General features: G+C 38.3%; 2 protein-coding genes across 2 annotated transcripts; one reads left to right on the top strand and one right to left on the bottom strand.

Moving 5' to 3' along the window:
* Positions 1–303: 303 nt before the first annotated feature.
* SGTB (small glutamine rich tetratricopeptide repeat co-chaperone beta) lies at positions 304–18,750 on the bottom strand. The gene is made up of 10 exons (XM_009989523.2): positions 18,641–18,750; positions 14,565–14,668; positions 13,717–13,786; positions 9,836–9,935; positions 7,393–7,497; positions 4,584–4,722; positions 4,436–4,498; positions 2,280–2,317; positions 1,948–2,031; positions 304–477 (listed from the first exon to the last, which is right to left on the bottom strand). Exons 1-10 carry the CDS (start codon positions 18,738–18,740, stop codon positions 366–368), a joined length of 915 nt encoding a protein of 304 aa, XP_009987825.1. The 5' UTR covers positions 18,741–18,750; the 3' UTR covers positions 304–365.
* Positions 18,751–31,282: 12,532 nt separating this feature from the next.
* NLN (neurolysin) lies at positions 31,283–60,027 on the top strand. The gene is made up of 12 exons (XM_086629354.1): positions 31,283–31,535; positions 34,026–34,174; positions 40,287–40,394; positions 41,816–41,918; positions 42,627–42,787; positions 45,438–45,573; positions 47,795–48,161; positions 49,539–49,740; positions 54,242–54,428; positions 55,754–55,882; positions 56,372–56,508; positions 59,893–60,027. The coding sequence occupies exons 1-12, from the start codon at positions 31,307–31,309 to the stop codon at positions 60,025–60,027; spliced, it is 2,043 nt and encodes a 680-aa protein (XP_086485480.1). The 5' UTR covers positions 31,283–31,306.
* The last annotated feature ends 12,062 nt before the right edge of the window (positions 60,028–72,089 follow it).

Raw genomic sequence — 72,089 nt, forward strand, 5'->3', positions numbered from 1 at the left:
AACATGCCTTTTACACTAGCATTTTAGAATTAAGCTGTTATGCGAGATCAGCCCACTACACAACTCCTCCCTGCTCGATAGCCCTGGAGATCAATCTAATGCACGTACTGAAAATGACTTGTACTTAAGAGATCTTAATAAACCACCTATTAGTGTATTAATTTTCAAAGGAGTAATATACATCAACTGTATGTTCCAAGTTATGTGCAATAGATCTGTTTAACAGATTTATTCTTGCTTGCAAACACGCACAAAGAATTTTCTGTCTTCTATTCAAGCAGAAGAGTTACAATGGTGCTTTTGCTACTAACTATGGTATGCATTTTGGGGTTATATTCCATTCCAATTCACATGCCTCCTTCAAGTCAGGAATGCTCTTCAGTGCTGCCACTGAAAGATCTGCTCCGGACATGGTTTCTCAGTTGCTCTATGAGCTCTGGATTCTGCTGCTGTATCTGTTGTGCAAACTGCTGGCCCCTGCATTGAACAGTTTTAAGTAAAGTCAGCAAGTGAAAAGACCTGACAAGCAGCATTTCTAAGAAAACAAGATATCCTAAAACAACTGAAAGGTGCATTATATGACAGTTAAGACTAAAGATAACTTGCTGTAGAGTCTTAATCAAGATATCTGTATTATTATGACTCTATCTAGTTAAAGTCTCTGCAAACAGGATTATCATCAGATCTTCTTTTTCATTGTTTAGGACTATTCTACTTGATAACATGGAGGAAAAAAGTATTACCTTACTTGGTAAAACTAAAATTTAGCAAAAAATCTGCTCCATTGATTTGCTCCCTTCTTTTTTGGGAGGATCCATTCTAGTTGTTTAAGATAACTACTCTTGTAGTTGAAGCACAACCTTATATTAGTTTTTCCAGAAATACAGTGTGCGGCTGCCAACTAGTACTTGTGAGCAAGACGTCTTTAGATGCAAGCAAGCACACCGTTACGCCTTCATGTCTTGTATGACGGAAGCAACGACAGATCCATCTCCACAACAGTTGTAGCTTAGGAGTTACCATAATAGGTGACATTAATTCCATGTAAAAGATAAGCACAACACTGGTTTACTAGAGAAAACAAGTAAGTAAGTAAAACATATTACTTTATGAATAGCCTGGCATGACTTCTTTGTAACTTCTGCATTTTGCCCAAGTAGCAAATTATCGAGACCACAGTGAAGGTTGCAGGAAAGCCACTATTTTCATAGATCTAGGTGTAGTCCATGTTTTTTGTGAAGACAGCCCTTGATTTTGTGGAGCGCATTCCTATCTGTGATGTGAATTTTAGATTACTTTTACCCTGAAGGGGCAAAACTTAAAAATAATTGGAAACAGACTAGAATGCTGAAATAAAGTCAAATTGTATGCCCTTTAAGAGGTCTTGCTATATAAGCGAATTGCATGGTTTTATGCAGACTCTTCCAGATAGATTATCGTTATTATACTACAAAAGACTTGGGTCCTGGATTTTCTAAAAGCTACTCCTCATTACACTGAGTTCCCTGAAACCTTCCTAGTTTAAATGCAGGGATGCCAGAGCAGAACTTCTTGCCACCTGTACTCAGTAGATCTGTAGCTTTTCTAACTAGTGTCTGGGATATCATGTAGTAAATTTATCAAAGCAATTTGAAAGCACATGTAGGAGTACTTGAAAGTTTTAAACAAGTGTGTTTAGTAAGTGGTATTTAGAAAGTAAACAGTGTATGAGAACCAGAAAGTGAAACCGAGCACACAGTTCAGTCATTCAAATTGATGGAAATGTACAAAGCAAACAAACAAGATAGTGGAAAATAAGTCTTCACGTTCTTTCTTTTAATAATACTCAAGCATATAGTGGGGACAGGCCATAGCAGAACTGGCTTGACACTATCCCTTTTAAGTAGCCGTTGCACAATGATGCTTCTACAAACGTACAGTTAAAACTACGCAATTCGTGACGCTTACGCATGGATCAGGCTGGACAAATCCGACAGGCCACCAACACCTGCAGCAGGGCCACCAATGGCGTTTGACATCATCCCTGACATCCTGGAACAGTTAGCAGCACAGCATTGGCACTGGGGTATGCAGAAACCTTACAGTAAGCAATTAACTGTAGTTCTTTTTTGAATTGCTAGGAGGAAATAAGCTGCAAGGGGAAGAAACTGCAGTGGTTTTACTTACAGTAAGCAACAATAAAATTACATTTTCAGGAATACAGTACTATCCACCTTTTCTCTTATTAATTCAAACCCCTAAAGACTTTTGTTTCAATGGTACTCCATTTAAATACTTACAACTGTTGAACTTGAGGATTCTGCATTAAGCTTGCTGCCTAGAATAGACAATATATAGCTGAAATTATAACACATTTACTACTTAGGTATTACTAAAGAAAATGTGGAAAAAGAAATTAAAAAAACACATGCTGTATTCTATGTTTTATTACAAAATTAAGGTAAGTCTATGTGCACAGAGATGCATGGTTCCCAGCAAAAGGAATCATTACAGGAACGTATTTCAAGGATATAAAGCTCAGACAATTTGTTACATATTAGATAAAAAACAGTCATTACAGATTCAGAATGAAAAACGTGACAAGATAACACTAACCATAAAAACCCAGTATCAGAAAACTAAAAAAAAAAATAAAATTTTAACTTAAGACTTCCAAGGACAAAGGTTTTCTATTGGGCTTTTTGGAGAAAGATCTGTATTTTGTTGATTCCCAGCCTGGATAAATCAGTGTTGCAACTGCTATTACTACTGGGTATCAACCGTTAAGATTATGGCCACAAAATATTGCAGAGTAAACCAGAGCTTGGACTTAATTTGTAGCATGGTTTTGTGGTAACATATATCTTCTGTGGTAATTGCATACCTTCTTACTTTGTAGTATGGATGAGGTTATTTAAATTTCTCATTCATACGATACCTCAAAAATTATAGTATGTTTACCATAGTGTAAGAGTGTATATGGACAGATACTATAGAATGTACCAGGTGATGTTTTGAAGTTAGTAACATAATTCCTACAGAAATCACTGTCTGTATGAATACAAGACCAACAGGCACAACACAGTATCTTCTTATTCATTCTCTTATTAAAGGTAATACAAAACCCAGATATATACAATGTTCATTTTATTGATCGATATAGCTCCACATATATGTATCTCAAAAAGTAAATAAACTGTTTTTTCTGGTCTAAAGTGGGATATGAAATGCCAAATTTAGGTTAATCCTATGGGTAATGAAGTATTTTTTTTTCCTTCCATCAGTAGCACGTATGGTCTAGCTTAGGGGCCCAAAGTGGAAGCTAGAAATAACTTTCTCAAGGTCAGACAGTGAGTCAATTTTTTTCCTTAAAAACAAAACAAAAAACTACACCACAGGAAAATAATTAATTCGTTCCTGGCTGAACGCCCTGTGCTCTATCCACTTGACCAGGCACCTTCTGGAAATGATACAAAAAAATCATTTCCCCATAGTTAGCTCCATATTGAAGAGTAAGTACATCTTTGACTCTAAAGAGATGCAGACTGAGTTCAGTCATGTGGCCAATGAAGTGGTACACAGAGTTCCAGTGCTACTTAATCACTGATGCCACTGAAGAACTCACTCACTTCTTCCTTGCCCACCGTCTCTATTATTTGGACCATAGTATCAGATTAGATGTATTGATTTCTCTTGCAAGAAGTGCATTTCCACACGGAGGCACTTGTTGAAATGTCCTGTCCTAATAAAGCTACCTGAGAGACAGTGAAGTTTTAACTGAGTTCTCAAGGGAAATAAGTATTTTTTTGCATTTTTTTCCCTCCAAATTCAATTCTTCAAAGTTAACAAATACCATTTAGCTAAGAAAGCCACACGTGGATAAAAACTACAGAGGGACAAACCCCACATTGTGCTGAAAGTAAAGGAATGCACTGTATGTTACTCATATTCAGTGACTGCACACCTCATGAAGTCCTGCACACCCAACGATGTCAGCGGTAATTTGAAAGAGTAAGAACAGAAAGGTATCTTGGGTAGTTCTCCCCAAGCAGAGTTACTCTAGTCTTGGGTAGACTGCATCAGAATCAAATGCTATTCACTTAAGAGGTAATTTCTTTGTATTCATTGTTACCTGCTATGTGGAGAATAGAAAAGAAATTTTCACCAGGCTGTTGACAAGTGGTTTACTATCATGCTATCTATAAAAACAGCACAGTTAGTCTATGCACATTGTTGTTTATAAGTAAGACAGAATTAATTGGAAGACAGGCATTATAGTAGATTTATGCTTCACTTCTTGTTTTGAGTGTAAAATGACTTAGAAAAGTTTAAATTCAGTATAATAAAACCATTGCCATTATAATAAGGATTAAAATTGCTTGTGTTATTAAACAAGAGCTGTTCTTAAAACTCCAGTTTTAAAAACAGTATAAAGTAAAGCTTGAAATTTACTCACCATACTAATGAAGGCAGGATTGTTTATCAAGCTTGCCATGTCAAAACTCAGACCAGTTCCAGTCTGCAAACAAATTGCAATTGAAGATAAGTTTACCGACAAAATCCCAGGTAAAACTATTGTAAATAAAGGTACAGAGCTAACTTACAGGACTGGACATGTCTCTTAGTTTCTGTTCTGCTATTTTTAAATTTGACTTGTAAGAGTCATTCTCTGGATCAAGATCCAGTGCTTTTTGGTAACTGGTAACTGCTTCTTCATATTTATTCACTGAGGTGAGAGCCAACCTAATGTGAAATAAAGAAATCCTGGGTAGAACATGAATGACCATCACAAGATTATGATACATTTTCTGTTTGAAGTAAAACAGTATCTCACAACTAATTTTTAGCCTGAGCACTAAGTTAAAGCAAGTTTTGCTGTTGTGCTACTACTGCTTAGTTCAAGCACTTATGTTTGCAGAAGAGATGATCCCTAAGGAATTTTTGTCTTAGGATCAGTGCAAGGTTCTCCTTTCAGATCTTCGACAGCTTGACAAATGGGTTACACAGGAGAATAGTAACATCTGTAAGATGCTGTTAAGAAACCCTTGTATCAGAGAGGTCTGCTCAATGTTTTGAAAAAGATTCTTCTCCAGCAGCTCAGGAGAGCACAGGACAGATCTACTACTTTTGAAAACAGTATTTGTTTTCAAATTTGATTAGCTACTACATTTAAAACATCATCTTTCTTTGAGCTATTCCAGAAGTCCATTTGTTTGCAGTTTCAATTCTATCTTCTACTGTATTTTCAGTTTATACTGACCACAAAGCTAAATTGATCTTTTCCACATTTTGTGAAAGATCTGTTAACCCACATTCAGCTGCTTAGTACTCCAGTCCCTCTCTGGCATGTGCTGAGCTACCAGACTGAGTTTATAAGCCTGTGCCAATGCCCACTAACTGACCTTAGCCTTATCCCAGGCAAGAGAGCTCAGTGTGTGAGATGTATCAGTCTCAGTCATTACTCTCAATGATGATGAACTCAATTACAGTATGAAACTCTAGGAGTTCCCAGTAATGCTCCTAGAGGAAGCCATGCACTATTAATGTTTTCTCTCTTAACACAGTTACTCCCATAAAAAAAAAAAAAAAAAAAAATCATTCTCCCTTTTGGCCCAGTAACTTGCCAAAATAGTTTCTGACCAGATAAGAAATGCAATCAGGTATTTCTGTGATGCAATTGTGGTTTTTTTTACAGAGAAAGCATGTAAAATTCTGCTTCTTGGACAAAGTACAAATCAGAACAGCAGGCAATGGTTTCTTTGCTCACAATTCCGACACAGAAAAGTGCTCTCTCAGGGTCAGGCTGGAAGTATCGCTTTAACTGTCTACATGGCTCCCATCTCTGCGTATTTCTGTGACGCTTCTGCATCTTTCTGTCACATATAATAAGAGTTTCTGTCAAATCCTGAGAAAAACTGATATACCTGCATAATGCAGCCAGAAAACCAGCTTTCTCATAACGATTTTTTGTTGAGAAGGTGGTTTCTGCACTTGTTTTTTTCAGTTATTACTAAGCAAGCACTGTCTCCTCATTCAAATGTATTATTTCATTCATACTGTCTCCTCATTCAAATCTCTCCTCCTATGCCAAATGTATTATTATATCTACCTGCTTAGTTAAGCAATGGCTTGTAGCTCAAAATACAGCTTCTATCAAAACCACCAGACAACCAAAAAAAAAAGAGAAGCTTGATTGCCCAAAAACGATCCCACTTTCATTGTGTATCAAAAGGCACACTGGTCTTACACCCAAAACTCTAAAATAACCTCAAACTTCCAATTAAACCAGCCCATAGCTTCCCTCCATCTCACTGAAATCAGGGGATCCTGGGTTGCACTATATGAAGAAACAACCTAAAGAGAGTTAAATAGGACAAAACCAATTCAACAGTCACTAAAATTTCAGTGAATTAATGATCTCAAAAGCCAGTGAGGCTACATTTGTATTAGTAAAATAAACTGGTTTGGAGAAAGTTTTCAAGTGACAGAATTCCATCATCTTTGATCTTAAACAAATGCCCCCTGACATGGTTTTGTCCCAGGCCAACAAGCGTTATCCTAGACAATCTAGGGGCATGGCTCAGAATTTATCATAGGCCAACACAATTTAGCAACAGGCAGTTTGGATGTAACGACTTCATACTGCAAACTAGATTTTAGTAACATGGACATGGGCCATTTTGTGCCAGCTGACCCAAGAAACAATCCCAAGCATTTTTTAATTTACTAGCACAGATATAACCTCAAAAGCCTTATGAAGCATGCAGCACACACCCACAATATGTTTGGCTATTGAAAATGCAAAGCTACACATCTTGGAAGAATGGCCCTTCACTCAAGTCGATATCCCGTTCGGAACACTCCTGACATTTTTTTCCACATAGCACTTAATCAGACCCACCGCCTAAAGAGGCTGTATTGTTAATCTCTCAGACATGACCCAGAAAAACTACCAAAGAGACATAGCTTAGTCTTGCTAAAATATCTGCTTCCAAAGAGCTACTGAACAGAAAAATTAAGCCTCTGTTCCTGCTAGCATGAAGCCCCAATACGTTTAGGATTCCATTCTCTAACAGCATCATTAACAGATTCACTGTTCCACCTGCAGAATTTTGATTACTCATAACTAGGTAGGAGGTAGAAAAAACACATCATAGCTTTCCTAAATTTGCAAAGTTGATCAACTGAAAGAAAAAAATTGCAATCTGATGAAATCTGATGGAAAAATGCCGAGATCAACCACATCTATAAAGCTTAAAGCCAACAGTCTGATAGGGTCATCTTCAGAAAATTGCTACGGTTTCAGAAGAAAGATGTCAGCTAAGTAAAACAACCTAGCTCCACTTATTTCAGAAAATCTACAGTGATTTACACTTGGGTCTTCAGTGTTTACTCAGATTTTTATTAGCTTACCCCATTCTCCCATACGCTTTGCTGTACTTTGGATCTATTGCTATAGCTCTCTCACAATCCTTTATTGCTTCACTGTAGTTGTTGAGCTTACTTTGAGCAGCAGCCCTAAGAGGAAGACGGGAGGGAAGGAAGACAGCTTTGTCAAAAAAACAATAAAAGGAAAAAAAAGCTTAGCTCTTCACATGTCCATGACTAACTTCAGACTTGTTTAATCTTACTGACTTTTCATTCGTGATTTAGGCAATGCCTCAGCTTTCCTCAAGCAAGACAAGCAAATGTTCTGCATTAATATGTGCTTAAATGCACTGCTAGACTAGGGCTTTGGAGAACACACACTCACCTTTGAATACACAAAGGATAAATAATTCTAAGGAACTGTTTTAGATCCAGCATGACTATGCACAAAATGCATCATAAAACCTATTACGAAAAGCAAAACTCTCAAGTTGTAGTTTACCTAAAATAATTGTTTAAGCAGAAGTATTCTTCACAATTTGCGTTTTCCAGCCAAGAGGTATAGATTTACTGCTGTTCAAAGGAATGCTGTGACTTTTTCCTGCTCAGTTTTTTAGCAGGCAACTCATGCTTGCAGGTAAATCAGGATAACATTTCTCAATAATCTCTGAATTACTAAATTACGATTGCATCTCTATACCAGAGGAATGTAAATGTTGCAGGCATTTATACAGTAAGATTAAAGACTAGCTCAAATTAGAAAGGACAATAGAACAGACTATAATCAAAACTTCTCCGTTTTGAAAGGTCTGGAAGCAGTCTAATTTGTTCTTCTTTGATTAAAAAACTATAGTAGAAACGACAACTACTTCCATTGCATAAAGCATTCTTCTTTTTTATTAGGAATGCCAGATGCTACAATCATCACTACATTCAATCCTTTCTCCTGTGATGACCTCCAAATTGCACGCTTTTTCTGACTTTGATTAAAATCTCTTCTGAATGGGATTACTTATATATTTTAAATATTTAGGTTGCTTAACAGTTGTCCAACTCCACAGATGCCATTGAAGATGTATGGATAAAAGCTGGGGACAATGCTTAGTCTCTCATATGTTTGAACAGAAAATATTTTTTCCATGTTTACAAAAAAGTTATATGGCCAGTTAAAACTTCAATGGCATCTCAGCTCTTCTTCTCACTGCTATGAGAAAAAAGCCATACTGTTAAAGGCAATGCATCTCCATTGCTCCCAAACTAGCTTAGGAAAGATAAGAGTAAGGCTTATATTTACTCAAATACCGCATCACCCACAGAACTCCAAGCAACTGCCTGTCTTCTTTTAAATAACTTCATACAATACTGTTCTTACTGACACAAGACTCATTTTGGTCCTCACAGATGTGATGATGTAATGCACAGAGTGAAGTATTTCCACTCTTGCCAATTACAGATTTGGTGCTTAAGCCTATTCTATTGAGGAAACTTTCGGTGTTTGGGAGGCTTTTGAATCTGGTTTTACATTTCCATTTTATACCTAAAATCACTTTTGTGATCAGTTTTCTCAAGGAAAATAGATGACTTACACTTTGAACTGCCATCTTAAAGACGTAAAATATCAGTAAACTGCACATTTCCTTTCTTTTTATGCTTGCTACAAAACGCTGAATCTTTTGCTTGTATTTATCCCAAACTAAACTCTGGAGTAATGGAAGCACAGTTCCAAAAATAGACAAATCCACTGGGTACAGTGCCGCAAGACCAAATTGGCAGCACTTTTGTTAATATATCCTTCTGGTAATGGAGGTACTGAAGAGTGTAGAGCAGAATGGCTCTAGAGGCAGGCTAGTTCCAGTAGGGTTCAACAGCTATACTACTTTTGCCCTTATGCTGGTCTTCTGCGCAGAACTCTGGAAGAGCAAACTTCTGCTACTGGGTTAACACGCCCTTCCAGACTTCATCTGCTCATCTGCTTCACTATGGTGAAGAACAGATTATACAATGAAACTACAACAAGAGCCTTGTTATTTTTCCACAGGTCATGTACAAAAATGCTGAGTATTTACACAATGCTTAAAATCTCCAAAATGGTATTCCCACATTGATGATATTTTTTCCAGGGAAAGTCAATACTACGGGAGATAGAGATGGTAGCTGAGTCACTAGAATATCAGAAAAAAAGGCTCTTACTACTTTCAACAGACTGGGAATCACAGCCTACGTTATGATTTAATATAGACAAACTAACTCACAAAAACCTGATTCTTAAGTGTTACAAGTAATTTTAAAGCTCATATTACACCTACAACTGATACACATACGGTGAATGAGCTCACTTTTGCTTTAGATCTTTTTCAAATTTAACATGATAAATTTCTGAACAGTGGGGTTTTCTAGCCTCACGTTGTTTTGGTCTACTTCACAATTTATCTTTAAAATAAAGTTGATGAAGTTTGGGAATGAAGAGTGTGTATTATTTTGTTTTTACCTGTTGCAGTAATAGACTGCATTGTTTGGATCCATTTTTATAGCCCTAGTATAACAATCCACTGCAGCACCATAATTTTCTTCTTTCATATGATTATTACCTGAAATGAATTATAAAAAGCTCTTAAGTGGTTAAAAGACACAGTGCTATGTACAAAAGAACTAGAGCAACCACATTATAGCACCTATATAAGGTAGTTACAACTGCACTTTTTTGAGGTAAAGTCTTTTAAATAGAATTAGCATAGAATAATGCAAATAAAAATATGTACTGTATCTGTAAAGTTTATTATGTACATTTAGTCCACCACATAAACCTTCCCCTTCTCATCTTGCTATTTCACACTTTCTCACTAGTTTCTGCTGTTAAGCAAAGATCACTTTGTTGAAAAGTGTAATAATTGCCATTTCCCTCTAATATAAATTCATCAGTCTTAACTACCTTTGCAAGCCTCATAATCCAATAGGCTATATATTAATTTCTTTCTGGCCTCATTTTCTCACATGTCCCAACAACTTGCTTGTAACTATCCGTATACCACAGAAAATCAAGCAAAAGCAAAGCTGATCATATAAGCCCCATTGTTGTGATGCCACATAATTAATTCATTAAGATAATGAAAAGTATGTATAGCAGAGGCAAACTAAAATGATTCAGAGGTAACATTTCTCACCAAGAAGCTCAGAATTTCTACTCTATAATGAAGTTTCGTATTTCGCATTTTTTAAGTCCAGTGAAAAAAATAGAAAAATGTAACTTTTCTATGGAAAGAAAATTTTGGAATAAGGTCTTTCAAAAAAAAAAGATACCTTATACATTCTTTACTCCCCGAAGTAGAGCAGTCCTGGGAGTTTGTTTCTTTCCTGGTGACAGACCAGTAGAGAAAAAGTTCTAGTTCAGAGTGCCTAAGCTTAAGGTTGTCCTTGCAACCACGGATCTTTGGCCCACTAGATTCTACAGAAGCCTTGGTTTCCCCGAAATGTCAAGAAATTGTCTGGAAAATTATAGACTTCCACTGACTTCCTTGTATTTTGGCAAAATATTTCAACCATCTCCAAAAATAAGCAAGAGAAGGGATAAGTCAACAGGTTACTACAGATGTAGATAACCGCATAAGCAAAGGCTGGAAGAGTTCAGTCAGTGAATCATTTGCCTCTGAAAGAAAGCAACAGACTGTGCAGCAAGCAGTCCTAGCTGCCTGTACTAACTGAAAACAACTACACTTGCGTTCATTTGTGAACATGAAGAGCTTAATAAAAATCAGACAAAAAAAAAAAAATCAAACAAAATCAGGTTCAAGTAACTAAGTATCATGAAGGTAGTAAGAAATCACCTCTTCCCAATAGTTTTATACTAGTCTGTAATTATAGTCAGCAATCTCTGCCAGTGAGAAGGCAAACTGAAACTGTAATTGCGTGTATACCTTCAAAATATACACTGAATGCAACCGTATCTGTCTCATTTCTACAGGCCCACCATCTACACATCTTTCCTTTGATCTAAGGTAGAGGTCTGTACACTAAATCCTGTTGTCAGATAAAAGTCTTGCAAGTTAGCTGCACTCGATGAGATTGCAGCAGTTAACGTTTCTCTAAAACAAAACTGCCATCAATGACTATCAAAGCTGAAATTTCTGACACTGCTCTGAACTAAGGATGACCTAGGGTATAGAGCTAAATTGGAGCTAGTATCAGTAGGTACCTTTCTTGCACTCTCTCTCTCCAGCTTAAAATTGGCTAAAGGAAAACAAAAATAGCCAGACCTACCATTTCTTTTGAGATTAGGCAATTCAAGACAAAAGGAAAAGAAACTGTAATATTTTATTTTAACACCAGACAAAAATTCTTAAGACAAAAAAAGCCACAAATGGTTATACTTCTGAATGTGTGTCCTCTATAACAAAAATACTACCTATTGTTGTAATTTACACTGTGGTAACACCCAGAGCTTTTTAGGATCAAGCCACTGTTACATATACAAACCTGCACATAATTTAATCTTAAATTAAGCCGAGGTGTCAACTGATATACAAGGGCAGGCAAGTAAATTCAAGTATTTACTAGTCTGGAGGGTATATTCCGAGTTTTATAATTACTAAGAAAGAAAACTCAAGCTATCTGATTTTGCTTTGCCATTCATTAGCCAATTTCTACAGGTACTAGGGCTGATTTGAGAGCAGGGGAGGAGCAGGCTGGTGGCCACAAAGGTCAGGGAAGTTATTCCATTGGTAAGGACATACAGATAGAAATAGGGAAATGACACAGTTATAGAATTAAAGTATTATAGAAGATATGGATTCAAATGGACTTCCTCAAGTTATCTAATTTATCTCCCTAACTCAGGGCAGGAAATAGTCATAACTGAAAAGCACGATGGTGGTGATAGATAATACATGTGTGAAAATAAGCCTCCTCATTAATATGACACAGCGGCATTAGAAAACAAGACAGAAGTTTTAATTTTGTTATGGGAAGTTAAGAGGCGTTTCAAGCAGTTCCAAACTGCTTACTAATGCCCCTGAGATCTGACACTTTAAATGGCCCTTTGTCAAAGTTTAGACTCTTTCAATTTTTTCAGAAGAGACATGGGATTGCTTCTTAACACCCCACAAAGACTAACTAACACACAGCACACATCAATTTCATTTTCTCAGTCTATTTCACAAATCTCTGTGGGCTGACAGATGACAAGACAGAAGTCACAGATTTAAAACAGGCATTGCTACAACACCCACACCTGGAAAGTGCTGAATATCCCTACAGTTCAATAACCACACTGAGTGGTACAGGTATTCCTCTCTTTCCGTGAGCTGGCAGTAACAGACAGCAAAATGAAAAGCCAGCATGCATAGCGGGTACGTTACAACTCACAAACTATTTTTCACTTGTGACCTAGCCTTGCTTGAGCTCCTATCCTCAGGATTAAAGAGCTAATAAGCAACTTCAACAACTAGGAAAACTTACCCTCAGAGCCAGTAATGGACTGTATTCATGACTACAGATGACTAGTTTTAAGATTAGACAGACCATGGAACTCATTCTCAAAAACAGTAGAATTTTTTTCACATCATTATTCTGAAATTTTTGAGAGGATTATATCTGCCTTGCAATGAGAACCTTATTTTTCTATAAAACTCAAATATCTGAAAATCCAAAAGGTCATAAAAAATGTGATTTATTAAGCATTAATCCACCTGATAACAACTCGTATCAGTTATCAGTGCTACATGCCTTTTTTTTTTTTCTTTTTCCCTTTTCTTTTTGGAAGGAAATAAAATGGATTCCGTCTTGAGTAGCATTAGTGAAGACTTCTATGGTACAGCTGCTTTTCCTCACAAAACAGCAACAACATCCATCAAATGGAAAACAAACAACTGGATTTTCCCGCAATTTTTACAGAGCACACAAATTGTTTCACAAATGTGAAGTACTGACCCTAGTAAGTTCACAAGAATTTTTCCATTAGCTTCAGCTGGGTCAGTTTTTCACCATTGTTTTCGTATTCAGCTAGCACACAATGGCATCACATAACCTTTTCAATATAAAGTAGAAACTTGTATAGCAATTCCATGGACAGAGAAATCTATAATATACTGAACAATAATTGTTCATTCTTTAAAGCTTCTACAACTCAGGAATGTTGCTCAGGACTTCATGTATTATCCCTTAGTTTTTAAGCAACCTCCTGAGCAAGAGAGAGAACAGCCTGTATTTTCTTAAATCTCCGATGGATCAAATCACTTAGCTCTCTTACAACATAACAATCACCAGAGAATATAAGCTTAAGTTTTTGTGTGGGGTGTGCGTTGCCCAGCTGCTATACTATCACTATCCATGATAACCCAATAATCTTAATAAAAGCGTAAAGTGTTTATTCCAAACCTTCATCCTTCAGTTGGTCAGCCTTTTCAACATCCTCTGGTAAAGAATCTGAGAGAGGCAGCATGTCATTCTGTATGTAAACAAACCAAATTTTTTTTCATTAAAATATAAGCCCTGATTTTATTGAAAACTTCTTTGATCCTGGGCAGCACTGTATCAACAGTCAACGAGATTTTCTGTAGTGCACAGGAAGTATGAAAGAACAAAACATCACTAAAACATCCTCAGAAGAGGAAGGTAGCTTGCTTTCTACTACTGATAAAACCTTATGGCTCACGACATGTTTTAAGAAAGGTAAGGGGAAAAGAGATGGTATGTCTCTACAGTCTTGGTTTTCTTACTTCTGACTCTCCTGTTTGCCATCCTGATGGCTCCTGTGGTTCCTGTACCGGGGATCCCAGATAACGACGTATTTTTGTACACATTTCAAAGTCCCCGTTTTAAAGTTAGTGTTCATGAAGATGTTTTTAAAACTGAACAACTAAATTATTTCCAGAGGGGGATGAGAAGCATCAGCAAACTACCAATGACCTCAAGCACTTTGCAGACATTTATGACTGGGAACTGCAAAATGCTTAACTGAAGGACAAAATCCTTCAAGTGAGAATGAGACAGCCAGTGTTTAATAATTTTCTATATGGAATTGTTCTTGTCTAGCTGAGATTAATTCCTCCCACTGCCCCAACAGATTCTCATTCTGCTAGCTTTTATGGAAATTTCACTTTTTTCCTGTTTTCCTTAAGTTTCCACGTTGTTTTGACCTATACAGCACTTTAAGGTTGTGTATACATAATGAAATCTTAGCACACATTGGCAGAGTAACTTTAGAATCTAAATTAAATTCTTACCTTGTGAAAAGAATTTGTGAACATTTCTATCAAATGCTGTGGAGGTGCAAGATGAGTATCTTCCAGGTTAATCTTAAACACAGTCTCCAGACACTGAATTGCAACTTCCAAGAAAAAAAAAAAAATCTAAATCACCAGTTTCTCAACAGAAGTGTAATTTCACTAATTTATTTCTAAAGCTGTGATTCACTTCCTTATTCAGCTAGTAAAAGCAGCTCTTTGGAACATATAAAATAAAGAGAGGCTACCTGATCCCCATAGAATTGACTTGCTGAAAAACAGTGTAAGCTATACAGATTCTACACATTCAGCCATTATTCTTAAAACAATTTAAAATTTATTTCAATTCATTCAATCATGTAATGTCTTTTTTTTTAAACATAAAAATAAAAAAGCACCGCAATTCATAATACAACTATGCAAGTGTCACATAGCCCACCTCAAAACACCACAACTACCATATATTTGTGTTGCATAATAGTTGGAAGAAAACAGCTCATCTTTACAGTTAAGAATAAACACAAGATACTTATTAGTCTTATCACCCCTATCCTATTAAAACACATCTGTAGTATCCTTTCACATGCTCTGTTGTGTAAGGATTAAATGGCCCTCCCAAGCCTGCAACAATGTAAATACACTCACAGTAAGCAATTCTGAAAACAGTAGAGCCAAATACTAAACTAAAGTTTTAAATGTGCTCACATATTTTCAGGCAAAAGATGGATGGTAATTACTATATACAATTCTGTATGTATATGTATTCTGTTAATTATAGTATTTCAAATTATATCATTATTTTCCCTGTCATTTTGAGAACCTAGTAGAATGTGTTTATTAAGGCGTATTATCTAAATGTTTTAGACTGAAAACTGAGGAGGAACAAAGAAGAGTCCTTGTAAAGCCCAGTTTGAACAGAACAATGACTTTTTAAACTTGAACTGTAGATAATCGGCAGTAGCTGAATTCAAATTATCAGTAAAAAATGAATCTTACAATATAAACTGAATTTCAGTCCAATGTTAATAAATATAATTTGAATTCTTATTTGCATAATAATGAACCTGAACACTGACTCAAAATTAAAAACATAAAATTACTGAAAGTTACCAACAGTAAGGCCAGTTTGAGGAGCCTATTTTCTACGTCGCATCTGGGAGAAAGAGGGGAAAAAGCCGCATCTCACTATCCCATTATCAAAGTGAGGCACTGTCAGCGGCTGCAAGCTGGATATCATCAGGAAGTTGGGAAAGACTTGCTGCACCACATGTGCTATTAGATTCCAAGATTTTTCCCATATCTAGTTTCAAAGGCCGAAGTTACCTGTTCTCCCTATTACTTCCACCATCACACACACTTTCAGAGGCCTAGGGAGTTATGGAAGCTTGTACTGACCACCTTGCAAACCAGTACAGATACCTGCCTCCCTGCTGAACAGCTGGGGATCACACAGAGATCTATTACCTGACAACAGGAGCACCTGGGCTATGCTAGAGCCCAGCTCAGCCTCCCCAGTGCCACGTAGCTCCCGGATTTTTTGCTGTCCAAGCTCAAGTTGCAAGCAACATCGAGGCATCACAGCAGACACGCAGTCTGTTGATCACTGAATAATGAAAATTAATTGGGCTGCTGAGGCCCCTTCAGTACTCAGTATCATCTTGCTTCATCTTACACATAATCTTCCCCATCTCAAGTATTACATGCATCCCTCTCAAGGGGTGCATTCCACTGTTTTGGAAATGCTGCCTTAGAGAAATTCATTGCAGCACATCGATCTCAGAAGTAAGAAAAAAAAAAATCAGCCTTTTGCACTTTGTAGAGAGTTTCTGCTTTAATCCCACAGAAATAGGTGCTACAGACACCTATAGAAAAAAAAAAAAGTGACTGTAGGAAAGAGAAACACACTGTCTAAAACATAATTTGGAAGAATGGAAGAAGTGAAGTTTCTAGTTCATACAATAGAGTTGAGCATTAACCATCAGAGATCTATATCGCTGCTCTAGATCCTATATTTCTCCAGTCTACCTTCAGATTACTCTGCTTTCTCAAAATAAGGCATTTTTATTCTTCTTGCAACTATAAAATTGCTAGAAGAAATTTACAGTATCATTGAGACTGCTATAGAATTCAAACATGGAGAATGCAGGTTATCAATACAAGTGGAGTCTGAATACATGCTAGACTTCTATTTTGATAAAGTCTCAATTTTATTGGCAATGTTCTAGCTCTTTTGGTGGCGAATGGGAACGGCAATTGTTTCAATTACTTCCTGACACAGATGTTTAATCATACACTGTTTCATCTTTTCATAGACACCAAGTAGGTACATAGGGTACCAATGAGAAACATCAGTCAAATTTTTTCATCCCTTACGTCTCCACATAAATGGGTGGGACTTGGGCTGCTGCTACTCCACATGCGCCAAAGGTATATTGCACAACTAAAATGAGTGAATTATTTAAAATGTCCGCCTCCTATCCTCTAACACATAGCATATGGTACCATGCTTTTGGCAGGGTACAGGTCTAAAATTAGGATTTCATAGCTGTATTAAAATGGTAATTTTTACATCAGCATTTCAGCACAGTTGAGGTTTTATAATATTTTCTTTTTCAGAAAACAGGATCTTAAAATTGATTCCTTCACATAGACATTGGCTAAGTCTGCTCTGACACATTATCAGGTACGTTTTCAGTCATAAGCCAATGTTTATGAGTTTTATAATAAAAACAAAATGAATACCCTTGACCTCTCATTATGTGATTTCCAAAAACATTGCTTTCTTTCACCAGCTGAACATCATCATAACCTGATACAGGTTAAATTCATAGATGACTACCACTTTTCAAATGTACAAAACACTCCAGATTCTGATCTAAAACTAAATCTTTTGGCTTTTATTCTTTTGGGAGTATCCTTTGAATATCATTACACAAATGTTTCTTTCTTGCTTACACTAGTGAACAACTACACTGTAAAACCAACAGACACTAGAAGAAAGCATGCTCCAGGTTTATCTTTTTAAGTTCATGCCTCTGAGAAGCAGGACTTGCTTTGCATCTCAGGAAAGTCTACTCTCCACACCTCAGATTTCAGGCAACTCAGTGATGAATTACCTGGATGTTGTTTATTGCACTGCTGGTCCTAGACTTCCCCCTTACCTCCAAATTCTTCCCTGGTTGAGCAATACAATGACAGACTGCTTGAAACAGCCTGAAGGTGTTTTAAATAACTGTATGAAAAGCTCATCGCAGAATTAAGACTCTTTGTTCTTTTCTTGCTTAATTCCACATTGTGATACTACCTGCCATAAAGTCTCCAGGAATTAGGGAAAAGGAGTAAGAGCAATATGAAAGAAAAAGACAGATACTATGAAGTTACAAAGACTTACTGAATGTCTGTGAATAGAGGATACACACGGAAGTCTGTCTTTCTGTAGCTATGTCTACAGATAGAGGGACTGGATGTATAATAGAAACGATACCATACTGAAAATATTCACTACTGTGTGCTCTTTGGAATCACTATTCAAGTGAAAAAGAAATGCAATTCTTTGGATCTCTTAGCCTTCCCTCAAATTACATGGAATCCTTGCAAATATGAAACAGGAGTTCTTCCCACATACCAAAACCAATATATGGTAATTGTTTTATTTCATCCGTGGCCAACACAGCTACTATCAGACACAAAATGCAGAAAGAAACCAAACATAAAAGTAAAGAGAAAAATAATCAGCAGGCAAAATTTTGTGGGACACATACACAAATCATTACCATCGCCTGCATTACAGCACTGCTTAACTTGATGTGATTCAAGGCATCAGTTGCTTAAAATTAAGGTAGTACACATTTTGTAACTTTAGAACCTTAAAACGATCTATGTTTTAAAATTAACAATCTCAGAAACATTAAGATCATCACCTTATTTACAGATAGTATTTGGTGGCGGGTTCAGTTAGGTCACTCCAGTTACCTTCTATGATAATATACATCATGCACTTTCACATATGGGTAGGTATTACACACACACATATGTGCATATATATATATATATATATTAGCACCTGTATCACTTACCTTCCAAACTTTCTTGTTCATCTGGAGTGAAAGTATCCATCTGACTCTGCTCTCTCAAGAAATGGATGACTGCATAAACCAAGCGTTTGACTGATGACATTTTGAAATTGATGTGTTTCTCCTAGATCTTAAAAACAACAGGTTCTCATATTTTAGAAAAATGAACTCTTAAGAGTATTCCAGCGTCCCACTGACCTCAGCAAGAAGTACACACAATACACAAAAACTTATTCTTTACCAGAAAGCCCAATAAAGTGATGCCTTGAATCAAGTGGTTAAACTGTACGGATTAGAGAGAGCTCCTACAATCATCTAGTCTGTTAGCAAAAGAGCACAGATTTCCTCAGATTCATTCCTGTGTCAGAGTTCATTGAGGCTAAAATAATTTAGCAACTCATTTTTCTTTTTCTTTTTTTTTACAGTTTGGATTTTATTTCTAAGACGCATGCTCTTGGAAGCAGGAGCACATGCTTAGGTCAAAATTAATTAAAAAGCCACATTGATAAATATAATGACATGAAGAAATGCATTTTAATAAAAGGTATTCTATCCCCTGATGTAATGCTGCATGGTTTATATTCACTTTGGACAAAAAACTGGAACACTGTGACCTCAGTGCACACTTGTGATTAGTGACACTACTGGCTCAGTCCGACTTGCACTCAGCGTCGGCTGGGAGTTACATAACTTCGAGGAAAATTTCAGTGCCAACTTTTCAAGTTATTTTTCCTTAAACCACTTCGATTTAAAAAGACCACAACCTTATCCAGTCGCCACGGGAAGCAGCTTAAAAAAGAGAGTTAAATGAATGGCAAGACCAGGGCCAACCCTCGCTAAACTCTTTTCCCCCGGTAACCCCTCGAGCAAACCGATGGCAGCCAAAACCGCGCCGAGCAGCCGCCGCCGCGGGGACGGGGGAAAGGCGGCTCCGCGCCAGAGCGGCGCCTGGCACCGGCAGAGGGGCCCGGGAAGCGGTGGCCGCCGTGCCCCGCTCCTTGGCCGCTGACACGCCCCGCCGGACGGGCGGCACAGGGTCCCGCCAGGGCCGGCACGCCATCCCGGCCGCGGCCAGGGTCCGTCCGCCATCCCGGCCGCGACCCCCGTTCCCCCGCCCCGCCCCGCGCCCGCCTCCTGCTCCCGCGACAGGCCCGAGGCCGCCCGCTCGGGCCCGCGGAGGGCAGCTCGAACAAGCGGGGTGCCCCGCGGCACCGCGGAGACAGCGGCCGCGCCGCCCGGCCCCTCCCGCCGCCTCGGGCCCACCGAGGGCCCTCGGGACGGGGCCCGACCCGCCCCACCGCCCCCGAGCTCCGGAGACGAGAGGCTCCGAGGAGGTGGCGCGCAGCCTCGCCGCCCCTGCAGAGACCGGGACAACGCCCTTACCGTGCGAGACGCGGCGAGCCCCGCAGCAAACACCGTCCCTGTCCCCGTCCCCGTCCCTGTCAGCGCTGCCGTCGGGTGGGAGAGACAAGGGGCGGAGGGCGGGCTCGAGTGCGCCGCCGCGGCGGGAGGAAGAAAGCGGCGGGAGGCGGCGCGCGCTCGGTGGGGAGCGGTGGGAAGGACATGAGGAGGCGGTGACGGAAGTGGATGCGCAGGTCGGCGGCACGGGGCCGCGGGCTGTGCGAGAGGGCGGGGCGGCAGCTGAAGTGAAGCCGGCCCTTCCTCCACCGCCTCCTCCTCCTGCGACCCACCCCCCCCCGCCCCGCACCGCCCTCCCCATGCTGGCCTTGTGCGCGGGCGCGGCTCGCAGGTAGGCGCGGAGGGCAAGGCGGGGCGGCGGGAGAGGGGTGCCTCACGGCCAGGCGCGGCGGTCTCCGGTGTGAGGACGGCCTGGCTGGAAGCCGTGAAAGCCGCGAGCCTCCCGCCGCTGACGGGAAGGTCCCCGTCCCTCGGGAAGCCGGGCCTGGGCTACGGCCGGGCGTCCTGTCGTGGAGCCCGCGGTGGGGCCTGGCTGACCGCCGAGCGGCCGGGAGGCTCTGAGGAGAGGAGCGCCCGCTGGCCGGCGGCGAGCGGCAGGTGTGCCCGGCGCACTGCGAGGGGCCGGGCAGATAATAGGGCAGGAAACTTCACAGCCGGTGGGATCCATTGCCTCAGCTTCTGGCGGGGTTCCCGCCGTCCGCCTTCCCTGAAATAACCGCCGTTATGTACAGCTTCCAGGTGGGCAGGGCGGGTGACGGGTGGGGTGGGACGGGGGACTTCGCCTGGTAATTCTTGCACTGGGAATCAGACGTACCGCAGGAGAAATGGGCAGGATAACAATGGAGTGAGAGCTGAGGCTGTAGCGGTGGGGCTCTACAGCAAGGTGTACCTCAAGCGAGACGGGGCAGTGTGGTTTTGGTAGCTTTTTTATAAAAAGGCGTGTCACTGTTTCACGTTTTTGCGACGCGGGGACGAATATATTATCGGAGGGTTTTAAAATAAGGGATTAATTATTTTCTCCGTAACGAATGCTAGCTCTAAATGGACCAGAAAACCGGTGTGGAAGGCTTGCAGGCAGTTCTAGATGGACTAGACAAGTGGGCATCATGAAGAAACTGAGAGGGCAGAAGAATGTAAGCAAAGGGCCAGGTTTAACAGGAAATGTGGAAATTGTAGGAGACTTACAATGTGGTAATACGTTGTGGAACTAAGAATGGAGCTGAATTTGAGTGTAAAATGGAGAACATGGTTACCTCTTGTGGACTTTTGAGAAATGACAGTTGTGTGCTTACTGCATGAGACGTACCATTTTTGTCCTATTTCACAGCCTTTGTTCAGGTCGAATCAGGATTGAGGGATACTAGCCTAAATCTAAGAATCTTTTAAGACTAAGATCCAGAGTCTTTTCTTTTCATAAGGCTCCTGCCGTTATAAATTAATTGACCAATTTACTGTTGTCAAATAAAGTGCACAACTATTTTCTTTTCCTAATATATATTCACATTCTTTTTGTATTACCATTTTCACTGTTCTCCATATTTTATGTTGACTGTCCTTGTTTATCCTACAGATTTTTCCAACAAAAAGAAGGAAAGGCAAGACAGGAGAAGAAGAAGGTCTATCTTTGTTTGCAATTTGTGTTTGGAAACTAAACATACCTCCTTAAGGAATAATAAAATATTGGATATTGATTTAATTTTTTTCATTACTTGTAAGTGCAGCGGGGAATGATCATTGTACTTTGCTAATTGAGATTTTTTTTTTCCAGTCATCATTTGAATGTGCCCAAATAATTGTTTCAGAAAAGAGAGTGATCTTGAATGCCTAGTAGTGACCTGTAACTTCCAGAAGTTAAGCAATGGGTCACAAAAATGTTGAAAAGATTCTCAGCTTCTGTTTTTCCCAAGGCCATCTTAACATGAGATAAAAATGACAGTTCTTAGCAAGTTTGAAGTGTCATGCCTTACAGCGAGTAAGAGGTGCTCCAGCCCTTTCGTCATCTTTGTGGCCCTCCCCTGGACCGGCTCCAACAGTTCCATGTCCTTCTTACGTTGGGGGCCCCAGAGCTGAACGCAGTACTCCAGGTGGGGTCTCACGAGAGCAGAGCAGAGAGGCAGAATCACCTCCCTCGACTTGCTGGCCACACTTATTTGAATGCAGCCCAGGATATGGTTGGCTTTCTGGGCTGCCAGTGCACATTGCTGGCTCATGTTGAGCTTCTCACCAACCAACACCCTCAAGTCCTTCTCCTCATGGCGGCTCTCAATTCATTCTCTGCCCAGCCTGTATTTGTGCTTGGAATTACCTCAACCCATGTGCATCTCTGCTGTGAAGACAGGCTGAGAGAGTTGGGGTTGTTCATCCTGGAGAAGAGGGGTCTGGGGAGACCTTCTAGCAGCCTTCCAGTACTTCAAGGAGGCCTGCAAGAAAACCGGAGAGGGACTTTTTGCAAGAGCATGTAGTGATGTGAGAAGGGGCAACAATAGTTTTAAACTGAAAGAGGAAGATTTCAATTAGATCTAAGGAAGAAAATCTGCACTCTGAGGGTAGTGAAGCACTGGAACAGGTTGCCCAGGGAGGTTGTGGATGCCCCATCCCTGAAAGTGTTAAATACCTGATCGGATGAGTCTTTGAGCGAGTGATCTAGTGGAAGGTGTCACTGCTGCTGGCAAGGGGGGTTAGAACTAGATGATCTTTAAGGACCCTTCCAACCCAAACTATTCCAGGATTCTACGATTTTGCAAAGAATTCCAGTAGATTTGTCAGTCAAGATTTTCCTCTGTAGAGGACGCTTTCCCAGTACATGTTATATGTATTTAGATTAGACAATGCAAGATGAGGATGGGGGGAATTTCACTTATCTCAGAGCAATGTATGAGTGGATGTGCATGTTCATCATACCATCTCTAAGAGAGTTCTGATTTTTAACAGAGACACTTTTTGTTTGTAATGTAGAGTGTTACATGAGTAAAGTTCTTGGCCATACTTACCATGCTGAAACAATCTTTCACATAGCCTGGAACCAGCCTGAGAAGCACTCAGTGTTGTTAAATCACTGTTCACTCAAAAGCCAGAGCAGAAAGCTGGCTTTGTTTACTTGACTGGTTTGTGGTGTTGAGCAGGCACACCTTAGTTCAAAGTGCTGGCTGGGGTTTTGCAAGCATTGAAACGGTCATGGCATGCTGGAATGCACTGACTTCCCAAGAACGGTGGCTTAAAATGATGCGAGTAAGTGAGGTTAGGTCAGCATCTGCTGCAGAAACATAGAGTTTTCTATCCAGCTGGTGAGGGCAAGAACATTTCTTGTTGCTTTGACTGTATGAGGCTCAAGATCAATGGGATATCAAAGGGTATTTCCATGGTGCAGGCTGAACTGATTAACTGTGGGCGTAAATCAGAGAAAACTTTTGTATTTACAAACCCTCCTCAATAGTCTTTTCCGCCCTGCAGCACCACTGCTTTTGTAATTGGGGTGAACAAGATGTGAACAAGATGTAGCACTAGCTGATTCCATTGAAGCACTGAACTATCCTGGCAGTAACAATGTTTGGTGTTTGCACTAAATAAAATGCCCTTTACCTGCTGTTCATATTGCTGAAACAGTAGATATATGATAGATGCTTATGCAGCAGCACCTGAGAGCACTGGAGGGCCTTATAAGCAATGTTTTTTTCCACTGTGTTTTCATGGTTCACCTGATGGTAGAACAAACCAAACAATAAGATAACCTGAATGACAACCTCCTGCATCGAATTCAGTGTAGTACACTTACTGTCTGCATGCGAGTGTTGAAAGGTCTCTCAACTTCCTTTCTAAGACCCTCCAAGCAAGTTGGGCTGTGATGGAGATTTGCTGTGCAACAGAATAGATTCAGTTCACAGAATGGATTTGAAGCCTGATTTAGCAGTCCTAGTAATTTTGGCAGTTTGGTTTGGGTTTGCTTGTTAGTTTAGCTTGTTTTTTTTCTAGAACCACGAATACCATAATTTTAGAGATCAGACACTCTGCAGAAACAGTACCCTGACACTTCCGTGTGTTCCACTCCAGACTACTGTGTGGAAATCACCTCCCCTTAGAAAAGTCAATCAGACCAGTTTCCAAATTTCTTTTGTTTAAAGACTGTTGGAGGAGACTGCAGGGAAAGGGAGAGGATATAAGAAAGTTGTAACATGTTCTGCACATGTATGAGTTCCTACTCAAGGCCTGGATTTTCTGTTTGTTGCCATAGAGTGCCTTTTTCAATTACTTTGCTGCCAGATAGTAAGGTCATAAAAGCAGCACTGAGGGTAATGAATGTGTCAATAAAGATTTTTAAAATGTTTGTGTAGCTTGCAGATTTTTTGATTTGCTCACATTGATCTGAAGAGCTTAAAGTATATCTGTTGTAGGAGTCTAATTGATGTAGAGTGTACAGTGAATTAAGTTACAGAGAATCCTTTTTTCTGAAAGATGTAGTGAGGAAATTGATGGTATAGTGTTAAAAGGCACTAGATTTTCTTCTATTCCTTTGAATGCGGCTTAAGAAAAAAAAAAACAGTTGCTAATGGCAATTAATGGAGTTTTAAATTAGGAAGTACTAAACGTGCTATCCTCTTGCTATAGTGAGATTTGTCTATGCCAAACACAGTCAGGACACAGAGCCAAGTACTTTTCTAAGGAAAATGGCCTGGGAATTCAAGGCATGTACTCACTGTTCCATACACTGTCAAGAGCCAAGCAGATGAAACGACTGAGAAGCGAAGTGTAACAAGGACTTTAGATGTGTTTGTTCAGCAGGAAAAAGTGATGACTTATATTCTGGGGCTGTAGCCTCGTTTCTTTTGCTCAATTGAAATAATATTGCCCAGTGATTAGCTTTGAGCCATTTAACTGTACTTTGCTTGTTCTGTCTCAGACTTCTCACACACACACACTTCTTGGTTTTGCCTTGGGTTACTCAGTGCTCCACTTACTTTGCTTGATTTTGTCCTTGCTTTACTATAAAATATACAGTTACTTCTTGTCTGAAACTGAGAGTCAAAAGTGAAACTATACAGAGACATATTTAAAGTTCAAGCAAGAATTAAGGATCTCTAAATAAAAAATATTCTAACCTATTAAATTTCTGTCTTAAAATCCATCCTGAGGACACAGAGCAACTGCAATGTCTCTTACATTACAGTACTTGTAGTTTGTTTCTGAAATGCTTTTTAACTTCTTCATTTAAAGAAGAAGAAAAAAAAAGTATTCCATTCCATATGAAGCCTGACTGTTACAAAGCTTCATTTAAACTGTGCCTGTCTGCTATCATTTATATATGTTTGGTAGCACTTGAGTCTTACTTTCAGGGAAATGCCAACATACAGCATATTATTCAAGTATTAAATAATTTGTCCTGAGGCAAACTGTCAGTTTTTCAGTTGCCGTAATGGGACGTGTCACGTTTTTCAGGTATTTTTTTCTTTTTTCTTTTTTTTTTTTTTAACAAGCCCGCTAGATGGAGTCAAAACATTGAGGCCCTGTGAATGCTGATTACATGTCCTGATGAATATGGTCTTCACATTCACAATGCTGACTTCCAACACGCAGCACTGGTTCTCCTCCAGCCTGTAGGACTAGGAACTGCTGTTTAAATGGGATGTACTGTTTCGAAAGATAGAAAGTTCAAAATGGTCTTACAGTTGTTTTTAATTTAAATTGGCAGCCTTTACAAAGCTTCGTGCAGTAAATTACTGATTGAAAAGTTGTTCGTTGACTTTGCTGTGGTTTGCAAATCTGCTCTTACTTACATCCATGGGAATGTCCCCTAGAGTATACATAAGGTACACCAAGAAAAACTTAATTGTATTTATTTGCCATTAGAATATTTAAAAACTGGAAGGTGACTAAATTATCTGAATTTGAGACCCATCTCTCTCTGTTTTTCTCTCTCTTCTTTTTAAAATCTTGGCTCCCGCTTTACCCCTGAAGCTGTTATCCCAGACTTTTTGTCAGCAGAGAATATAGTTTTCCATCTTACTTGAAGCTGGTATACTCTGATTGTTGTGTGCCTACATGGAACTGTCAGATCTATTAGCAAGTACTATAAACTGGTCCCAGAAATATATATATTATCATACTTTATTCTGTAAACTTATGCTTGTCATTGTAACTAGTACTGTTTAGGTGAAGATTAACTTGAAAACTGGAAGTACTGTTGAATTGTCTTGGATGAAGTCATAGCTGTCCATGCGTAATGAGAGTTAAATGAGACAGCAGGCTTAAATCTTGTCCATACAATAAAGTGATTATCAGTAGTAGGAGCATATTGTGGACAAGCTTGCAGGTTTTTGTGTTTGTGTTTTCTAAAGCTGGTACTACCTTTTGCTGCTTCTGCTTCATAGATTGGGGCTTACTTGTTTTATTTTAATAGCATTGATAGAACCTGCCAACAAAGGGTTGCTTGGCATGTTCCCGTCATAAAAATTGTTTCTAAACAAAGCCAGACTTACATAAGTGTTTAATATATTTAAAATACTTACTGCATAAGTTAAAAATCAGTCTGTAAATTCAATTGCTTTGTTTGTCTTTGCAGCAGTTATGCTGGTCACTGTATTGCTGTAATAGAGTAATTATAAAAATCCTTCTCCTTTCTGAAATCAAATCAAATTTATGCTTTCCAGAAGCAGGAAGTAATCGAATTGTAGATTTGTTGGTAAAATAAATTAGCTGGCATTCTGGCAAAAATAGCAATGATTTCAGTCTGTAACTTAGAAGCTTTGTTTTCTTCCCAAAAATCCTCTTTTAGCAGTAGCTACTAAGCTTTTAAGTTGTTATTCAACTTACACTGCTTTTAGTAGAAATTATCATTCTTCCTGCATTTGGGATTGGCAGATTAATACCACAATTCGTGAAAACAGCTGCTTCTGTAGCACTCTTTGTTGTAGCTGAAAATCCGAACCAAGCTTTCCGTGTCTTTCCTCCTGAATTTCTTATAGATGGATGAAGCCGTGCACAAATGCATAATATACTTCCGTTTGCCCTATGTGTCATTCCACTGTCATGAGATGCCATTGAAGTCATACAAGAAAAAGGCTGGTGCAAATTGCCAACAGAGGCCAGTTAGATCTTCACCGTAAAAATGCAATCTAAATAAAGGTGTTTTAATGTCGAAGGACGTCACAGGAACATAGAGACCAGAAGGGACAATTGGAGTGATCAAGTTTGGACCTGTGCTACCTTAGGTAACTGAGTAATATGATCTATTTTATAAGCTAGTCAAACTCCATGTTATAAATAGAGGTGTTTTCACTCCCTGGTGCTTATTGGACAGCTGTTTCAGAACCTCACTGCCCTGATGATTACAAACATCTCTTAAAATTCTAGCTTACGTGTATTGCTGACCAATTTGTTCTAATTCATTCTTAAGTCAGTATTGCCTCTTACAATCAATAGTTCTTTTCATTTCGAAACATTTAAGTGACGTGCTTAATGACAGCAATCGTCTTGAGACTTTTTTGCTAGACTAAATCCATGCATTTCATATGTGTTGCTGGCAGTAGTGGAGGCTTAGGTGGCTGTTGACACTTTTGATCCTTCGTTTAGGCCAGCACAGCTGTTTTGAAGGTACACGTCAGATAGATGACGGAACTGATAAGCTGAAAACAAAGCTGTTCCCCTTGCATTTTTTTGGTCCACTTCGGTTTTCGTCCTGTATGCTGCCTTGAGTCTTTTCAAAGCATGACCCTAGCAACAGTTACGCTGCTGTCATTGATGGAGTAGCATACAGGGACAGAAATGAGCAGCAGAGGGAGGAACGGGAAAGAAGAATATCTACAGGCAATGCTGCTGCTGCTCATGAACCTTATCCTTGACATAGGATTGTTTAGGTAGGCCTGCTATTCTGCACTAAAATAATAATTGCGTAGTGTTAGTTTGGTTTCTGTTTGAAGAAAGCTGTTTGCTGTTGTGTCTGGTACCTACCATTATTAATAAAATTTGTTTTCCAGTTTATATCTAGGAAGTTAAAGTTTCTCCCAGTGATAAAATTTACTGTAATATTTTTGTAATATTTCTAATATGACAAGTGTGATTTCAGAGCATTTTTTAAACAATCATACTATTTTAGCTATATTCTTCTTTCTTGTTTCTTTACAGTTTATTTAATCTTTAATTTTGGCTTTGTTTCTTTTTTTCTTTCTTGAACAGATAAGATAAAGTTAGTAAATTATCAATTTTATTGAAGTATGATTGGAAATGTATTTATTTATAGTGTTATGTAGACAAAGAGTACGAAATACTAAGCCATGAAAGAAATGGCCAAGATTTCACCTGTGCATATATTTTTTACTTGCACATTATTTTTTACTAATCTGATGTCAAGTACTTTGGTCCTAAATACAATCCGATTGACTGGTAGCAAGGTGCCAACACATGTCTGTAAATGATTATTTGAAGAGTTGCTTGTAGTGATTGTTTTTATGCAAAATGTTTTTGAAGGCCCACCACCTTCATTTGGTCAGTTAGAAAGACTTACAGGTCTTTCTGAGTTTGCACTGCCTTTGTTAATCTACATAAATGACTGCTTCCTTTTATCAGCAGGAGGAGACAAGGTGTCAGTACTCCAAAACTGGGCAGTTCTATGTTTTCCTCTCTCTAACAGATAGACAACCACTTGCTGGCATTTATGGCAATCATTTGTGCAGCTGTCAAATATGTTATGTGTATTCCTCAATGCAACTAGCCAACGTGCTAAGAAAATCAGGTGGCACCTTTTTTTTGTATTTAAAAGTAATGATCTACGGTAATCAGGCACCCCGCATTCAAGTTCATGAAATCAGTCCAACTTTAATTATTAATTAAAATTGTTGGGTAGGCTAAAACTAGCATAATATTTTAGTGTTTGTTTCTGATGATGCGTAGATAGTCAGTGACAGGGCTGTGTTTTCTGCATATCTAGGTGAAGGTAATGAATGGCAGAAAGCTGTAGGTTCCCGTTGAAAAAGAATATCTGCTCCATATCCTGCACTTTAGCATAGTTGTCAGCTTCTGTGTTGTTAAGGCTGTTGTTTTCCATTGATTCTATTTTGCTTTTATTTTGACCCTAATTTGGCACATTTTGTATTCTTTCTGATATTCTCGGGGGTGGGGGCCAGGTGTACAGTTCAAAGCCTTGACCCTGCTTTTGAGGAGGTTCCATTTCAGCTTCCATGAGGTTGTACTGGAGCTACAGTAGCAGTATGTGAAAAACTAGACATAGAGCAGTCCAGTGGGAATCTGTTCGTGACTCAATGAAGTACTGTTCTTTAGTGGGTTTGTAGATTCAGGGTAGAATTCAGTGGTTTTGTGGAATGGGGAACTAATGCATTCTGAGACTGCTGATACTTAACCTTCTGCTTTCATGAAAGCAGTTTCATTTATCATAAAGTTCTAACTGAGATTCAAAGTTTCAGTAGTCCAGTGGAGAAACTACTAAGACATTAATGTCAGAACTGAGTTGACATCAGAGATAGAACAGAGGTGGAAGGAATGTTCTTTATTCAGGCTTCATTTTCAGAGTTAAATCATCAATATGCTGGACATTGATGTTTTTATATGCCAGCGAAAGGGAAAAGTAAACATCTTGTGTACATTGATATAGGAGGAATTGAAGCAATTTTGGTAATCCGAGGACAAAGAAATTCTCATCATAAAGCGTAGATAGAAATGTTGTCTTTCATAAAAATAATTTTGGCTAGGCTATTTGTAGACAATTGCTCTTATAGACGAGTGAGACTTTTTATTAAAAGTCTTGCCTTCAAACAGAAGCCTTGTGTGTGGCTCTTTTTGGATTGTTGGCATTTCACTCTTCTGCTGTATTTTTCCTTCAAGCTAAAGTTGCCTATCCTTTTATGCATGCTCCCTGCATTGTATGCCAAAACCCGTCTCAGCACTTAGGCACATACCAGACTGGTTTTGCAGTAAAATTAGTAGAGGTGCAGTGGCTAGGGTTAAGATAAAAAGGTATTTAATATAAAATAGTGTTCTGTAAACATCCCTTTTAGTAGCAAGCTCTGTATGTGTGTTATATTTCTTTAGTTATGGTTGAAAATTTTGTGTTGTCAATCTTACCATATGTTATGATTTATTTTTTTTTAAATTATGCGACTGAAATAGAGAGGCAGATATAAAGTCTCTACCAGCCAGAAATGCTCCTCTGGTGCTCCTGTGATCCTCCTATGATGCTAAGCACTGCAGCATTCAGTCCTTGCATGCAAGCTGTCTTTTAATTACTACCAAATGACTATCTCCCTCAGCAACTACTTCATATATAACTGAGCTATTAATGTAGTCACCAGGTGAACATCTTGTTGATGGTATGGGTTTCTGTTGGTCCCACTTCAGAGAGTTCCCTGAGTCTGTATCCTTCTTCTTTATACAACCAAGTTGAGTGTTGGTTTGCTGGGGTGGGAGGGTAGAAGCCTCTGCTTCTGAAGCCAGTATCTTACTAACTCATATTTGGTTTTGTTGCTCCAGGTCACTTTTTTTTTTTTTTTAAATACTGTCAAAAAGATTAGTTACGTATGTAAACTTTTCTGCTAGCTGAAGCTGAAATACAGTTGATTTATCTGATCAAGAATAATAAGACATATATTACAGTAAATGTATAGCTCTTCTGGCAATAGAGTGAAACTGTCTATTTGAAATTCACAACAAATGGAGGAGTAAATTTTCAAGTGAGTAACAACTAGAAGTTTTCTTCCCATGGCTGATTATGTGGCAGACATCCTGAATAAATATAAAATTATTTGTTATGATGAACATGACCAAATTACATTTTTTGTGTGTCTTGTTTTGTGCATCTTTGCAGTTCTTGGTCTTCATAAACTACAAATCACTATGTGGGTTTTATTCCTTATTTCAAAAATGCAAATACTGTCTGTTTCAGTAACTGTAATTCTGTTTTTCTTAGAAGATTGAGTAGTAATTTAATCTGTCTGGTTTTGTCAATACCAAAGTTTTTATCCCTATCTGCACTTAGTCATCCTCTAGATGGAAAAGGTAGAAGACAGACCCCCGATTAAAGTCAAATTAGACTTAATTGATAAGGGTAATATCTGTGCATGGTCTTACTGGACAAGCTATGGCTCTAATAAGGACTATGTTCTTGCTTCTAGAAATATTCTTTAATTAGTAAAGATCTGTTGCCTGGTTTTTTAATGTTCACTATAAACTGCCTCTTGAACTAGAATCTTGCTATGCAAAGATTATTTTTATACTTTCAGGTCCATTGGGCCACAGCTTGTGTTGAGAATGACATTAGGAGCTGAAATTACTAGCCAGCTCAAGGCTTCTTCATCCATAGCATCAGGCCGAAACCTTTTGAGATGGGACCTGTCACCAGAGCAAATTAGAACAAGAACAGAAGAACTAATCAGGAAGACAAAGCATGTATATGACAGTGTCGGGATGCTTGATATTGGAGAAGTAACACATGAAAATACGATACGGGCCTTGGCAGATATAGAAGTGGAATACGCAGGTTAGTGTACGTTTTCTCTGATTCTTTCTTCTATAGGGCATTCCATCTGCACATAAAGAAACATTGAGAAGAGATAGTTGTTGTTTACAATTCTGATCCATGCTGTTCTCGTGTAAAACATGTAGAGGCCTCTCAAGGATCCTCTGGTCGTAATAATCCTTCAGAATGTAACACGATGAGCTACAAAGATCTGCTGCTTTGTTCTAGAGACAAAAATAAAAGTGAGTACCAAAGCTGTACTGTTGATCTTTGACACATCCAGACAACTGCATTGGTCACCTATTTTCTTTTTGCGTATGAAGCTCCACACAGTTACTTTTTCTTTTCCAGCTGTGTATAACCGCTAGAGGACAATGTGCAACAGTGGACATACACTACAGTGTCTATGGTACGCCTAGTACATTCACACCTGATAAGCAGTGCTTTTTTCAGATACTGCAGAATCTGAGACAAGCAGGTCAAATGGAACAGCAGAAAGGTTGATAAGCTACTAGTGGGGAAAATGTGATGGCTGAGAATAGGGGCATTTTTGAATGCTTTTTTTGAAGGATGATTGCTTTACTTGCTCACTTTTATCTTATGGCCTACAAGGCCTTGAAGAATCCAGGGAGAGTTGTTGATCATGCAGTGACATCTAGATTGTTCTGACTGAATTATCAAGACGTGCCAATACCTGGATGGAGTTCAGTGGCCAAGCACAGGTCATTCAGTTAATTTGTTAATAATTGTCAGTCAGAGGAGACGGAAAAAATAAAAATGCATCTTGGATGGCTTTGTTTTGGAAAAATGTATCACATGGTGGTGGCATGACTCTTCAAAAAGTAGTCGGTGTAATAAAATGTCAAGTTCTCTTAAATCCTCTTTAAAAATCTGCAGTAGCAATAGAAGTTGGAAACAGCCGTCTTGGCTTGGAGCAAAATCTTCGCCTAGCAAAATAAGAGCAGCCTGCAGCTTAAGTGGTTGTACTGTAATGTTAGTCTGGCTTTCACGTTACTTAGAGTTACGGTTTAGGCAGATACAGTGAGTTGACTGGAATTGATGCTGGCAGGAAGACTGAGAGGTCTTCATCTTAACAGCTTCCTCTCAGATTGTTTTAATTGTACCAATGTGTTTGGTATAATTATTGTAAGCTTTTTCACCAAGGTATAAAACTCTCTACTTTAAATTATGTTAGAAGGAAAATTGATGTTTGATTCAGAAAATAGTGGCCATCAGCTTCTCTGCATAGCCACCAGGACTTGCATCTTCCAAGGTGTACTTTCTTTATCTACATGCTGTTGCAGTAGAGGGTCATATTTAAGCTTTTATTGCTAAACTTCAAAGCTGTATGTGAAATTAGCATGACTTACCTGTGAAACAGCCCATAGCGTATGATAAGAAGGTATTACCACAGCAAGACTTCCGTTCAAACCTGGGATCTTTAAGGCCTGTGTGTCTCTTTCACATGTACATGAAAACCCTCCCCAGTAATTGGAACTTATTATCTGGAAAGACAGAGATGACAACAGGCCTTAAATTTCACTTGGGAGCTGCCAAAACTCACTTTGTCATTTTGAAATATCTTGGCATGAGGACAGGAGGGAGGGAAAAGCAAGCTTTCTATGGACTTGAAAAAGAACCATATGCCCATGTTTGCATTCCAAAGGTTTCTGAAGGGCTGAGAATATCTAAGGGTTTGATAAAACAACTTCACATTACATAAAATTGCAAAGCTTTAAATGATCCTAAAATGCTACTCTAAAATGTGCTGTTGAGGAGGTGGAGGGGAGTGAAATTATAACTGGTTTTGAATTAGGTTAATTCAACTGGTCGTAACAATTTGTTTCTATTTTAGCACTTCTATTCAATGTCATTATAAGATGTGATATAGCTTTAATAAGCAAGGATTTACTTAATCTCTGAAGTGTATTCTAAAAAAGTAGCATTACTCAGCTTCTGATCTCTAGAAGTTCAGAATACATAGACAGCATCTTCTGTGTTTGATGTATTGTGTCTCCTTAAACACAGAAGAGAAGATGGGGATTTGACACTGGTCTCATAGAAATATGAAAATAACTTCAGGACAGATGGACCTGTTTGAAAGATTCAGAGCTCTTCACTTTAAATTTTAACATGGAAGCATTTGTGCCACCTGTGAAACAATGTCAGTCTTCACTCACAAATGATTTATCTTTCAAATATCATGTATCGTATTTATACACCTTTCAGTTGACTTTGTAGAAGTAAGAAGGTGAAATAATTAGACTTGGGTAATAGATAGTTTCTGTAAAATGTTTATTTGTTATAATGGTGTGCAGTTTTGTCCTTTCACCTGTCATTTTTACATTATGTGTAATCACTTCATTTGCTTCAAGCCTGATCTGAAGTGCCAGGATGCGTTGGGTACTTGTTTCTTATATCTTCTGTAAATGTCACAAGGGGGGGAAGTTCCTTATCCTTAAAGCATTTCTAGCCTTCTGTGTAAGTGTTCCTTGCCTTTTATTTAAACAGTGGAAAGAAGCATGTTGGATTTTCCCCAGCATGTCTCACCTGACAAAGAGATACGCTTAGCAAGTACAGAAGCTGACAAAAAGCTTTCTAGTTTTGATGTGGAGATGAGCATGAGAGAAGATGTGTTTCAGAAGATTGTTTATTTGCAGGTAAATCACAATGATATCTACATAGCTTGTGGAAATATAAATAAAATTCCAGCAGTGAAAAACTTTTCTCTGAAGAGGTTAGCATCCACAGCACTTTTCAAGGTCCCTGTTACTGGTGTGTTTTTCCCCTATGTCAGTACCAGTCAAATCTTTCCAGTGGGGCACAGCTGTGGAAAAAGGCTGTGTTTTTTCAAAAACTTGAGCCAGTGTAACTTGGTGCTCCCACTCTTTGCCTCTTATGTCTAGTTGTGTGTCTCCCTCTCTCTTCATTGCAAGAGCTTTGACTTTTGTCTAATCTTCCAATGAGCTGGTACAAGGAAGCTAGTAGCAGAAGGAAGCCCATAAAGAAAAAGAAAATTTATTGTTTTCTGCTGGCTGAGCTCCCTGAACTGGTTTGCTCGGAGCACCACCAAGCGGGAAAGAAGAAAAGTGGCAATATGGCACACTATTTAGGTTGGTGTTAGTATACTGCTTTTGATTTTGTGTCCAAAATTTTGCTTTCTTGAAGAGCAGAGCTGTTGAGAATTTTAGATTTTAAAGTTGAGTTTCACAAACTCAACTTTATATATAGTTTTTATAAAAGTTAAAAAAGAACGTGTAACTGGGAGTGACCTCTGAAATTACCTCTTTTGATCTACTAATTAGGGACAGCTACATTGTATACTCCTCCTTATTTGTTGTTTAAGCCTCAAAATAAAACTAAGTCAAAAGATACATTTACTGTTGAAGTAGTTTCTGGCCCTTTTGTGTTTCTGTTTAGCTTTCCTTGTAATAGAGCACCTACAGGTATCTTGTATTCTTCATTTGTACTGATTATTTTGAAGCTCAAACAGGAAGAATGTTTGTTTTTGTTACAATGCATCTTGTGACATTGAGTAATAATTTTCCAAAACTGCAATTTAAAGATAATGCAAGGAAGCTATCTAATGTGAAAACTAAAATATATACATTTGTCTATGATTCAGATGTGAACCTTCCCTTTCAACCACACTGATTTTTGACCTTCTTGTGATGCTGGTACTATATTGGAGCCCCATTTCTTGGAGTTGTTGTTTGTGCTTTTTGCAGCGTTGACTGGAAACAAGAATAATGTTTGCAACACCATTGTCTTCTATTGCTGTGTTTTCTAGGCACGTTTTCAAGTGTTCTCCTCTAGCTGGATATTGTTGTTTATGTGTTTGTGGAGGTATTTAATGGTGCCATTTTGAGGGCCTTCTGTTGTGTTTTGGCAGATAGTGCCTTATGTTGATTTTATTTTCCTCCTGCTCTGTTGCTATTAATAAAGTAGTTTGATAGGTATTTATTATTTGCTGTGATTTTCCCCATCCTCTAGTATAGAGTACACAGATATGTTTAGGGCTAATCTGCCATATCCATTTATCTATCTATTTTTAATTTACAGGAATTTCTGATAGCAGCTAGTGAAAACTCATTGCCGTTATTTGCTAGTAGTATTTTCTTACTATCTTTTTTTAAAAAAATCTTTTTCATTTGGTGCTTTCCGATTTCATTTTCCTTTGCAGCAATACTTGGCTTTTATGATAGTTACAATTGTTGCTTAATCTCCATTTAATTTTTTTAGAGATTTTTCTTGGCTTAACTGCAGTGTGCAAGCATTTTTTAGTATTGGTTTTCCAGAGATGCAACCTCTGAGCATACATTAACTTCATAATAACTATGGAAATAGTGGCAGATTTTACTGTGGAGCAGATGTGAAATTGCCAATAGTGCCAGACCGATCAAGTCTTGCTGTTTCCAAATCACAAAGCTCTTGTTAATTTTTGCTACATTTTTAATGCCTTCTCCTGTTAGAAACTCATAGCTGAAAAGTCAGGTTCCAGAAGCATGTAAAAAAAAGGACTTCCACAAACAGAAATGTTTTGCAGAAATTATTTTATCACTTTAAAAGAGACAGTAAAACATTTTTATTAAATCAGGTGTTTCATGGCCTCAGTGAGGGTTTAATAGTTCAGGGATATGAATTCAGTTTTGTAATCCTGCACAAGGGCCAGATTAAAATATGGTGAGGAGAGTGAGGGCCCTCACACTCCAGTGTTATTTATAATACAGTCAGTCCACTAAAAGGTGACTAAATCTGCTTGATCTCAGTGATATGCTGAATTTTTTTGCTCCCTTTAGCAAGGACTAAACTTTTCTAAGTTAACAACTGTTTAATATTCTTCCTAAATTCTGCTTTATCTAAGAACTCCTGATGGTGGAAGATGCATGATGTTTTTGTATTTAATAAAAAAAAAAAAAAGCGAACAACAGACAAACAAAAAACCACTAAAAATAATCTAGTCTCTTTCTTTTCCCCTCACAATAGGGGAGAAAATTCCTGTATAAATTTATGTTGTTGAATATGCTACAGATCTTACTCTTTAGAAAACTTTAATTTTGGGATCTGAAACTTGGAATAAAGGTGAATTTGGTAGTGAAACTGTCATTTTAAATTTTATTACTTTTAACATCTGCACATGTTGGCTAGCAGAGGCATGCTTAAGAATGTTGCCAATCTTCTCCACCCACACGCCCTCAGGAAACTCAGCCTGATGTAAACATCTGCTGCAGTTTTTTGTTCGTGATTATTCTAAGTAGGTTTTGTTTCTTATTCTGCCTGAAGACTTCTTCATGGAATAAGGTAGCATGGTTGTCCAAAACCAGTATGAAATAGTATATAAAATCACCAACTGGGACCATTCTAAAACTTCTGGAAAGTTCCAAAATTTCATGTGTGTAGTATGTTTGAAATTAGCACTTCTGTTCTGGAAATTGTTCATCAGAGAAACACAGAACGATGTAGACCATCCTGACCAGACCAAAGTTCAGAGATGACCACAGAGCACACTTTGTTCCTATGCTTGTGGGGTTTATATGCTTCTTTACTCTTAAAAACATGACAGGTCTTTTTGAGTGTGTATCATCCTTATCTTAAGCATGTCTGTGATGCAGAGGAATTTCACAAAGGCTTCTTAGAAGCTATTTAACATTGATTGCTTTGAAGTGTATGGAGAGTTGAATAGTCATCAGGAGAAGGAGGAAGAACACTAACTTGGTGTTCTCCTCCTTTTTCCCAAAAGAATCTTTCTATTTCTTAGCTTTAGAAGGAGCCAATATTTACTGGCTTTAAGGGCTTAAAATTAGTGTTTGAGAATTCCCTTCTTCTGCCTAAAATCTTTGCTGGGTTTGGGTCCAGCAGATTTTCAGGAGCATGACAGTTCCATATACCCAGTGGAGGGGCTGGAAGATCCCTCACAATGCCTAAAGAACTCAGTGAGACTTTTCACAATCCTCTGTCCTTAACCATTACTGTAATAAAATCAGTGTCTTTTTATAGCAATTACAGTACTCCGTTTTTTTTTTCTCAGCATTTCAATTTTTGAGCCTTGCAGCACGGTTAGCACTATATTAATGTTAATGTAGTGACAATATCTGCATTTTTCACCTCTGTCATTTTGAAGTCATACTTTTTCTGTCACATTAGTTCTAGGTCAGAAAAAAGAGCCCTGGCATTGTAAATTGTCCAGTGAAAAACAGTATGTGAAAATTCTGATTGTTACAAATACTTTTGTACTCAATATCACAGCATTGAAACTCCTAGATGTAGTACTTGGTAGCATAAAGATTTTCATGAAGCTGCAGAATTTCAGGGAGTATTCTTTACCGTAAGCAGAGCAGGAAGCCCAAGTGTCACAGTGAATAAGCTAATAGCATTCTGTTGTGGTTTAACCCGAGCCAGCAGCTAAGCCCCAGGCAGCTGCTCGCTCACTCTCCGCCTGCTGGGATGGGGGAGAGAATCAGAAGGGTAAAAGTGGGAAAACTCATGGGTTGAAATAAAGACAGTTTAATTAGTAAAGCAAAAGCCATGTGTGCAAGCAAAAGCAAAACAAGGAATTCATTCACTACGTCCTATCGGCAGGCAGGTGTTCAGCCATCTTCAGGAAAGCAGGGCTCCAGCACACGCAGTGACTACTTGGGAAGACAAACGTCATCACTGCAAATGTTCCCTGCCTCCTTCTTTTTCCCCCAGCTTTATATGCTGAGCATGATGCCATATGGTATGGAATAGCGTTTTGGGTAGTTGGGGTTAACTGTCCCAGCCATGTCCCCTCCCAACTTCTTGTGCACCCCCAGCCTACTCACTGGTGGGGTGGTGTGAGAAGCAAAAAAGGCCTTGACGTTGTGCAGGCACTGCTCAGCAGTAACTAAAACGTCCCTGTATTATCCACACTATTTTCAGCACAAATCCAAAACACAGCCCCATACGAGCTACTGTGAAGAAAATTAACTCTGTCCCAGCCAAAACCAGCATTCTTTTTATCTTTATGTTGAGAAATATTCTATATGGCTTGCCTTACGGATTGATCACAAATGAGGTTGAGGGTGTGAGGTCTGACTTGGAGATGACAGAGGGCATGATTTTCGTCACTTATTTCCCTCCCAAAGGGAGACTTCTACTGTTTACATTCTTTTATTTAAAAAAAAAAAAATAAAAGTGATGGTCAAGTGCTGTAAAAAGTCGTAGCCATACTGAAGGTTATACCATGCAATCACATGGCTCAATCATCACTGACTTCAGCTGTGTGGTGACCTATAATAGTTAGATCATCCTTTCATGAGTCTATGGATTCTTTTAAAAATTGCCCGTAAACAGATAATATAAAAAAGAAAAAATAATCATCATTCCTCTTATGCTAGTAATGATAAACTAAGTTAAATCTACTGATTGCTTTAGAAATGTTTATCATAAAGTGAAGTGATTGTTGTCATTTTTCTTGCTGGACTTAGAAATTCTTGCATATAGACTATTGGTATATGCATGAGAGTTTTAGGCACAATTGTACTAAATGCTTGCTTAGCAGTCCTGCTGTAGCATATTGCTACTGGCACTTGTGACTTTTTGCAGGGTAAAAACAAAGCTAAACCATTCTAAGCTCCTTCATGGTTCTGAAAAGCAATTTCCACTAATTTTTTAATCCTATATGCAGGACACTCATGGGAGTAGACGTTGTTTATGTGTTGTTGTGCGAATTATTTTTTAATTACAGTTGGGAAAATATCTGTTTCAGAGTGTTTATTCTTATTTTCTCTTAGACTACAACTGGATTCCTGTGTCTTTATTTTTTTCTGTTTAAGGAAGAGAGGTAATTTGCACTGGCAGGTCATTAGTTGACAGCTGTACACAGTTGTGTAACTCTTTCATAAAATTTGTGTGTTTCACTTTCCTAACTTTTCAGAGGTGCTAGTCAAGAGTTAATTGTATGTAGGTAAGCCGACAAGAGGGTTGTTAAGACAAGTCAGAGCTGATTCCAACAGTTTCGTGTTTGTAGGTGAACTTAATAGAATATGTCCTTTTTAACAAGGACTGCAAGTTAACACCTTTTTTACATGTTCACTTTTAGATGAGGGAAGACAAAATTAGAATGTGTACAGCATTATTTTTAATTTAGGACAAAATGTAAGTTTCCGAATTAAACAGTTAATGCTGTAATCAGTTTGAAGGAAGACCCTCACAGGGTGGATCCATATTCTGTTACAATGAGATTCTTGTCTCTTAATGTTGGTTGCTTTAGGAAATGACCTTTCAAGAGTCTTTGTACTGGCATAACCAGACACGGAAACACTGTTTTATGTGTTGTCACTGACTGATCTGTTCTGAAAGACAAGAGGTATATGCTTAAATTTTATCCCATCTGATAACGTTCAGTGACACATCTAATCTTTTGGGTTTTTTTTAATACCTCTAAGTTTTAACGTGCAGTGTTACCTTATAGCACTGATTTTCTTCAAGTGTGTGTAAGAAAGCTATGCCTACAGAAAAAGCCTAAGTGAACTGTACTGTAAACTAAAAGGGCTTGACATTATGACAGCCTGTAAATGTAATGAGGTATGTGGTGAAAGAAAATTATTTTAAATCCATGCTATGTCAATATAAGAATTCTATTGCGTAAGGTAACTGTTTGGACAGTCCTTCACACTAAAATCCAGGATGTTCCTTTTTTACTATGGTGGTGTTCTAAAGAAGAACACCCTTCTAATTCAGACCCTTCTAATGCTTGGTATGTTTCTTATGCCATATTGTAAATTTAATTATTCTATACTGTCATTTCAGCAAACCTGCGATCTTGAGCATGTAAAGCCTGAAACAAAGCGATACCTAGAGAAATCGGTTCAAGTGGGAAAAAGAAATGGACTCCATCTTCCTAAAGAAGTGCAGAATGTAAATATGGACTATTAGTTTATAAAGCAAAGGTGAAAAACTGTTGAAGGAATGAAATTATGGTTGTATAGCTGTACGAGGCATATATTTGAACTTCGTGCTTTTGGACCTGCCTAATTACTGCTCTCATCTTAACTGTGCTTAGTTCCAGACCCATCCTTCAAACTTCAATCACCTTAAGGTTTTTCAATTAATCTGTTAGCCATTCACGGTACTCAGTGGATAGAGGTGGATAGAGTAAAAGAAGCCTATTTGGAAGAATTTTGTTATATATTCAGAATACAGAGAATGCCTAAATTAGATTCCTAGCCAAGAGACCTCTCAAAAATGTTATTTGTGAGTCCAAGCTTCAGGAATATATATAATTCTTACAAAGACACAGCTATTTTAATTTCAGTTATTAATCAATGTTTTACAATGTGTCCAAGATTTTAGCATTTTGCTTAGAAAAACTTGAGGTAGCTTAAAGGGAGCACAGGCCGTGCTGAGAATTTTGACAGTGTTAGGGGAGAATTTATGCAAGCATATAAAAGCACTTGCCACTTGTGAAAATCATGAAGTAAAATTGTCAGCATCCGAGATGCTGACATAATTATCTTTGCATTCTGAGTGGTGTTGTGTAACAGTCTTGGTTAATGACTCTGGAATAGACTTTACCCTTTGTAGAAAATAATCATTCTTCATCCATGTCTCCAGTTACTGGGAACAGTTTCATGTGTATTTGTATTGCTTAAGGGCAGCTGATGCCTGTAAAGGAATTTTGAAATGCTTTATCAGGAGACAATAGTTGAATTACATTTAGGTAAAAACTTGACTAATCATAGCCTCTGCCTATGTTTTGTATTTGGTGTGTATTCTTCTACTGGTAAATACGGCGTTTATGTGAACTTGACAGTAAGGGGTAGAGACATGCTATGAGATGTATTAGAAAATGTTTCAGATGGGTGAATATGAAGATTTTAAAAAAGCTTTTGGAATGATGTTTTTCAGTACGTTGCCTGCGTTTTTGCTCCCTTGATTCTGATTGATTTTATTGGATATTTTTACTCTTAAAATTGTGGTTTAGGCTTTTCAAATAAGAGAAAATAATTGAACGTTAGCAAATAACGCTGTTCAGAGAATGTCTTTATGTGTTCAGTCCCCTTTGAGTTGAGAACACGTTTGAAACATTGTTGGAGAGATATCGGCAAGGCAGGATTCTTTGGCAACAATGTTGCTCAGGAGCAACAGAAAGATAAAAGGGAGGCTGAGGGAGAGTGAAATATGATGCTACTACAGTGTGTTATTTGCTCAGTGCTGGTATTTGCTATTGGCTAGTATAGACCCTAACTGGAAAAAGTGAAATACTCTTCATGTGGAGAATAGTAATTGCCAAGTTTTATTTTTGTTTTTCCACTAAGTTTAGCTTATACTCAATACAGGAAATAAAGACGATGAAGAAAAAATTGAGCGAGCTGTGTATAGACTTCAACAAAAACCTGAATGAGGAAAACACATTTCTTGTGTTTTCTAAGGAAGAACTTGGTGAGTAGTATGCTTGCTCTTTCCCATTACTTCAGCCTTCCAGTTTTACTGGAGTAATGTTTTTTGGCCCAGTGAATGATGGTTAGATCAAGTGAAATTCTGTTTTCCAACATTCTCTGTTTGCTTTTCAATCCTTCCCCAAAGTCAGTTTAGAGTTACCCTTTCAGGTGTTTATGATTTCTTCATGGATTTGTGCTTTCTGAGTGTTTGCCTTGCATCAAGTTAGCATATCTGTCCTGCCTTTTTTTTTTCTTACAACTTTACTCTTCTCTACTTCTTTTCTCAGTTCTCCATCATCAGGCAGTCCCCTGTGTATTATATTTATTGCAATTATTGGAAAAATTTTTCTGTCCCACAATATATTTTAGCTAATTCAGTCATTTAAACTGATCTAGAGATTTCATGTGACAGATAATTTAGGGATTCATTATCTGAAGGGTGTGCTTTAAAATGTGCTTTAATAACACCAGAGATTTTTTTATGTCTTATTCAGTTTTTATCTGGTAGCCCTACATATATTTGTTTTGCTCACAATTTTTATTTTTCTTGGTTGTGATGTGAAATTTTTACCAAATAGTTGTGAAAAGAGGAGTTATATTTCCATGGAGATTTCTGATGTGAAATTAGATAGCAGCAAAACAAATGCAACAATATCACAAAAAGAGAGGGGAGTAAGTAATTATTTGTTTATTAAATTGTGTTCTGTAGAAGGCCTTACTGATGACTTTATTAAGAGTTTAGAGAAGACTGAGGAAGACAAATATAAAATTACTTTAAAGTATCCCCACTATTTTCCTGTCATGAAGAAGTGCTGCATTTCAGAAACCAGGAGAAAAATGGAATCTGCTTTTAACTCGAGATGCAAAGAGGTATGTCATATATTGACTGTTCTACAGAGCAATGACAGAGTTGAAAAATGGAGCTAGACATTCAAATGACAGATTTGAGTTCTGTATATTGTTAGGTGTCATGGTTTTAGGCTGATCCAGCAACTAAAACTCACACAGTCTCTCCTTCTCCAGTAAAGTAGAGAGGAGAGAAAAAAAAAACAAAAACCAAAGGGACTGAGGGTTGAGACAAGAACAGAGGGAGCACCCACCAACCATGGTCCTGGGCAAACCAGACAGGGCTTTCTCAAAGCAAAACAGTTTATTAATGTTTACTTAGAAGGACAAAGGGAAACAAAACCGATTACTCGAGAGGACAAAAAGAAACAAAACCAGATTTTAAAATCGACACCTTCCCCCCCTCCTTTCCTTTTCCTCCCAGCTCTACCTCCTCCCCCCAGCAGCACAGGGGGCAGGGACTGGGGGGGTGCAGGTCAGTTCATTCCGTGCTGTTACTGCTGCTTCTCTCTCAAAGGAGGAGGACTCCTTACACCCTTTTCCCCTGCTCCAATGGATCCCTTACCCACGAGGAAAAATCCACAAACTTCTCCAGTGTGAGTCCAGCCCACTGGAAACAATCCTTCCCCACAGATTGCTCCAGTGTGGGCTTTACCACAGTCTCGGCTACTTAGGGAGCTGTAGCCACTCGCTCCGGCGTGGGTCATCATGCAGACTCCAGATGCTTCTCTGCCTTGTCGTGCACCCCAACATGACCATCCTCAGTCTCAGGCATCTTCTCCCCACGGGCTGCGAGTGGGTCTCTGCTCCACCGAGGCCGTCCTGGTTGCAGGGGGGCCGCCTGCCATCTCACCATCAGCCGCAGGCAAAACTCTGCTCCAGCACACCTCCTCCCGCTCCATCCTCACTGACCTGCTGTCGATGCAGCTGTTTCTCTCAGATCTCAGTCCTCTTCAGGTGAACTCAGCCCAGTGGGCACCCCGGGAGTGGGGTGCCCCCGAGTTCCCTAGCTGGCTCCGCCGCCGCCATTCTCCGTGGGCGGCGCTGGTCCGACGCAGGCAGCCGCCCGGCCGGGAGCCAGGGAGCGGGGGCAGTGCCCTCCTCCCTTCTCTGCTCGATCCTGGGCAAAGCACCTTTTCCGGTTCCTTTGTCCTGACTTAAATAGGGCAATTCGCAGAGGCGCCCTATTGGCTCAACCCCGAGGGGGATGGCAGTCTGATCTGGTGGCCAGAACTAAGCCTAACCCGGCTCCAAAACCGGGGAGGTCGCAGGGAGCAAAACCCCTCTCCTGCCACCAGAACCCCCACCCCCTCCACATCAAACCATGACATCAGGTACTGTGAAATCAAAACTTATCAGTGTGATCTTTAACAGTTCCTTGCTCCAGTTAATTCTGGATGTCTGAAGACCTTAAATGTTGATAATCCGCCTGTGTGTGTATGTACATATCTTGAAAGTTTCAGTGGTGCTGTTAATCGCAGTAGGATTTTGCTCTTTTGCCAAATTTCACTATAGTGTTCTGCAGCTGCTTACTGGCACTTTCCTCCTAGAGAAGGACATCTGATTGTAGCTTCTGTAGTATTTGGAATTCTTCAGAATGAGAGGGGTTAGCTAAGCACACGTTTTAATTGTGAAGTACAGGTGATTAGATGTGTAGTTAACACATTGCATATTGATGAGAATTTTAATTAGATGTTAAAAACCCTCTAGTTTTTATAAAAGATTCATTTAGTTGTCTGAAAAATAGCAGGAAACATGCTTTATAAAAAGAAGAAATAATTTCACAAATAATTCGTTTGATACTGATGACACCAGGCGCCTAGACAGGTACAAAAATAATGAAAAGGATAGGAAAGATACCAGAAGTGTCGTCGAAGCAATTGTACCAACCATTCATTCATTAGCGAACAATCACAAAGTTGAGCTTTTGTACTTGAAGTGCTGGGAGATATGAAGAGTACATGATGAACAAAAATGGCATTAAGAACTGAATGCTCTGTGAGTCAGCACGCCTCAAGGGATGTGCTGTTAAAACTGTTGGGCAATGTTTGAACCTAGTGCTTGAAAAAAAGGTTTGTGTCTGAGAAATGTCACTGTTCTTGAACTGGAGGTTAACACAGTTATATTTTCAGCTCCTTGAGGATACCCACCGCATTTAGGTCAGGGCCTGGGGTTTTTGTGTTTCAGATCTCTTTTGGTGACTGCTGTTGTCAGAGTGGCAAAGAGGGAAATTTGCAAACAAGCTTTGAATGTTGGTACAACAGCTTTGCAGTCTGTCTTCCTCACTAACAAGCAATTAAGCTTGCTGTCCACCATTTCCCTGTTATCTTTCACATTTAAATGATTGATAAAGGAAACAAACTCTTTGCAACAGTCAAAGATTTGTTATTATCCTAAAGGAAATGGTATATTTTTCAGTTAATTAAAACAGATAAATTATAACAGGAAGAGTAATGACTCTGAGTGACTAGAAGTCTGGCCACCTACAATCAAATGCTGTGACAAAAAAATTACAAGAACCTAGCTAAACTTACATAATTCTATATTTGTATCTTAAAGTGTTTTATTCTAAATGTTTGGTGTTTCTTATGATTACAGATATTACTCAGATAATTGTTTTGATAACATGCATTTTCTGGTTTCACTTTACAAATTTCCCTCCTTTCTTTTTTAGGAGAACACGAAAATTCTTCAGCAGTTGCTTCCGCTAAGGGCAAAAGTAGCAGAGCTTCTTGGTTATAGTACACATGCCAACTTTGTCCTGGAGGTAAACACTGCAAAGAGCACGGATAACGTAACAGCCTTCTTAGGTTTGTTCTTACTTGTAAACAATACTTTTGTATTTAGTGTGGCAACATGACTCCTCAGCCAAGATAAATTTAAATACATAATTGGGTCACAGTGTCCCTCATGTTTAGAGAGAAAAGGAACTCTCTGTTGCCTCTGTTCTGGCACAGATTTTTTTAGACTATAGCTGTACAAATGCAAGTGCTCCAAAACAGGGAAGCACAAGACGAAAATCTGAAAATAACTGCTTTGTGACAGCAAATACAGGCAAGTGGTTATGTCTCTCTCTGCCCCAAAATACAGTTTTTCCTTATTTAGAACCAGGCTACAATGTGCAGCCTAAGCAAATTTGTCAGTTCCAACGGCTGTGTCACAGTTACAGCTTTTCATTCCCTTTAGGTTAGCTGCAATTTTTTGTACGTCTGTAGCCTTAGTGTCTTTTTCTGATACAACTGTAATGAAAGATTACAGTATATGATGATGCAACTTCCGTGATCTTGGATTAAAAAATTAAATCTGGAATGACAGACTAAATTTGGAACTCAAAAGCCCTCTAATCAAATTCAATCTGAAAATAGAGATATCTTGAAAATTTTAAACTGAGCCGTTTACTAATTTATAGTCATCCTGGTGACCTCAGTGGGCCTGCTTTTGTGCATAGACTTAACTGCTACTTTCTGGAATTATATAGTTCCACAGAATAGTTTGTATTCCTTTATTAATGCGTCCTAACACCTCTTAGGATTGTATATTGATATCTTGTATAAATAAATCTCCCAAAATAATTTAGTACAGCAAAAAAGTCTGTTTGGCAGTACCAGGTTCTCTGTGTTCATACATCAGTGAAGAGGTTCAAATGTGCCTCTTCTTCCACCTGTAATTCTGTCACACTTACCCTGTTATGGTGTGAGCTCAGGTCCGTGTTTGGCAATGCCAATTATCCATATATTTGTCAATGAATTTACACTTAATTTTGATTTTTAATTAAATGTTAGAATTGCTTGGGTTTTTTTAAGTGTATTTAAAGTATTTGGACTCTTTTCTCTCCATTATATTTTTGTAAATCTAAATGGGCTTACATAATACTGTAGGTTTTTATTTGTTTCGAAGGTGACAAATTTAGCAGTTATTGTTGTGACTTTTAACTTTTTACGGTATGAGATCATATACTTTTCTATTCATAAATATAATGTTTCATTATAATTCTCGTAGAGGGAGAATGTTCATCAAATTAACTGTCAGCTTTAATTTAATTCTTTTGATATATCCTCAGCTACAAGCATGACAGTATGATTTGCTCTGCTTTGTTCATATATATTCATTTTTTAATTCAATGTTCATAAGTTGATCTTATGGCTAGGAAGAAAAGCATTCTGTCCTATAATATATTCTGAATTTATCATAATACAAGCTGCAAACAGTATTTCAGTCATGTAAATGCATGTAGTGCCTCACAGCCTCCCTAGAAACAGGAGTGGCAATTCCTAAATTTTACACTCTAGATACCAATAGTGAACATCAACCTGAATTCTTAAGGAAGAAAGAAGTGTATGGTAGTCCAGAAATGCTTACAAGAGAGTAAGTACTTTGTGGGAGTTTCAGGAAGCTTAAATATTTTATATTAAATATATTGGATTCACAGTGCTATGACCTTTTCTTGTCCAAGAAAAGCTGTATTGGAGAAATTGTGATCGTAGAGATTAACGTCCACTGGTTTTGGTAGTCTAGAAGCTAGCCATTATATAGGCAAGAACTCTTTAGTATCTTGGTTTTTTATAGGACTTTAGCTAGAAGTAGGTCGTAGTCTGTTTTGAAAAGTCTTGGAAGAAAAAGTCATGTTTGGATTTTGTGTTGCACTTCCAGTAACTAATAGTAGTTTTAGTCTTCAACTGTTTCTGCAGAAACACATCAAGAGAACTGAGATTACGTGACATAAAATCAAAGGCTTCAAGCAAAAGTGTCTAGTGTTACTTTCCATTTCTGATGTCTTTGAAAAAGTCTAAGTTTACCGAAAACCTTCACAGTACACCTAGGCCTATGTGGACTCCTGTATTATTTATAACATGTCTGCAATTACACCTCATTAACATAAGAAAGCAGACAGTTTCCTTGCTGTTAGTCAACAAATGGAAAACTCTACCATCCACTGTTGGGGCATGCGCTTAATGTTAATAGTGTGTTTTATAGGAATATGTGTTATAGTAAGGAACACAGAGGTTGATTCCAAGGCAATCTTTGTTTCAGATGATTTGAGTAAGAAGCTAAAGCCATTGGTTGAGGAAGAAAGGGAACTGATTCTAGCTTTGAAGAAAAAGGAGTGTAAGGAAAGAAACTTTGATTATGATGGAAGAATCAATGCATGGGATCTTCATTATTATATGAACAAAACAGAAGAGCTGAAGTACTCCATAGATCAAGAAAAGCTGCAGGAATACTTCCCAATTGAGGCTGTTACAGAAGGCTTACTGAATATTTACCAGAAGGTGCTGGGACTTGCATTTGAGCAAGTAGAAAGTGCTCATGTTTGGCACGACAGCGTTACTCTTTATACAGTAAAGGATAATTCAACAGGAGAAATGTTAGGGCAGTTCTATTTGGACCTGTACCCCAGGTAATTATGACACAGTGTTTTACTTGTTTAAAATGGAATTGGACTTAGTGGGTTGCTGGAGTGGTTGAAATTAAATGCATTTGGAAGTAAATATTTGTTTCACTGACAAGACTATCACTGTGTTTATTAAGTTGTCCTCTAGACCGTTTTCAGATTGCTTACACTGCTGTGGGTTTTTTTGCAGTACTACCATGTTTCTTGCTTATATTCGATTTATGAAGCATTACTACTGTGTTCGTTTAGGGTAGTTTTGCTATCTAGTCAACTGTCCGTAATTTTTTGCCTCTATGAACTTTTCTCCTTCCTAACTGTAATACTGTGTTTTAATTTCCATTTCCATTGAACTGTTACCCCAGTCTGTTCAGATCAATTATATTCCTATTTGCCAAGTGTTCCTAGTTTCTCCCAGTTCCTCTTTACACTTCTATGTGTGTATTTAGTACTGTGTTGTACAGACTGCTAAAGAAAATACCAAATAGATCAAGACCAAGAATAGATTCCTATTGAGCACACCTTGGAATGTACTTCCAAGTTGATCTTTGTAGCTCTTCAGCTCTCTTGGTGGCAATATACAGCATCATCTGTGTTCTGTCTGATAATAGGAGGCTAGACTGATTTGACAGGATTTATTCTTAGCTAGTCTTTTTGACTGTTTCTCACTGGTTTGTTTTGACTTTTTTTTTAGATTATTCTTTAGCAGTTTATAAATTGGCTGACACTCTTTTTTAATCTGAATTGATTTAAGGCTTCTCTGGGTTAAGAAAATTAGGTTAGTCAATACAATAATAGATAAATTTTTCTTTTTAAGATAGGCACATGTTATCTCCTTCACCTATTTGCCTGCTCCCTGTTTTCTGCATATCATGTGAATTGCTGAAGTTATTTGTTAGTAAGATTCTTCTGACTTAACTACCCAGTTAACTACTAAGACTTAGGACAAAAATTTCGAAATTATTTTTCTTTAAACTTTTGGATCACACTGAAAATGCAGTAAACTGTATTCTTTTGTCTCCTGTAATGAATGAAAAAAATAACTGCCTCAGAGAGCAGAACCTAGTGCTTCCTGTTACAGTAGCAGTTTAAAATAGAATTGACACCTAAGGTATATAGACATTCAGTATTTGAGTTAAAATCAGATTCTTGTAAATGCTGTTGTGACTCTTAAACTGAGGTGATTTAAGTACTGTTTTTTTTCCCCTAGTGTTCTTAACAAGATCTTAAACTTAGTGAGTCTTAGAAATAATGAAGAGATGTAATTTCTTTGTGTAAAGCTTTAAAGAGTCACTGACCGTTTGTCCCTGTTCTTGAATAGGCTTTGCCATTCTGGTGATCAGGCTTGTGGTTTGAAGATAGTGTCTGGTCTGTTTTCTTATACAGAGAGGGAAAGTACGGACACGCAGCATGTTTCGGTCTCCAGCCCGGCTGTCTTCTCTCTGATGGCAGCAGAATGATGTCTGTAGCTGCTCTGGTAACCAACTTCACAAAACCAGCATCAGGTCACCCGTCATTGCTGCGACATGATGAAGTAAAGACTTACTTCCATGAATTTGGTCATGTAATGCATCAGATATGTGCACAGGTTAGTGATGTTTCAAGTCCAGTGTAAGACTTATTTCTTTCTTCACTGTCTCAAAGCAAGGTATAGGTCTATTTTGGTGGTTTCTCATTTTAGTAAAGTACATATGCAGTTTTTTTGGTTATTTTTCAAAGCAGCAGGCTGAGAGGGTTTTTTTTATTTTTAATTTTTACTTAGAACTACAGCAATAAATACACCTTTCAATAAAAAAACATTTTCATAGGAATATATACTTTTGCATTTGCACTATGCAGGTACCTGTGACAAGTGAATAGATCCATGTGTAAGGTAGAGAAGGTGATCAATGGTGGCTTCTGTTACAGCTGTCAGAAGACTTTTTCTTGCTACTAGTAGCATGCTAGATATTAGAAGCAAAAAAAAGATTGCTACACCTAGGAATGCAAATGTTTTGTGATTCCAGATCATCTCTAGCATTTTGGCATGTACTCTTGAGAACAATACTCTTTACATGTGCCCAGCAAGATCATGGAGCAGATCCTCCTGGCGACTATCCTAAGGCAGATAGAAAATAAGGAGGTGATTGGTGACAGCCAACATGGCTTCACTAGGGGCACATCCTGCCTGACTGATTTGGTGGCCTTCTATGATGAGGTCACAGCATTGATGGATAAGAGAAGAGCAACTGACATCGTCTACCTGGACTTATCCAAAGCATTTGATATTGTCCCACACAACACCCTTGTCTCTAAACTTGAAAGACATGGTTTTGATGGATGGACCACTCAGTGGGTAAGGAATTGGCTGGATGGTTGCACTCAAAGAGTTGTGGTCAGTGGTTCAATGTCCAAGTGGAGGCCAGTGACGAGTGGTGTTGTTCCTCAGGGGTCGGTACTGGGACCAGTGCTATTTAACATCTTTATTGGTGACATGGACAGTGGGATCGAGTGCACCCTCAGCAAGTTTGCAGATGACACCAAGTTGTGTGGTGTTGTGGACACACTGGAGGGAAGGGATGCCATCCAGAGGGACCTTGACAGGCTGGAGAGGTGGACCTGTGAGAACCTCGTGAAGTTCAACAAGGCCAAGTGCAAGGTCCTGCACGTGGGTCGGGGCAATCCCAAGCACAAGTACAGGCTGGGCGGAGAATGGATTGAGAGCAGCCCTGAGGAAAAGGACTTGGGAGTGCTGGTGGATGAGAAGCTCAACATGAGCCGGCAATGTGCGCTGGCAGCCCAGAAAGCCAACCATATCCTGGGCTGCATCCAAAGAAGCGTGGCCAGCAGGTCGAGGGAGGTGATTCTGCCCCTCTACTCTGCTCTCGTCAGACCCCACCTGGAATACTGCGTTCAGCTCTCGAATCCCCAACACAAGAAGGACATGGAGCTGCTGGAGTGGGTCCAGAGGAGGGCCACAAAGATGATCCAAGGGCTGGAACACCTCCCCTGTGAAGACAGACTGAGAGAGTTGGGGCTGTTCAGCCTGGAGAAGAGAAGGCTCCAGGGTGATCTTATTGCAGCCTTCCAGTACCTAAAGGGAGCTGGAGACGGGAAAGCTGGAGAGGGACTTTTTCCAAGGGCATATAGTGGTAGGACAAGGGGCAATAGCTTTAAATTGAAAGAGGGGAGATTTAGATTAGATATAAGGAAGAAATTTTTCAGTCAGAGGGTGGTGAGGCACTGGAACAGGTTGCCCAGAGAAGTTGTAGATGCTCCATCCCTGGAAGTGTACAAGGCCAGTTTGGATGAGGCTTTGGGCAATGTGGTGTAGTGGAGGGTTTCCCTGCCCATGGCAGGGGGGTTGGAACTAGATGATCTTTGAGGTTCCTTCCAACCCAAACCATTCTATGATTCTAAAAAAAGCATAAAACAGGTCTTGCCTGAGCTATTGTATTTTTCTGCTTTCCTATCTGACATTTAGATGTCTCACAGCGACCAGAAAGAACTGAAGCTGATCTGCAGATTTTGCATTAAGATGTCAATAAAGTTATAAAATTGCTGAGATTCTGCCAGATGATAAATTTATTATTGGCCTAATGAAAATTTTGTGTTTCAGAGAGAGACGAGGCTCAGTATTCACTCACCAAAAAATTTGCATAATTATCTACAAATCCAGGCTTTATGTAGCCCTGCTTTCATCTTTATAAACAAGTACCAAATAATAAAACCAGAGAAATATGACACACATTAGATTTTAATTGTTGACCTTGATCCTAGAGACTAAGACTGCAGAATAAAGAGACAAAGACATAGAAATCCATATATTAAATCCACAATTAAACAAATGACTTTCAAGCAAATTTCAGAACAAGGAGCTAGACCTGCTTAGATATTTCTGCATCATGTTGAAGGTAGAAATTTAATGATTATTTGATCATCTTCGCCCTAAGACAGGTGTTTCTGAGCTCAGAAATTGAGAAATAAAACCTTTTCTTTCCTTTAAACTACCTAGAAGATGTTTATAAATGAGACACACTCAGCATTGGTACAAAACTGACCGCAACATTTTGATAACCAATGAGGATGTGCCTGGATGTTGCAAAGCCCCTTCTGGGCAGCCCAAGCCAACAGTTCTGATGCGTACGTACTTCACTTGCTGTGGAATTGCACACAGGTCAGGGAGGCCTGTTTTCCAGTTGTGTCTCCCACTGCTGAGGTAGTTTCTGCGTGCACAGCTGCCACGCTTACTGCTGTTGTATTCTGTGTGAATTGTTATTTGCGCACCTGCAAATAACTTGCTAGTCCCACGTAGGAACATCCTGTCCTCTGGGATTTGTCTGCGCAAAGCACTACCTTGTTTTCATATGATGGTTTGTTTAAGCATGTTAAAACTTGACGTTTAAAGGGTATGCGGGGATTGGACTGGGTGGAAATCTGTGAGCTGCTGGTGAAGGTCAGTTTTTGGAGACTGATAACTGCTTGTAACGTACTAGAGGTCTGCTGGAACAGGAGATATCGGGGCAGGGAGGGTATCTGTTTATGCTGTTAGGGAAGGTGAGCTATTCAAGTACCTGAACCAAACGTCAGTATTTTTTGTTAGGGTATTGCACTTCTGTATGGCTAAATGAACATCAGACCTGGAGGCCGACAAACTCTTGCACTCCTCTTGCCTTTTGCTCTAGCCACTTCCATCACCATTTCTTCCCAGCTAATGCTCCCTAGCTTATCTTCATAGCTGCTGTTCAGCAAATACAGTAGGAAGGGCCAGCCTGCTACAAATATGGATTTGAGTAACCCACAATTGCAAATGAAGGCAAATGTTTTTCTCCTTTTCTGCTGTTCTTCTGAAGACATGAGAGGAAGATACATGCATGTGACATAACCGTCAGTTCAAAGTATGTGCTAAATTATACATGTTACTTTTTAGTAACCCTGCAAGAAAGTAAGTTCAAAAGCCAGTACTCCTGTGGGCTTCCATTCCCCGATGGAGGATGGAATCTAAGAATATCTCCAGGTCTTAGAGATGGCGTTTGGGAAACTGAAATTCTCTTTTTTTTGTAGCACTTGAAAAGTTTTGTTAGAATGTTGCTGAGAAGGGAAGAGCAGTGAAATTGGGTTGGCAAGAGGAGGTAGACTTACTACAAGACAAGTGTGGAGTGAGACTAAATAATTTCTGTAGGCATTTAAACAACTGTCTTTCAAAAGTGACTTTCTTTTTAGAAACATTTTTGGTTTGGAATATATTTTAATGAAGATTTTTAACTGTACAAAACTTCCTCAAAGTTAGTATCTGGAGACGGCTTTTTAAACATGAAGTGATTGATGATACTAAAGTAAAAAAAGTTATAATGTGCTTGGCTTTCAGAAGGAAGGTTCTTCAGTCAGTAATTGAGTATCAGATTTGGAGACCTTTCATGTATAAAGTTGCTAGGATTAATTTCTTTCAACCCATGTATTACTGGCTCAAAAAATTTTGCTATATGTTAACCATATGCCTTATGAATAAAGGCAGTTAGGCCAAAGCTTAAGAGAGTAAGTCGGCCAAGTAAAACCTTTGAATCAGTGCAGTAGACCTTCATACAATAAACAATTTTATAAGTGTATAATTGAACTTTATTATTTCACTTTGGGGTAATATAACAAAATTTTATAACCATTTACACATTATATCATTGTCATAAGACAGCATGGAAACATTTATATTGCTGTCATAACCTAAAAGGTAAAATCAATAATACTGAGAAAACTGAAGCGTTGTTTCATACCAGTAGAGAATGCAGTAAATATCTACTCAGTATAATCTGTTATGTTCATAGAATCATAGAATGGCATAGGCTGGAAGGGACCTTAGAGATCATCTGATCCAACCTCCCTGTCATGGGCAGGGACGCCTCTCAACTAGATTGGGCTACTCAAGGCTGCTTGATAATAGTCTTATATCTGAATTTTTACCCACTTCTCTTTACATTTTTTTTATTATTTTTCTTGACCAGTTCAAATGATTCCTTTTGCTGTGATTAATGCTGAAATTTTGGCATTTGAAAGTTTATATTCTTCTAGAAATCCTGGCTTCTATTTTCATTTAATTCAATGGCTTTTCCTTTTAGACCGATTTTGCTAGGTTTAGTGGAACTAATGTGGAAACAGACTTTGTAGAGGTGCCTTCACAAATGTTTGAAAACTGGGTGTGGGAAAAAGGACCACTACAGCAAATGTCAAGACATTATAAAGATGAGAGCCATGTTGCAGACACTCTTCTCGAGAAACTTGCTGCCTCTAGACTGGCTAATACAGGTATCTCTCTCCCCTCTCTCCCTCCAGTATATGTATAAAAATATATTATTTTAAAAAATTGGTGGGAAACATTAAAGACAAATATAAAAAGCCCATTACCTTTCTTCTGTGTGTACACTTAGCACTATTTTCCTGGGTTTATTTGCATGGGTACCACCATTGGTAAAGGCTATGATGACCACTATTTGCAGGATCAGTAGCAGCTCTGATTTTCCAGGCTACCCACAGGACTAAAATACCTTTGCATTCCTCTCCATGTGACTTTTTTACCTACTAGCTTTGCTCATTTAAAATTGGGGGTGAGGAGGAAGGTCCTGGGTTTTCTGTTTGTTTGTTTGTTTTTTTTTTCTGATAGCCCAGGGCAGGCACTGTGCATAAATACCGTATCAGATTTTCTACACGTTGTCTACATTTGATTTGCACATGATGCTTGACAGACAGGAAAGTTGCTTGCAAATTTACTGAACATTCATAGCATATCCCAGACAGAAGTGCTGTAGTCCTGCATTGCTCAAACAATCTCCTGACTTATCATTCCAGAACCTTAAGTCTATGTTCTCTGCCTTTGCAGCAGATATACCACTTTCCCAAACCAAGGTCCCAATTCTCTTCTCCTTCCGTGTCTTGTATCACCTTACATGTATCTCCAAACTGAGAGTGTAATCTCATGTCGTTACCTATCATCTCATTGTTGTTCTGCTACTCTCACCCCTCTGTCTCTGTAATCAGGGCTCCCCCAATATCATAGTCTTGTCCATTTGCGATACAATTTGTCATTAAGCAACTGCTGTTTATTTCATACTGCTTCCCTATCCTGAACAAGAAGTTCCTGTCCTTCTGGCTTGTACAGGCGCTGTAGCTACATAAGCATTTTGTCTGAGTAAAGGTTCATATCTAGTAGCTTCTTCAAAACAACCTACAGCAGCTGCAGCAAGAGTTCTTGCTGTTCTTTGAGGTGTCTGACGGTAGGTACACTTACTATCATCTGTGCAAGCCCTGAGTGAAATGGTATACTGGAAGTGAAGACAGCGGAAAACATAATTTTAAATACTGAAATTTGCTTTTAAAATATCTGCTTTGTTTTGGTTTTAATCTGTGAGGAAAATAACATTTGATGGAGCTTATAATGCCAATTCCTTTATTAAAAATATACTTTGCAACTTTTTGTGACTGAAGTAATTCAGATGGAAACGACGTAACTCCAAATTTTTTCCATAGTTAAAATTCCAATAATTTAGAATGAATGTTGAGATCTTTGAATGAAAGGTGCTAAAGAAACTTCAGCTACTTTGATGATAGTTAATTAAATGTTCTTACACAATTAGGCCTTTTAACCCTCCGTCAGATTGTTTTGAGTAAAGTTGACCAGGCACTGCATACAAAGCCATCTCTTGACCCAGCAGATGAATATGCCAAATACTGTATGGAGATTCTAGGAATTCCTGCCACCCCAGGTATGTCAGTATGAAGCTTTTATATAGTGTGTCCAAATGGTTTGATTAAACATGCCTTTCTTTCCCAATAATGCTTGGCATACAAAAAATCTGAGTTATTATAAAAGAATCTACATTGTGAAGCTGAAGTAATTAATTTGAAACTTGGGATGATCTTAATGAGCTCTTCTGATGGAACATGAAGGTAGATATAAAACTTAACCTTTTGCAGATTATATTTTAGAGTAACATGATGTGAACACCACTTTAGATGTTCTGTTACATCTGTGTTGAATGTGCAACTAGCCTAAAATGGGAAATTGAGTTTCCTCTGTAGTCAACAGAATACGTCCAATTCCTGTAGAGGTGCACTCAGACCTTTTATTTTAGAAGTTTCAAAGTAATTGATACAAATCCCTTTTTAATTTATTCTTAAAGTTGAAGTACTGTATACGTTAAAGAAATAACTACATTTGATTTAAATAAGTTAATGTTAACTTACTTTTCAAGGAACAAACATGCCAGCTACTTTTGGACATCTGGCAAGTGGTTATGATGGTCAGTATTACGGATACCTGTGGAGTGAAGTGTTTTCCATGGACATTTTTTATAGCTGCTTTAAGCAAGAAGGAATAATGAATCCAAAGGTAGGCGATGAATACCTTTAGTAAAGACTATTCTTGCACTTGTCTCTGAAACCACATTTACTACAATCATGATCCATAAGTATAACATCTCAAGAAGTACTTCTGTACCTGTAAAGTTCAGATCAACAGAAAAAAAAAAGTGTGTAAATAACTACTCTATAAAATGATCTTAAAATTTCTAAGAGCATTTGGATTTTAATATAATTCTTATGTAGTCATATATTTAATATTATGTTATGACACTTTTAAGATACTGTGTCGCATTGACTAATGCCTTCCTCTTTAATTTTAGACTGAAAACCATATTCCTCCATTGCAAGAGCAGATGCATATTCTTCTGCTGTGAAAGGTGTATGATAGTGGTGCTCTGTTTTCATTAATAGTACCTCAAGTGTGTGATACTTTTGTGTAGTTGTTATTTAAAAAACTTGATTTGTTTTGATTGTTCTTTTTCACAGCACAGCGTAACTCGCAAAGTTTTCCCTCTTTGGTTTTTCTCCAAAGTGGCTTTTGAAGTTCAGATTATTGACAGGTTCTAGAATTACTGGGCTTTTTTTCTCTTGTGTAATTCTCCAGCCTCTTCTGCCTCAAGCAGAAAGAAAGGATTATTAGTGATGTGGTTAGCAGTCCTGATAATTCTGGCAACCTTTTTTATTTTTCAGAGATTATAATATTAGACTTGTGAGTTCAGATGCTGCAGTTCTATCATGGGAAAGACCTTCTGATTTTCCGGATCCTCTTATCCATCTTCTGGATTCAGCAGCTATCACTAGTTCTTCCTTTCAGTAAATCTATACAAGAGAGAAGTGAAGGAGAGAGCTTGACTTTACTGTTCCTCTCCTGGAATTTGCCTCCCTTTCCTTATCACAGCAACTAAAACTTTTAGAACTGCCCCTCCTTCTAGAGGGTGAAGAAAGAAAACAAGATTAGACTTCGACCTGGACAAAGAAAGGAGTCCAAAGAGGAGATGGGATAGGGGCTGGAAAATGGAGGCAGTGGTTAGGCCAATAAAACCCAAAGGGATTCACTGAAGGAAAAGAGGGAACTGAATAGTTTGAGAAGAGAGGTGACAAAATGTTTGGAGGTCAAGATTGATTTTGAAGTGGTAGGGATTCATGACAGGTACATGTGAGAATAAGCACTCCTGCTTATTCAGTGGGAATATTGTCACTTGTAAATAAGAGGAGGAGAGAAGAAATGGGAAGTTAAATGAGAGAATAAAATTACTTTTTAATAAAATGCTGTTCATATGCGTCTTTAAAATGGCATTTGGGAAGGGGTTATCACATTGGCTGGGGTTTTTTAACTGTTTGCAGTTGGGAGAGATGGATAAGGGTGCTGGTTCCAGTCTTCTGTGACTGTGTCAGTTCCCTCTGCTGACACACGCACACCAGTGTGTCAGTGTCCAGTGTCACAGTGTCTAATGTAGTCACAGACCTTTTTCTCTGTTAGCTTTACTCCCTACTCTCAAAACTCTTTTCTGAGTCAAAGCCCTAAGCTATAGTTTGCCAGAATTGCTTTGTGACCTTTACTTCTCTTGAGGGATGAAAGTGCCTTTCATTCTGAATTTTTGTGGGGATTTTGTTTTTTTGTCTGTGTGTGGGAGGCTTTGAGAATAATTTGATTATGCTAGGAGTGAATATTTGCTGCAGTTCAGCTAAAAGGCAACTAGTGCCTCTTTGAATGTGAAGCCTGCTATCCAGATGAAGTGAGGAAGAAAAATAATTATTTGTGTGTGTGTCGCTCTCTAGCATATGTGTGCACATGCACACTTTGCTTGAATGCTGATATAACCTCAGGGATAACTCCGTGGAGATTTTCCCTCCCTTTTCAGAGCAATACTATCTTCTTAAATTGGTTCTCCTTCAAGTCATTTTCCTTATTTGCATTCCATGTAAGTGTAATAGAGTTCCACAGGATGGGACAAACTATTTTATAAACAAATTCTAGGTACCAGAGTGATTTTTGTAGTTACTCATATTTCATTGTATCTAAATTTAGACTAGTCTTCAGAACAGCAGGAAAGGAAAATGGTTATGGTATTATGACTAGGGCTTCTAGAAATTTGTCTTACCTCTTCCTGTTAGAATAAAACGTCTCTTCCTGTTTTGAGCAACAGTAATAGACACTAGTTTCAGAGACTGTATTTCTAAAAATTCTTCAGCAAATGCTTAACTCTAACTCCTCAATTCTTGCACATTATCTGAAATAACCTCTCTGGTCTCCCTAGAACTGAGCAATGTGCTGGCTCTGGGGAGACAACAGCAAAGACTCCAAGTCTACTCAAATAACACTTTTAACTACAGGGAGCAATATCTTCATTTGCTGCTGATGTTCAGGAAACTAACACAAATAGTGAAGTATTAGCAATGCTTCAGTGAATTATTTTTTTTTTATTTTGTTTTTTTTCCAGCTGTTAATTCAGACAATGCGGTTGGTAATGCAATAAAGTGAATGGAATTCCATCAGTTAAAAAGACCTATGCTTATTTTTGCAGTACAGCTATCAAGAAGCAGTGTAGTCTTGTAATCTCATAGCTTTGACATGTGACAGAAGTATATATGTGTATATACAGTGACTGAAAGGAAGAACATTGTTTCTTTCACTATCAGAAGTCTCTGGGACATCTGCGTGCAAAATAACATTTTCTCATTGATAGTCATGTCTCAGAAGCCCCAAATTCTCCAAATATGTTCTTTAAAATATGACCTCTTGTTAAGAAAGTCCTCATCACTTACTGTTGTCTCAGAAGCTTGGTTTGTTCTTTTTAAAGGAATACATTCCTTCTGAAGCAATAGTGTTTCTTCCTGAAAGTGAAACCCAAGTTAAGTCTTCTTTACTTTAAGATACTTTAATAGTGGAGTTAGATGTGTTTGTATATATTATGTATACTACTATGCATCTAGTATGTGTGTGTTTGCCATGTCATTCCTCAATGCTATATCTCTCTATTTCTGAACTATCATCTCTGTTCTCCAAACAGAGATTAAAGAAAGAGAAATCATCAATTAAGAGAGAATGGATGTTAGGTTCTCCGTTCCTGCCAGTCAGTCATGGGGATGATCCGTCACTGAAGGTTCTGTGGAGATTGTGTGTGTATTATGCTTTATAAAATGTCTTCCAGGAGAGCTGTGATTGTAACTTCCAAAACAGTGTAAAGCCACAAGAAAAAGGATTTCTTCAAGAATAGGTTACATTTCTGCTCTCTTAAGTTCTTCCAGCAGATCTAGATTATACTTGTGGTGTATCCTGATTTGGTATTAAGAAAATCTGGAAAAAAGGAAGGTGTTTAATCATGAGTAGATTTTTCAATATGCAACAAATACAGAGAAGAGGCAGTTCACAGGATAAGAAATACTAACGTTCTGCTTTACCTTTTATCAGGCTGGGATGAAATACAGAAACCTCATTTTGAAACCTGGAGGATCTTTGGATGGGATGGATATGCTACAAAATTTCTTGGAGCGTAAACCAAGCCAGAGAGCTTTCCTGTTGAGTAAGGGGTTATGTGTTCAGTAAAATTATAGTTCTTTTGTAATGGCATGTAAGTATGGAATGAGCTGGAAACGTCAGTGTATTTCACTCTTAGCTGTGTATCACTCTAGGGAAATTGGGTCACTTTTTGGTGATTTTTTCAATTGTATAAATAAAAATGTGATTTTTAAAAAAATGTATAGGGCTACAAAATTCGACACATCAGGGAAGAAAATCCTGAGATGTGCAAAACTGAGGAATTTGATAACTTTTTTGAATTGTTATGAAATAATACTAATCAATTTGGGGAGTTGATGCCGTGTTTGTCTTTTAATAGATGCACTTAAACTGTTTTGTGAACTAATTTTAAAACTGGAGGGGAAAAAGAGGACACTACCAGCAATAAAAGAAACAGATTCATTCTTATTCTGTATTCTCCTGTTGTATTGATGGCTCACAAATGTCTTTGATGGAGAGGAAGTGTGTTTGATTTCATCATGGTTTGGGTTCCGTCTTAGCTTCCTGACAAATTTTAAGACTGAGAACCTGCCCCAGACAGCTTTACAGCAGAGATACTTGTGTGATGTTTTTAGACTTCATTCTCATGCATGTTAAATTCTTGTATCATTTATAAACATACACAGTATAACTAAAAAGAAAAAAAACCTACCATTTGAGCTACCATTTTCTTCTCTTCATTGAGGAAAACCAGCCAAAATTTATGACCTCGGCAGTTCTCCCACCACTTTTTCTTTTCTGTTAATGATCACAAATCAGGTCTTTGTTTTCCAAATTAGATCAGCACCAGCACTGAAAAGTTGTACTTAGGCAATTATAGTGGTTTCAGTTGGTTGTGAACTATTTTGAGGCACATCTAAGGAAGGGAGGGAAGGAGATGTCTCCAGTGGCAATGGTAAAAGTCAATCCAAGATTTTCCTATTCCTTTGCAGTGTGGCATGCACAGGTGCTACAAAAAAAGCTTCAGAGATTTAAATGTTTTCAGCTATGGGAGTGTGAAAGTAATCTAGGAATTATTTTGCAGTTTTTCTGCAAGATCGGGAAAAATGAGTCTTACAAGCCAACTCTACACCACCTAAATAAAACTGCTAATCCAAGTGCACTTTTATTGTCTTTATATATCATACCTCACTTTGGTTTTGGTATAATAATATGTATATGAACACACTTTAATTTTGGTTGTTAGCTGATATATTTTAGACATTTGAACCATGGCTGTAAAATGGTTGTTATTTTTATTTGCTTGTTCACCCACAAAGTAAGAAAATATGCCGGGTCAACTCAAAAGACTTCCTCTTTTTCTAGCAAAAGAAAACTGAAAGCATTCACTTTGGGTGAAATGTCAGTATTTCAGGGTGAAAACAACACAATTGTGAATGTTCAGTTGAAACTATTTCTGTAGCTTTTTCTTTTAAAGCATTTAAACTGGAGAGAAAATAAAGGAGCTTAATTGGTTTTTGAAATGGAAAATTTGACAGGACTTATATTTGAACCAGAGTAGTTATGGATATGAGGAAACATTAATATTTGTAACCAAAACTTATGAATTGTGTAGTCTTACCAAAGCAGATAATTAAGTCGATTCTAACTCTCATAGTGAGTTATAGTTTTAGACCCTGGTTCTGCTGTGTCATGAAAATGCAATATGTGAAAATCACATATATGAGAACATCTTGAATGGTATTCAGAACAGCTATAAAGGAAAGCTGAGGAAACTGATGGATGCAAGATTATCCTCAAACCTGTGAATTTTGCCTAGGTTAATTTCCCTTACATTCTGGCTGGATTTTGAAGTATTTTGCTTTCTTTTTAAATGTGCTTAAATTCTTGTGATCCTATCTTACCAAAGGTTTTTTCCTTTCACACTGTAGTAATAGCTCCAATGAACTAAAATGTTGTAAAAGAATATACTAAGTGATGCTTTCCAAAAACGAATCTGCAAATCTAAGCAATGGAACCTTTATTAAGAAGCAAAATGAAGTTTTTATTTTGCAGCTGGTAGGCATATTTCCACATGAGGGAGACTTCTCTCTGCATAAACCGGCAGTCTCCGATCAAGGTAGATAATTGCAAATGTAGTAATTATAAACAAAAATATGTAATGATAAAAAGTTATGTGATTATTTAAAAGTTAGATTTAGTACAGTAATGATGCTAATGATAATTGAATTGACTTACTTTTTCTCCTGTAGAGCGTGTGGATTATACAGTGTATAGTAACTAAGATACTGAAGTGCAGGAGAATGTCTGCCGTTACACGTATGTGAAAATGCCTGCATGATTGTACAGTTATGTTAGCATCAGCTGGATATCGATGTGTGTAGAGAAGAGAAAAACCTAAACCACATTGTGACCACAAATGAAAGTGTTATGTTCTATACCTATCCTAAAGAATAGGATTTTTTGTAATTTGTTTTTGTAGAAGCCAGATCCCTCAGTCTGCATCAGGCAATAATTAAAGCAGATCATCTCTTATGGCTAAAACTGCACTGAACACAGAAGGCTGATGGGTATGTTCTGAAGTGCTTCTGAAACACCTTATTGTGGTAACATATCAAACTTGAAAGCCAATTTTTACATTGTCTTCTTGGAGACTTCTAAATCAAATTCATGTTCACATTCCTTATTGTAAAGACTTGGTCTTGGAATGGAAAAGGTAACCTGGAGAAGGACATCTTTTCTGATTTTACTGCTCTTCATCATAGGCATGAAACTTTGCCAGTATAGGAAACAACTTACTCTGACACTATTCCAAGGCTGTGACATAAAGTTCTCCAAGAAAACAGAGAACAGTACTTGTGCTTTGAAAACAGGAGTCAGTGGCCTTGACACTGCACAGAAACAATCACATACATTCAAATGTGCCAAGAATTAGGTATCTGGCAAAACCCAGCCTATTCTAGAGTTGCTAGACCCATGATTCCACTGAATTAAATTTCGTAACAGCAAAAGCCTGTGTTTATTCCAACCCAACTTTAAGTATTCACTATAATAAATAAAGAAGTAACTCTCAGTCTTAGTCTGTAACAAACAGCTTCCTTTCCAAGTTAGTAATGTATCTTTTTAGAGTTTCCTTGTAGTTAGGATTGATTTTTTTCCTCTCTCGGAAATTCAAAGTGGACTTTGGCTGGCCTCACAACAAAAGCTTCAAAAGAAAGGGAAAGGGTTAAATGCAAGACTCAGAAGAGAGTGGTGGTAACCACCCAGGAAGTGGATAACAGGCAATGGCTTTCTCGTTCTGCTTCTTCACTGCCGAAGATAGAATGGGTTGGCCATGCAACTCGGTCACAAGATGGCTAGGTGATGGCCTCAGCAGCCCCTGCTGCTGGTTGTCTGACATAGGTCCAGCATATAGGCTGTCTCTGGATTGCTTGTAAGTCATGTGGTCAAACCTAAATGGTAAAAACAGTCTGAAGAAAAATAAGTTTAAACTTTGCTCTCTGAGCTTTGGTGGCTATTGGTTGTTAATGCTGACTTAAAGAAAGCATTAAGACATGGAGAGTCCATGTTTGTAGAGACAGGTGGAGTATTAGCTGTCCCTTGAGCTTCTGAAACTACTACAGTTTGTTTTCCTATACAAATAGTTCTGTGCTGTGTATTATTAATAGAACATTGCAGAAAAAGAATCCTCATTTTAATCAGTAATCAGGGTCAGTCAACTGCTGACCTTGTTTGACAAACAACTTCGTTAAACCCTATTTTAACAGATAATCAGGCAACAACTAATTCTTATCTGTAGTCATTTGGTGTGGGAGAAGTAAAATTATTGCAACAAGAAGTAAATCACAAGGTCAAGATCTCAGCTTCCTCTCTGAAAAATGAAACAATTTCTAAATAATCTACACAGGTGGTGAGGTGTAGTTGAGTTAAATGGAGACTCCTGGAGGGGTTTTCTGGAGGTGTAAGGCTGGTTGCATAGTGAGTGGTTACTGATGGGGATTAGAGAGGCTAGACATCAGGAGGTTATGTGGTAGCACAAGTCAAAGGAAAAGGAAGGAAAGCAGTAGGTCGAAGGATGAAGTTGGAGTTGAAAGTGTTTTAACAACAGTTGTAGAGGGGTTAGAGTGGATGTCAGAGTAAGATAGCAGAAAAAAAAATACAGTAGCTAATGCATACTGATTTATGAATGCTGCTGAAGGCTTTTCATTGTTTTATGAATTAGAAACAAGACATGCTTATCTGTTAATAGATTTCTTGTCTTTTTATTTGCATGCCAAAGAACATGAGATTATGCACTATTTTGTTGCTTTAATACTTATGTTTCTTCCTGACATCTGGAGATTATTTTTTGTTTCACCAGTATTTGCTTCATTAATATATTTTATATAATAGTTTCTTATGGTGGAAGGAAAAACCTGTGATGTTACAGGGGAAGTTCTGTTTGTGGGGCCTATGCTGGAAATCCTGTATAGCTAATCATCATTAGCCATTGTAAAAAGCATAGATGATGCGAAAGACATGGTACCAAACAACAATCAATCTATTTTAGACCTAATTAGGATAGATAAAGACAAATTAATTGCATGAATTGGAAGTTAGTGGTTGCCTAGAAACCAATAATCATGACCTAATTTTGTATTGATTAACAGAGGATGGACTCAACCAATACTTGCTTGTACTATACTCCTGCTGAATTAAAAGGCTAAAGGTATCAGTGATAAGAGATCCAATGAGTAAAATTATTGGAAGAAAATTCTGAATGAGAAGTGGTATGTCTTTAAAATTCAATTGGCCAAAATCCCACAATTTCACAACTTAAAAATTTTTGAGAACAATTCTGACTAAGAACCAATCTGTTCACCAGTAAAACCAGCAACTAAAAATAAACAAAACGGAAGTTGGGGGTCAGGGGTAGGAAATAGTTATAAAATGAGGAACTGTCAAGTGCTAAAAATTATAAAGAACACTAAGACTGTCAAGAAGAAAACATGGTTGAAAGAATTATAGCCAATAAGATGTAGAACTTAATACATTAAGAACTAATAAATCCCATTTGTGTAACAGACCCTTTGGTAGATGGAAATGCTAACATTACAAATGACAAAGGAGACAATATTAAATTACTGTTTCTGTTCTGCATTTAGAAAGAAGTAACATGATGTAATCATATCATATGAGAACAATGGGGTACTTTCCAATCCATTATTAAGTTAGGAAGATATTAAGCAACACCTACAAAGAATAAACATTTTACCATGAGCTGGATTGAATAACTTGCACTCTATGAACCTACAAGAATTGGTGGTTAGGGATTTTTTCCCAGTGCTGTTAATCTTGGAATACCAGACATATGCTGTTATACTAGAGCAGTGCTAGTAAGTTCCATTGTTCAAAAAGAGCTAATAGGTGACTATTGGTGACATAGCTTGACATCACCTTCAGCAAAACAGTGGGAGAATAAATGTGGTCTGTTGCTGGAGAATTAAACAAGGAATGTAATTCATACTGTGCAAGTGGTTTTGTGGAAAACAAGTTTTTTGTCAGACAAGCCTGATATATTAATTTATGGCCATTACAAGCCTGATGAAGGTGATTGTAGAGAGATTTATGTAATGAGTATTTGACTTAATGCTGAATGTTTTCATCTGAAATAACACTATGTGGTAACAATAGAGAATATGTTAAATGGATTAAGAACAGCTAACTGTTCTCAGACAGTTTTTGGTGTAGAACTACAACTGAAGAGGGTACAGTGATCTTATTGCGTCAGGGATCAGTCACACAGAATTCTTTGAATTGTTTGAAAGCTTTGGGTGTTCAGCCCAGAAAACTACCCAATATAATTCACTGCTGAGGACTTCTTGACTTCTAAACTACTAATGGAAATCAAAGGCAAATGGAGAAAGTGCTTTTAAATTAAGCCAACATTTTAACCTGAAGTAGTTTTCTTTAACTTCATAATTGTAAGATTTACAAGCTTTTATAAGAAAACTGAGCAGCCAAATGTTTTTTCCACATGACAGAGGATAAACTTACCCTTTGATTTTTGGTCGAAGAAGGCAGTATTTTTCTCTGTAGAAAGTAGAGACTGAGTAGTATTCCCAAGTAGCTGTTACAAATACGATTTTTAACTAGCCAAAGTTAGTGGCTTTTTCTTCACGGAGTTGTCCCCTTTGGATTTCCGGATTTCAGTTAGGCTTTAACAGATAACTTTTTTTTACAGAGTTATTACTTTCTGATTGAACTCACTATCAGGCCAACTGCCCCTCCCTCTCCCTCACTTCTCCATTAAAGTGTTGCTTTCTTCAGTAATTTAATCAACCCAGTAGCTGAGACTTGGGAGACAATGCTTTAAACTTGGGAGAAGCACTTGGCAAAGAATTGAGCAATTTGTATTTCTGCGTATTCTTTTGTTAAACTCTTTATATGCTAAGAATGCTCATGGCTCAATATCTAAGATGTTACAACCAAAATCTGGCAAAAGATCAGAAATTAGTCAGATTTATACAGATACATATATAATGTATAAACAATTATGAATATTGTCAGTAATAGAAAGTTTTTACAATTGATTCTATACTCTAAACATGAAAGTTTTGACCTAAAACATGACTGAGAAATGTCTCAAAGCATATATATATATGCTTTGAGAGGATGCACTGAGAGCAACACATTTTAGTCACCTTGATAAATTTTTAAAAGTGTATTTTAATATGTCAAGCCTACTTAAGAAGTAAGAGAACTTTATCCTATTGAAAATTCAAAATTAATGCCCATAGAGATTACAGGGTTTAAATCACTTGTCTGTAAATTATTAATGAATATAATGCAATTAATAGTGTTTGCCCCTTAGAATGAAATTTTCCTTTTATACAAATAAGCTTATGTTCTCTACAGGAAAGGAAAATCATCAGAAGTTGAAAGGTGTTGTAGATATGTTGTCTGTGTACAAAATCACATTCTGAATGTGCTCCTGCCCAAGTATACTTAGGCCTTATTTATTACTACAGGGACGTGTTCGTTGGGTGTGGTTAGTAGGTCAAGAGAAGTTCTCATCCCCCTCTACTCTGCCCTGGTGAGGCCGCATCTGGAATATTGTGTCCAGTTCTGGGCCCCTCAGTTCAAGAAGGACAAGAAACTGCTTGAGAGAGTCCAGCGTAGGGCCACAAAGATGATTAAGGGAGTGGAGCATCTCCCTTATGAGGAAAGGCTGAGGGAGCTGGGTCTCTTTAGCTTGAAGAGGAGACTGAGGGAGGACCTCATTACTGTTTATAAATATGTAAAGGGTGACTGTCGTGAGGATGGAGCCAGACTCTTCTCAGTGGCATCCAATGATAGGACAAGGGGAAATGGATATAAGCTGGAACATAGGAGGTTCCGCTTACCATGAGGAAGAACTTCTTCCCAGTAAGGGTAACACAACACTGGAACAGGCTGCCCAGAGAGGTTGTGGAGTCTCCTCTGGAGATGTTCAAAACCCACCTGGACGCGTTCTTGTGTGATCTAAACTAGGTGGTCCTGCTCTGGCAGGGGGATTGGACTAGACGATCCTTTGAGGTCCCTTCCAATCCCTAACATTCTGTGATTCGTTCTTTTTCCTGCCAAGTATGGTAAACTCTTGGTAAGCCCAGCCACAGGCCCCTCCATCATTTCCAGTGGAACTTAGTGAGCAAGGGAAAGATTGAGCAAGCATGAATCTGCATATAGACAGAAAACACACCTGAAGATCTTCTGATTTACTGGCATATCACCTTCTTCTTTTTCCTTCAGGTTGTTTTCTGTACACGTTTACTCTGCTGGAGACAATCAGCAGTACCCCTTAACCTGATGGAGGAACTTCTGGTCTAGGATGGCTCTCAAGAACTGAATCACATTTTTTTCATGACACAGTACTTGATAAAAGCATGGACTAAGTCTAACGTGGCTAGCTTTCATCTCTCTCATTCCCTACGGATGACATTGGGTTTATCACAAATTGGTTTAATTTTAGCACTCCTGTCCTGTACCATCTGCTAACCAGTGTGATAAGTTCTTAGTAGAGCTGTGCCTAGGAACCTGTCTGCTATGAAGATAGAAAGAGAAGAGGTCTTCCTAAGTGATCTGTTCAGCCTGAGTAGAAATATAGAATCATAGAATGGTTCGGGTTGGAAGGGACCTTAAAGATCATCTAGTTCCAACCCCCCTGCCATGGGCAGGGCAGTCCTCCACTGCACCAGGTTGCTCAAAGCCTCATCCAACCTGGCCTTGAACACTTCCAGGGATGGGGCATCCACAACTTCTCTAGGCAACCTGTTCCAGTGCCTCACCACCCTCAGAGTGAATAATTTCTTCCTTATGTCTAATTGAAATCTGCCCTCTTTCAGTTTCAATCCATTACCCCTTGTCTTATCACTACATGCCCTTGTAAAAAGCCCCTCTCCAGCTTTCCTGTAGCCCCCCTTTAAGTACTGGAAGGCTGCAATAAGATCACCCCAGAGCCTTCTCTTCTCCAGGCTGAACAGCCCCAACTCTCTCAGCCCGCCTATAACATGATGTCTGGGTTAGAATGCAGTGGGTCAGGATTTTTAGGAGAAAATTTAAAGAGTGTGATATCTTGCTTAGGTAAAACCTAAATTTTGTGTACAAAGGTAAGCTTGCTGTGGTGAAGGATTGACATGTTACTAAAGTGGTTGTACCCCTGATGTGTGTGAAAACAAAATTCAGAACCATTTATGAGATAGGATCTGTGAAGAAAAAAAACGTGAAACAACCAACCAAAACCCACCTTCAAACAGTCTTTACAGAAAACTAATGATCATCACTGAGAAAACACAGAGAATGGGGTAATGAATTCCAAGGGGCATTCATTACAGGGAAAGATTTACCTGCACACCAGATTAAAATCCAGTCAGTTTCATCACATATCTGTGTCTCATGAACTTTCTCCTGGACAGCAGCAGATGTGCTATAACCCATCGGTGGGTTTCAAGACAAAAAAGTTGGTCTTAGGTGGAAAATCCTACTGAGGTTCTGCAAAAGCATATCTAAAGCCTGGGACAGTGTCTGGCATTGTGAAGTCTGAAATGATAAGAATTGCTGAGGCTGGAATGGCAAGAATTATGTTTGCTGTATCACATATTATCTTCTTAAGCACCTTGAAGTTAGAAGATAACTAACAAGTATCCAAGAGACAGATTGATTCTGCAGTGGAAGAGGTACCATTTCTTCTTGGTGTCCGAAGGTGACAGGGTCCTCTCATCTTGAACAGGTGACAGAGTAGCTTTGTGTTTTCAGTTTTTTTACCTTGAATAGTCCACACCCAAAGCAGAGACTGAGACAGACTGAGTATCTCAGAACAAAAAGAGGAAGAGACAATTCAAGACTTTTTAAATGCTTTATGGGCTGGAGAAGCCTTGGAGAGTAGAAATCCTAGTTGTCTGGTACATTTGATTAATATGGGCTCAGTTCTGCAACTTAGTACATCGTTTGGCAAGAGGTGTGACTTCTTATGCCTCTGTGGAATGATTTGCCAAGTAAATTTCTAATATGTCTATTAGAGTAGCATCTGTTAGTTATCAACAAAGTTCTTAAAATATTAAAAATAGGTATTGAAACTTTTTAATTATTATTGCTCACCAACATCTGAAGCAAAAATGATGCCTCTCTAGACTATTTCCTCATAATGACAAAGATGTTTCAGCTGCTGATATAATTTTCCTGTTATTTAATTATGTACAACATTAATTAAAATGGAAAGTTGCACCACAGGTGTAAGGATACGGCTCACTTCATTAAAAAGAAGGCAGTTTTGGTTTTGTGCAGAAGTATTACAATAAGAAGGCAGAATTTAATATAAACGTACAGGATAATAAAATAAATTGAGGCAGCAGCAGAATTTGAATTTTCAGAAGCAAAATTTTAGATGTAAGAGAATAAGTCTCTCAATTATTTCTAGCATTCAGTGTCTCAGGATTTTATCTCAGAGCTTAGCGTCTAACTAGTATCATCATATCTAATTTTGAAACATCACACATTTACATTGGCTTTTTCACTTCTGATTTAGGCTAGTTATCCTCAAACGAGAAATTTCGGCTGAGGAGGGTTGTTCGGTTTGTTATATAAAGCAAATAATGATATAAACCAAATGTTTGTAAAATATTGCTCTATGTCATACAAATAACAATCAACAAGATGTCTAAGAAAATACTAGAGACTTAATTTTCTTTTATAGACTTAATGAAAAAGAATTGCCTTGGTTTAAAAGAAAGTATGAAAGTATCATTTTGCTCTTGATGTTTAATTAGATTTGGCTGTTGCACAGTTTTATCAATAATTGGGTAATATCATGAGTTCAGGCTAGTGAATTTTGAAATGGTTCCTCCAGTATTTGAGAACTTTGTGACTTGTAAGTTAACAGCACACCTTTGAATAATACACGATTCTTTTCATACGTCTTTAATACATCTAAAAGAGCCTTCAGAATGGAGAGTAGTTCAAAGTAACATTTCGGTACTCACTTTTTGTCAGATTGTCATTACAGAACCTGAATCCTTTTAAAATTAGAAATACAGATTGAATATGAAGGTAACAGGTTCCCCTCATGTCTTTTCGTAAGTATTGTCTATGCCCTGTCTTCTGGAAGCACTTCTCTGTGAAGCCTTTTTCCCTGTGTTGTGGCTACTTCCACCTTGACATGTTTTATGATGTAAGTACTTTGTTGATTCTGCTGGCAGAAAAGGAGGGAGTGAATCTAAATAACTACCTGACTTTTCCCCAAGCACAAAGTATAATTCCTGTATGTGTAACCTGTATTTATTAACAGCATTTTATGGCTACAATTTTACATGTTAAAATACAGAGCCAAAGGTTAGTTATTTAAGTGAAGGTGATTTTCAGAAGACAAGGGACTATTGAGCTCAGTGAGAGACGTTAAGGGAACCGAAAAGCCATAGTATGATAACTTGCCTATCATCTAAAAATTTTTATTCTCCTCTTACTGATCATTTTTTGTCTCAAGCGTTTTACAGAATGGACAACAAAGCTAATAATATCCCTCTTTACATGTAAAAAAGTGAGACCTAGAGAAGGTGAGTCTTTTGGCAAACGTCAACCAATGAGTCTCTCAGATTTGAAAGCCTAAGCAAGTACGCCTGTCTCCTTATGCCATACTTATTTGGGATGAAGGCATCTCCATTTTCTTTAGAGAACCTGTATTTAAGTGCTGTAAATTATTTCACTGGGGGGGGGGGGGGGGCGGGGAAGAAAAGAAAGACGAATAATATTCAACCAGAAAAGCAGCAGATATTTGGTATGACTGCAGGAGATATGAATATGAATAGGGAGAGATCAGTAACATGATAAAATTTCCCTTCACTGGAAGAACTGTATAGCTATAAGTTTTCACCAGAAAACACAAATATGAATTCATCATTTATTATATACACAAAAATATAAAATTAAGGGTCAGTATTTAGTATCTATTATAAAAAGAGGCATATAAAGTACTGGAGTAATTTTCATATGGGGAAGTGGCAATATTTCCGATTCTTTTATGCTGACTAGTACAATTCCAGTGACTAGAATGCCAAAAAGGAATTGCTATGAAAAGAATCAGTTACTTTGCATGCTCTCTGCCTGATTCAACCCACACACCAATATGTGTTCAAGTCCACTCCTACTTTGGGAGCACTTGAACAAATACTCTGCTGATTAAAAAGCCTTACATTCTAAGCCCTGTAATTCATTGGTTTTGGCACTGGATTCTCCTATAATGAAGAAGCTGATGAGCTTGGGTGAAGAGGGTTGGGGCCCTTTATGCTGGGCATTACAGACACTAATGCTCTTAGTTTCATAGATCTTAGGTGCTTGTGCTGTTGTGGTTGCCGGTGAGGGACTAGGTCATCAGTTTCAGGAAAAAAAAAATGGTCCTGGCATGGAGAGAAATATCTGTTTTAAATACATTTCACAAGGACACAATGATTAAGTTACACTAGGAAACACAGCACGCAAAGTACATTTTGTTTTTAATTGTATCTGCATGGTCCACTGAGAACGTAAAGGAAATGAGGAGATGCTATCTCAATAATCTTTTTTACAACACTGATTTATGTGGAACAACTTACTGTAGCTCACAATCTACAGTTGGTGTCTTGGATTTAAGATCTAGAAAG

The sequence above is a fragment of the Tauraco erythrolophus genome, chromosome Z (genome assembly GCF_009769465.1).
Source record: "Tauraco erythrolophus isolate bTauEry1 chromosome Z, bTauEry1.pri, whole genome shotgun sequence".
Classification (NCBI taxonomy): Eukaryota; Metazoa; Chordata; class Aves; order Musophagiformes; family Musophagidae; genus Tauraco; species Tauraco erythrolophus.

What these genes read in the sequence shown, in the direction of transcription:
- SGTB (XM_009989523.2), bottom strand. Translation starts at nt 18,740, where the DNA reads ATGTCATCAGTCAAACGCTTGGTTTATGCAGTCATCCATTTCTTGAGA. An exon ending in TGACCAACTGAAGGATGAAG is followed by an intron (nt 9,936 to 13,716) that starts GTTTGGAATAAA and finishes AATTCATTTCAG; the next exon opens with GTAATAATCATATGAAAGAA. An exon ending in ATCCTGCCTTCATTAGTATG is followed by an intron (nt 2,318 to 4,435) that starts GTGAGTAAATTT and finishes TGTCTATTCTAG; the next exon opens with GCAGCAAGCTTAATGCAGAA.
- NLN (XM_086629354.1), top strand. Translation starts at nt 31,307, where the DNA reads ATGACATTAGGAGCTGAAATTACTAGCCAGCTCAAGGCTTCTTCATCC. An exon ending in TATTTGGACCTGTACCCCAG is followed by an intron (nt 48,162 to 49,538) that starts GTAATTATGACA and finishes TTTCTTATACAG; the next exon opens with AGAGGGAAAGTACGGACACG. An exon ending in AAGGAATAATGAATCCAAAG is followed by an intron (nt 56,509 to 59,892) that starts GTAGGCGATGAA and finishes ACCTTTTATCAG; the next exon opens with GCTGGGATGAAATACAGAAA.